Consider the following 72089-nt stretch of genomic DNA (forward strand, 5'->3'; position numbering starts at 1 on the left):
GGCCTCTTTCACACGGGCGTCAGTTTTTTAGCCCGGATAAGAGGCGGCTGCATTGCGGGAAAATGCGTGATTTTTCCGCGCGAGTGCAAAACATTGTCATGCGTTGCACTCGCGTGAGAAAAATCGCGCATGTTTGGTACCCAAACCCGAACTTCTTCACAGAAGTTCGGGCTTGGGATTGATGTTCTGAAGATTGTATTATTTTCCCTTATAACATGGTTATAAGGGAAAATAATAGCATTCTGAATACAGAATGCATAGTAAAACAACGCTGGAGGGGTTAAAAAAAAATTAATTTTTTTTTAACTCACCTTAGTCCACTTGATCGCGAAGCCGGCATCTCCTTGTGTCTCCTCTGCTGAACAGGACCTGGGGTGAGCTGCTGCATTAAATAGAGGTTAAGGACCTTTGATGACGTCACTCCATGGTAAAAGATCATATGACGTACCATGTGATGACCGGAGTGACGTCATCAAAGGTCCTTAACCTCTATTTAATGCAGCAGCTCACCCCAGGTCCTGTTCAGCAGAGGAGACACAAGGAGATGCCGGCTTCGCGATCAAGTGGACTAAGGTGAGTTAAAAAATTTTTTATTTTTTTTTTAAACCCTCCAGCGCTGTTTTACTATGCATTCTGTATTCAGAATGCTATTATTTTCCCTTATAACCATGTTATAAGGGAAAATAATAATTATCGGGTCTCCATCCCGATCGTCTCCTAGCAACCGTGCATGAAAATCGCACCGCATCCGTACTTGCTTGCGGATGCTATGCAATTTTCACGCTTCCCATTCACTTCTATGGGGCCTGCGTCGCGTGAAAATCGGACAATATAGAGCATGCTGCGATTTTCACTCAACGCACAAGTGATGCGGGAAAATCACCGCTCATGTGCACAGCCCCATAGAAATGAATGGGTCAGGATTCATAGGTGCCCATACACATAACAACAAAGTTGGCTGAACCAGTTAATCTCAGCAGGACCGTACAACTACTTTATGGGGGCATACCAGTTCTCCCCTGATATGATGTAGGAGAGCAAGAATGGTCATTAGTGTCTCCATTCTTTGTTCACATGGAAAATAAGCCATTGCCAAAAGTGTCTGGCTGGGGCTTATTCTCCTCTCCCACCTGAGAATATATACTGTACATGCCAGGTGGCTCATTGAAAGTGTATGCCAACCTTAGGCCTTATTCACACAGTCATGCCTCTTTCACACAACCGTTTTTATTTTCCGTTTTGTGGGCCGTTTTTTGCGTTCCATATACGGTCCGTATACGGAACCATTCATTTCAATGGTTCCGCAAAAAAAACGGAATGTACTCCGTATGCATTCCGTTTCCGTATTTCCGTTTTTCCGTTCCGTTAAAAGATAGAACGTGTCCTATTATTGCCCGCAAATCACGTTCCGTGGCTCCATTCAAGTCAATGGGTCCGCAAAAAAAACGGAACACATACGGATGCATTTCCGTATCTTCTGTATCCGTTCTGTTTTTTGCGGAGCCATCTATTGAAAATGTTATGCCCAGCCCAATTTTTTCTATGAAATTACTGTATACTGTATATGCCGTATGGAAAAACGGAACGGAAAAACGGAATGGAAACAGAAATACAATGGAAACAAAAAACGGAACAACGGATCAGTTTAAAACGGACCGCAAAACAATGAAAAAGCCATACGCTCGTGTGAAAGAGGCCTCAGTGTTCGGTCAGTGATTTCCATCCGTGATTGTGAGCCAAAACCCTGGATTGAAGAATACACAAAGGTAAGGTCTAAGGCAGGCATCCTCAAACTGCGGCCCTCCAGCTGTTGTAAAACTACAACTCCCACAATGCCCTGCTGTAGGGGGATACCTGTAGGCTGTTCGGGCATGCTGGGAGTTGTAGTTTTGCAACAGCTGGAGGGCCACAGTTTGAGGATGCCTGGTTTAAGGGAAAGATCCGCACTTGTTCTTTATTTAGAGCCGCAACTGGTTTTGGCTCAAAATCACTGATGAAAATCACTGACCAAATACTGACGTCTGACTCAGGCTACTTTCACACCTGCGTTAGGTGCGGATCCGTCTGGTATCTGCACAGACGGATCTGCACCTATAATGCAAATGCTTGTATTCGTTCAGAACGGATCCGTTTGCATTATTCTTTTAAAAAAAAGTCTAAGTCAAAACGGATCCGTCTTGACTTACATTGAAAGTCAATGGGGGACGGATCCATTTTCAATTGCACCATATTGTGTCAGTAAAAACGGATCTGTCTCCATTGACTTACATTGTAAGTCAGGACGGATCTGTTTGGCTCTGCATCGCCAGGCGGACACCAAAGCGCTGCAAGCAGCCTTTTGGTGTCCGCATCCAGAGCGGAATGGAGGCAGAACGGAGCCAAACCGATGCATTGTGAACGGATCTTTATCCATTCAGAATGCATTGGGGCTGAACTGATCCGTTTTGAACCGTTTGTGAGAGCCCTGAAACAGATTTCATAAACGGAATTCAAAACGCCAGTGTGAAAGTAGCCTAAGGCCTCATGCACACGACCGTTGTTTTGGTCCGCATCCGAGCTGCAGTTTTTGCGGCTCAGATGCGGACCCATTCACTTCAATGGGGCCGCAAAAGATGCGGACAGCACTCCGCGTGCTGTCCGCATCCGTTGCTCCGTTCTGTAGCACCGCAAAAAAAAAAAAATAACATGTCCTATTCTTGTCCGTTTTGCGGACAAGAATAGGCATTTCTACAATGGGACGCCCGTTCTGTTCCGCAAGAAAAGGCACGCGCGCGGCTTCTGTTTTTTTGCGGATCCGCGGTTTTCGGACCGCAAAAAACTGAACAGTCGTGTGCATGAGGCCTCAGGCCTCTTGCCCACGAACGTTGTGTGCCTGTGGCCGTATTGCGGCCTGCATACGGCGGGTCCACAATACACGGGCATCGGCCCGTGTGCACTCCGCATCACGGATGCGGACCCATTCACTTGAATGGGTCCGCAATCACGGAGATGTGGAATGGAAGCACGCATCAGAACCCCACGGAAGCACTACTGGAGTGTTTCCGTGGTGTTTCTGTCTGTGCCTCCGCACCACAAAAAAAATAGAACATGCTCTATTTTTTTACGGTGCAGACGGATCACAGACCATTCAAGTTGAATGGGTCTCGATCCGTCCGGGATGCTGCACGAACGTTGCCCGCGCATTGGGGATTGCAAATTGCGGTCCCCAATGCACGGAACGGCTGCACAACGTTCGTGCGCAAGAGGCCTAAAGTCAACTATACTACCCAACTGTAGTCGACATACTGGAAACTAGTATGAGATATTCCTACAGCATTTGTTGTATATTGACACTCTATCCCATCTCCAAATGCATATTCCATATTATGACTACTTTGCACTTGTTAACTTATATGAACCGCGAGTCAAGTTGTCATTGATCTTTATTATGTATAATTTTTTCACGCTTACATTCATCATTAGCATGTAAAGATAGAATTTGTGTATTCATTTGAATGTGTTTTTAAACAGATTTACCAGGCTTCTTTATGCCCATTGCTGAAATGTGAGTCAAAATGGCACCGAAAGGCTATTTTATATTTGGTAGGCAGAGAGGGCTTTTATGTCGAATAATGACCTGTCAGGAACAACTCATCAACTTTATTTTTGTAATATACCATATTTGTTCATTTCTCTGGTGTATTTTTGGTGAGGCAAAAATAAAAAAGGATGTCATAATCTTAATGTGCACTTCCAAAAATTTTTTTTTTTAAACAATTGCTATAAAGATGTGGAAATTCCAGCCTGATTACTGGGGAAAATCTGCACAACTTCCAAGGAAAGAAGCAACACACCTACATTCTATTTCTTTTCACTTTTACTTCCTAATGACTTTTGCATGTGGGTGTATAAGTAGTCACTTCTATAAGCCAAATCTGCAGTTAGCAAGGAGTATGGTACACCCAATCTGCATTACCACGCGGTGTAAGGCCACTTTCTGACAGTCAGTATTTGGTCAGTATTTTGCAACAGAATTTATAAACCAAAACTGGGAGAAGAGCTTACAGAAAAAAATATAATGTAAAGATTTGTGCATTTTCTATGTTTTGAACGCGATCCTGGTTTTGGCTCACATGGACTGTTGCAAAATACTGACTAAGGCCTCTTTCACACTACAGTATGTTGCATTCAGTGTTTTGCGTTCCGTTTTTCACGGATCTGTTGTTCCGTTTTTTGCTTCCGTTGTGGTTCCGTTTCCGTTCCGTTGTTCCGTTCCGTTTTTCCGTATGGCAAATACAGTATACAGTAATTTCATATTAAAAATTGGGCTGGGCATAACATTTTCAATTGATGGTTCCGCAAAAAACGGAACGGATACGGAAGACATACGGATGCATTTCCGTATGTGTTCCGTTTTTTTTGCGGCCCCATTGACTTGAATGGAGCCACGGACTGTGATTCTCAGCCAAATATAGGACATGTTCTATCTTTTCAACGGAACGGAAAAACGGAAATACGGAAACGGAATGCATACGGAACACATTCCGTTTTTTTGCGGAACCATTGAAATGAATGGTTCCGTATACGGACCGTATACGGAACGCAAAAAACGGACCGTATACGGAAAGCAAAAAACTGTAGTGTGAAAGAGGCCTAAGCAAAAAGAAGAGACTTTTCACAGTTCACATGCTCTGTGGTCCCAGATGCCAAGAAGATGTGGGGAAAACACAGTTGATACATGTGGAAATAGAAAGAATCCAGCATTCGATGAAAGACCATACAGACTTTACTGTGTGTCTTATTCATGGCATAAAATTATTAAAAATAATTGAGACCCAGTTTGAAATTACAAGAAAAAAAATAGCTGTTCATTATTATCAGATGACTCCATAATTGGTTACTAAACAATTGCACTCGTTGCTCAGTCATAGAACCGATTATGTCACTGTTCACACAGCACAGTAATAGATTGCAAAATAATTGCACTTGTTACTCCATTACTGAAATGACCATGTCACTGTTCACTCAGCACAGCAATTAGCTGCTAAGCAATTACACCTATTACTCTACCATTGAACTATCATGTCACCATTCACATGGCGCAGTAACAGTTGAGCTAGTCACTCGCATAGAATGGACTGTATCACCGTTCATATTGTGCAGTAACTGATTGCTGAACAGTTGAACTGGTTTCTCTATCATAAAATGGATAGTATTGAGCACGAATATTCGAATAGCGAATATTTATTGCGAATATCGCAACTTCGCTAATTTGCGAATATTTAGAATGTAGTGCTATATATTCGCTATATCGAATATTTGTCCTTTTTTAACATCTGAAAACATGATTCCTCCCTGCTTCTTTCTTGTGGGTCATTGGCCCACAAGCAACTTAAGCAGGAAGGAATCATGTGTTCATATCGAAAAAAAATGGCGAATATTCTAAAATACGAATATATAGCAATATAGCGAATATATTTGTTATTTTGAATATTCGTTTATTTTTAATGTGTACTGTTATTCCACTTTGGCATACTCCTCCCCGACAAGCATCCCCGTCACAATGGGAACGCCTGTGGGTTAGAAAATACCATCGGATCTTTTCCCTGAGATCGTGAAAACTCAGATCCGAAGGTATATTCTAACCCACAGGCGTTCCCATGGTGACAGGGATGCTAGTCGGGGAGGAGTATGCCAAAGTGGAATAACAGTACACATTGAAAAAAACGAACATATTTGCTATATTGCTATAACTTTGTTTTTTAGAATATTCGTCATATTGTAAAACAAGACTATGTAGCAATATAGCGAATATCCGTAAAATACACATAGGTAATATAGTGCTATAAACGTTTTTTCCTAGACCTAATTTTTTTTCTCTTATGAACTTCAGATTCGAAGAAAAATTACAACTTTGAAAAAAAAAGGTTATAGCACTATATTAGCTAAATTTCAGTCTATATGTGTACGTTACGAATATTCGCTATATTGCTATAACTTGCGTTTTTTAGAATATTCGTCATATTCTAAAACAAAAATATATAGCAATATAGCGAATATTCGCTAAATACAAATATAGAGCAATTTAGCTAATAGTGCTATAATCTTTTTTTTTATAGTCTTAGTATTTTTTTTTCTCTTCTGAACCTCAGATTTGGAAAAATTTACACTATTTAAAAAAATATTACAGAACTATCTTAGCTTAGCTAAATTGCTCTGTTTGTATTTTCTCGAATATTCTCTATATTGCTATATATTCTTATTTTAGAATATGACGAATATTCTTAAACCGAATATATAACAGTATATTTACTGCTATATATTCTTTTTTGATCAACTTCGCATTACGCGATTTTTACAATTTAGATTAATCGCAATCGCGAAAATAATCTTGAATACGAATATTTGCAAATATGAAACAAATATTCTAGCGAATATTCGTGAAATATTGCGAATTCGAATATGGGACCTCCCGCTCATCACTAAAAATGGACTATGTCCCTGTTTACATCTGTAAAGTAACATAGTCTACTCTATGGAAGAGCGACTCGCTCTACTTTTAAGCAATTACTGCGCCATGTGAACAGAGATATGGACAGTAATTAGTGCAGCTGTGCATTAGTCGTTTGCTGTGTCATGTGAACAGTGACTCAGTTGGTCTAGTGTTAGATATATATAGATCATAAGTTCAACTGCCCAGCAACCAATTACTGGGTCATGTGAATAGAATAAGGGCTCATTAACACGACGTGCCGTGTTTTGCAGTCCACAAATTGCGGATCCGCAAAACACAGATGCCGCCCGTGTGCCTTCCAAAATTTGCAGAACGGAACAGATGGCTTATTCTAGAAATGCCTATTCTTGTCCGCAAAACGGACAAGAATAGGACATAATTTATAATTTTGCGGGGCCACAGAACAGAGCAACGGATGCGGACAGCACATTTTTACGGCCCCATTAAAGTGAATGGGTCCGCACCCAAGCCGCAAAGAATGCGGCTCGGATGCGGAACTAAACCAGGGTCGTGTGAATGAGCCCTAAGACTGGAGCTAGTGATTCAAATTATGATACATTCCACCATAGGTTATTTTCTGATGGCAGATTTCCTTTAAAAGTGATGTTTCAGCATGGGGCAGACAAAAGATGGCTTTAGCATGATGTTAAAATAAATATGGATTTTAACCGGGATTAATGGTTGATGCTGGAACCTCCATTATCTCTGCACATCTTTGGATACCTAGGAATCAGCCCAGTGAATTTGTCTGTGCACCATGGAGTTCCTCCTGAGCGATATCCTTGAACTGTATGAAGGTGTCTGATTGTTTTCCTTCTATGGTCTTGTGGTCTGCTGCGGGCATCCTCCATTGTATGCATTTTTTTGTTGGGGGTCACCCTTAGCAACAGACCACAAGCGCAGTATCTGCTCCCCCGAGCATGAATGCAGAACTGCATTTGGGGTTGAACATTTCCTGCCTTTTGAGACCACATATTTTTATCATTTAAATCTTCTATGTCTATGGCAATAAACGGCTGAACAAAATAAAGATATCACTCACATATTGTGCTGTGACAAAGTATGTGTCCCTTCCAAATGTCTCATAGCATTGCGTATTGTCCATACTCAATGACCTGGGTTCAGAAAGGTTAACTGACCATATGTAGAGTAACACAGATTTGAAATGTATGCTGCATTCATTTGAATGGAAGGCATCACTTATATTTGTTACTAATTAAAGGCTTATCCACACGACCATTGCCTGTTTTGCAGTCCGTAAATTGCAGATCTGCAAAACAAAGATATAACGGCCGTGTGAATAGGGCTTGTGTGAAAAACCGAAGGTATCCAGATCCAATCTGGTTGAAATGTGTTTTTCACTGATGGTTGCTAAATGTTGAGTGTTTTTCTTCACACAAGTGAACAACACGTCGAAAACTGATTGCATCTGCACAAAAATAAAAAAATAAATGAAACATTGAACACAATCGCAGACTGATTGAACTTGTGTGCAAAACCATCAGTTTTTTCCTGAACAGACCCTGACTCATTCCATATTACTTGTGTGAAGAAAAACAGGGGTTTTCTGAGATTCTGATGATCTATTCTTAGGATGGATCATCAATATCAGATCAGCTGTGACCAGACCAGCTGTGTTTGGTATGGCAGCTCAGCCCCATTTACTTGAATGTCACTGAGCTGCATGTAGGCCACGTGAATGATGAACGTAATGTTACTGGCCTAGGACAGATAGCTGATCGGCAGGGTATTGGGTGTCAGGCTCCTTCCAATCTGATATTGATGACCTATCCTGAAGAGTAAGTACCTATCCTGAGTGCAGAATGATGTCATCACAGGTCTTTCAGCACTTCTATCCTCAGAAACTGATCTGCAGTGATACGGCAGGACTTGTTCAATCAGTGCAGTTTCGAAATGGACAGTTCCTTTACTCATGGATAGAGTTGAGCGAACACCTGGATGTTCGTCCCGAACCCGAACCCCATTGAAGTCAATGGGGACCCGAACTTTTCGGCACTAAAAAGGCTGTAAAACAGCCCAGGAAAGGGCTAGAGGGCTGCAAAAGGCAGCAACATGTAGGTAAATCCCCTGCAAACAAATGTGGATAGGGAAATGAATTAAAATAAAAATTAAATAAATAAAAATTAACCAAAATCAATTGGAGAGAGGTCCCATAGCAGAGAATCTGGCTTCCCGTCACCCACCACTGGAACAGTCCATTCTCAGATATTTAGGCCCCGGAACCCAGGCAGAGGAGAGAGGTCCCGTAACAGAGAATCTGGCTTCATGTCAGCAGAGAATTAGTCTGCATGTCATAGCAGAGAATGAGGCTTCACGTCAGCCACCACTGCAACAGTCCATTGGCATATATTTAGGCCCAGCACACAGGCAGAGGAGAGAAGTCCCGTAACCGACAATCTGGCTTCATGTCAGCAGAGAATTAGTCTGCATGTCATAGCAGAGAATCAGGCTTCACGTCAGCCACCACTGCAACAGTCCATTGGCATATATTTAGGCCCAGCACACAGGCAGAGGAGAGAGGTCCCGTAACAGACAATCTGGCTTCATGTCAGCAGAGAATTAGTTTGCATGTCATAGCAGAGAATGAGGCTTCACGTCAGCCACCACTGCAACAGTCCATTGGCATATATTTAGGCCCCGGCACCCAGACAGAGGAGAGGTTCATTCAACTTTGGGTAGCCTCGCAATATAATGGTAAAATGAAAATAAAAATAGGATTGAATGAGGAAGTGCCCTGGAGTCCAATAATATATGGTTAAGGGGAGGTAGTTAATGTCTAATCTGGACAAGGGACGGACAGATCCTGTGGGATCCATGCCTGGTTCATTTTTATGAACGTCAGCTTGTCCACATTGGCTGTAGACAGGCGGCTGCGTTTGTCTGTAATGACGCCCCCTGCCGTGCTGAATACACGTTCAGACAAAACGCTGGCCGCCGGGCAGGCCAGCACCTCCAAGGCATAAAAGGCTAGCTCTGGCCACGTGGACAATTTAGAGACCCAGAAGTTGAATGGGGCCGAACCATCAGTCAGTACGTGGAGGGGTGTGCACATGTACTGTTCCACCATGTTAGTGAAATGTTGCCTCCTGCTAACACGTTGCGTATCAGGTGGTGGTGCAGTTAGCTGTGGCGTGTTGACAAAAGTTTTCCACATCTCTGCCATGCTAACCCTGCCCTTAAAGGAGCTGGCATTGACACAGCTGCCTTGGCGACCTCTTGCTCCTCCTCTGCCTTGGCCTTGGGCTTCCACTTGTTCCCCTGTGACATTTGGGAATGCTCTCAGTAGCGCGTCTACCAACGTGCGCTTGTACTCGCGCATCTTCCTATCACGCTCCAGTGCAGGAAGTAAGGTGGGCACATTGTCTTTGTAGCGTGGATCCAGCAGGGTGGCAACCCAGTAGTCCGCACAGGTTAAAATGTGGGCAACTCTGCTGTCGTTGCGCAGGCACTGCAGCATGTAGTCGCTCATGTGTGCCAGGCTGCCCAGGGGTAAGGACAAGCTGTCCTCTGTGGGAGGCGTATCGTCATCGTCCTGCCTTTCCCCCCAGCCACGCACCAGTGATGGACCCGAGCTGCGTTGGGTGCCACCCCGCTGTGACCATGCTTCATCCTCATCCTCCTCCACCTCCTCCTCATCCTCGTCCTCCAGTAGTGGGCCCTGGCTGGCCACATTTGTACCTGGCCTCTGCTGTTGCCAAAAACCTCCCTCTGAGTCACTTCGAAGAGACTGGCCTGAAAGTGCTAAAAATGACCCCTCTTCCTCCTCCTCCTCCTCCTCCTCCTCCTCCTCCTGGGCCACCTCCTCTTGCATCATCGCCCTAAGTGTTTTCTCAAGGAGACATAGAAGTGGTATTGTAACGCTGATAACGGCGTCATCGCCACTGGCCATGTTGGTGGAGTACTCGAAACAGCGCAACAGGGCACACAGGTCTCGCATGGAGGCCCAGTCATTGGTGGTGAAGTGGTGCTGTTCTGTAGTGCGACTGACCCGTGCGTGCTGCAGCTGAAACTCCACTATGGCCTGCTGCTGCTCGCACAGTCTGTCCAGCATGTGCAAGGTGGAGTTCCACCTGGTGGGCACGTCGCATATGAGGCGGTGAGCGGGAGGGCCGAAGTTACGCTGTAGCGCAGACAGGCGAGCAGCAGCAGGATGTGAACGCCGGAAGCACGAACAGACGGCCCACACTTTATGCAGCAGCTCTGACATGTCGGGGTAGTTGTGTATGAACTTCTGCACCACCAAATTCAGCACATGCGCCAAGCAAGGGATGTGCGTCAAATTGGCTAGTCCCAGAGCTGCAACGAGATTTCGCCCATTATCACACACCACCAGGCCGGGCTTGAGGCTCACCGGCAGCAACCACTCGTCGGTCTGTTGTTCTATACCCCGCCACAACTCCTGTGCGGTGTGGGGCCTGTCCCCCAAACATATGAGTTTCAGAATGGCCTGCTGACGTTTACCCCGGGCTGTGCTGAAGTTGGTGGTGAAGGTGTGTGGCTGACTGGATGAGCAGGTGGAAGAAGAGGAGGAGGAAGCCGAGAAGGAGGAGGTGGCAACAGGAGGCAAAGAATGTTGCCCTGCGATCCTTGGCGGCGGAAGGACGTGCGCCAAACAGCTCTCCGCCTGGGGCCCAGCTGCCACTACATTTACCCAGTGTGCAGTTAGGGAGATATAGCGTCCCTGGCCGTGCTTACTGGTCCACGTATCTGTGGTTAGGTGGACCTTGCTACAGATGGCGTTGCGCAGTGCACACTTGATTTTATCGGATACTTGGTTGTGCAGGGAAGGCACGGCTCTCTTGGAGAAGTAGTGGCGGCTGGGAACAACATACTGTGGGACAGCAAGCGACATGAGCTGTTTGAAGCTGTCTGTGTCCACCAGCCTAAATGACAGCATTTCATAGGCCAGTAGTTTAGAAATGCTGGCATTCAGGGCCAGGGATCGAGGGTGGCTAGGTGGGAATTTACGCTTTCTCTCAAATGTTTGTGAGATGGAGAGCTGAACGCTGCCGTGTGACATGGTTGAGACGCTTGGTGACGGAGGTGGTGGTGGTGGTGTTGGTGGTACATCCCCTGTTTGCTGGGCGGCAGGTGCCAACGTTCCTCCAGAGGCGGAGGAAGAGGCCGAGGCGGCAGCAGCAGAAGAGGCCGAGGCGGCAGCAGCAGAAGAGGTAGCAGGGGGAGCCTGAGTGACTTCCTTGGTTTTAAGGTGTTTACTCCACTGCAGTTCATGCTTTGCATGCAGGTGCCTGGTCATGCAGGTTGTGCTCAGGTTCAGAACGTTAATGCCTCGCTTCAGGCTCTGATGGCACAGCGTGCAAACCACTCGGGTCTTGTCGTCAGCACATTGTTTGAAGAAGTGCCATGCCAGGGAACTCCTTGAAGCTGCCTTTGGGGTGCTCGGTCCCAGATGGCGGCGGTCAGTAGCAGGCGGAGTCTCTTGGCGGCGGGTGTTCTGCTTTTGCCCACTGCTCCCTCTTTTGCTACGCTGTTGGCTCGGTCTCACCACTGCCTCTTCCTCCGAACTGTGAAAGTCAGTGGCACGACCTTCATTCCATGTGGGGTCTAGGACCTCATCGTCCCCTGCATCGTCTTCCACCCAGTCTTGATCCCTGACCTCCTGTTCAGTCTGCACACTGCAGAAAGACGTAGCAGTTGGCACCTGTGTTTCGTCATCATCAGAGACATGCTGAGGTGGTATTCCCATGTCCTCATCATCAGGAAACATAAGTGGTTGTGCGTCAGTGCATTCTATGTCTTTCACCGCTGGGGAAGGGCTAGGTGGATGCCCTTGGGAAACCCTGCCAGCGGAGTCTTCAAACAGCATAAGAACATGCTGCATAACTTGAGGCTGAGACAGTTTCCCTGATATGCATGGGGGTGATGTGACAGACTGATGGGGTTGGTTTTCAGGCGCCATCTGTGCGCTTTCTGCAGAAGACTGGGTGGGAGATAATGTGAACGTGCTGGATCCACTGTCGGCCACCCAATTGACTAATGCCTGTACCTGCTCAGGCCTTACCATCCTTAGAACGGCATTGGGCCCCATCATATATCGCTGTAAATTCTGGCGGCTACTGGGACCTGAGGTAGTTGGTACACTAGGACGTGTGGATGTGGCAGAACGGCCACGTCCTCTCTCAGCACCAGAGGGTCCACTAACACCACCACGACCATGTCCACGTCCGCGTCCCTTACTAGATGTTTTCCTCATTGTTATGGTTCACCACAACAACAAAAATATTATTTGGCCCAATGTATTGTATTCAAATTCAGCGGGATATAAATTTGAGGCCTAGTATTTAGGCGCTGGGTGACAGGTATGGTTTTAGTGACAGAATTAGACTTGGAAATGCACAGTAGCGGGTGTGTGAAGTTATTCTGAATGACCCTATGTGCACCTTGAATATTATATACCCTTTTAGGGATAGATTTCAAATAGCTCTGATATAGCAGAAACCACTAAATTATGAAATTGCTAAATTGGGAATTGTATTTCAACCCAGAACAAAAAATGTGCTTTGACAGACACTAAATAACTTTCCCAGCCACAACAGGACAGCGGTAACGAGAGATTTAGCGGGATATAAATTTGAGGCCTAGTATTTAGGCGCTGGGTGACAGGTATGGATTTACTAACAGAATTGGACTTGGAAATGCACAGTAGCGTGTGTGTGAAGTTATTCTGAATGACCCTATGTGCACCTTGAATATTATATACCCTTTTAGGGATAGATTTCAAATAGCTCTGATATAGCAGAAACCACTAAATTATGAAATTGCTAAATTGGGAATTGTATTTCAACCCAGAACAAAAAATGTGCTTTGACGGACACTAAATAACTTTCCCAGCCACAACAGGACAGCGGTAACGAGAGATTTAGCGGGATATAAATTTGAGGCCTAGTATTTAGGCGCTGGGTGACCGGTATGGATTTAGTGACAGAATTAAACTGGGATATGCACAGTAGCGTGTGTGTGTGTGAAGTTATTCTGAATGACCCTATGTGCACCTTGAATATTATATACCCTTTTAGGGATAGATTTCAAATAGCTCTGATATAGCAGAAACCACTAAATCTTTAAAATTGCTAAATTGGGAATTGTATTTCAACCCAGAACAAAAAATGTGCTTTGACGGACACTAAATAACTTTCCCAGCCACAACAGGACAGCGGTAACGAGAGATTTAGCGGGATATAAATTTGAGGCCTAGTATTTAGGCGCTGGGTGACAGGTATGGGTTTAGTGACAGAATTAGACTTGGAAATGCACAGTAGCGGGTGTGTGAAGTTATTCTGAATGACCCTATGTGCACCTTCAATATGATCTGAAACCACCCCAAGTAGTCTTTCTCACAGACAGTTTACGCTTTATTCTAGAGAACAACTTCTTTATTTACAATAGCGTTACATACCATCAATGCAGAGGCACCGCAATGGGGACGAAAGTGGCGCCATCCTTTGCAAATCTGTTTATGGGGGAGTTTGAAAAACTACACATCCAAAATACTACACCCCAGAGCCAACAATTAGTGTACTACAAAAGGTACATTGATGATATCTTTATTATATGGGATGGGGACGAAAACACTGCTCTACAATTTTGTGATAAAATAAACAATACAAGCTGGGGAATAAAATTTACCCCTAAATACAGTAGAAATGAGATTGAATTTCTGGATATTATCATCTCCACCAAAAACAACCAACTGGCTACTCAAACATACTTTAAATCTATTGATACAAATAGCTACATTAATTTCTCAAGTTTCCATAACAAAAAATGGTTAGAAAACATTCCATATAGTCAATATAAACGGATCCGACGAAACTGTACCCTTGATAGTGACTTTAAAAATCAGGCAAAAATCCTCAAAAAACGATTTATTGAGAAAGGCTACCCGAGAGAACTTATAAAAAACGCTTATGGCAGAACCATCACTGATACACAGGAAACTTGCCTACAGCCCAAAAACAGACAGGGGACAAACACAGAAATGAATATGAACTTTGTTACACAGTTCAATACATCCAACAACAGTATACGTACAATTTTTTCAAAATACTGGTATATCCTACTTCAGGATCCATACCTTGCAAAACTCTTACCACCTAAGCCTAGAATGATTTACAGGAGAGCCCCAACATTTAAGAACCTCCTTGCCCCCAGGAAGCCGAAACAACACAATAAAAAAAACAGTTCTGTTGGCCCACCTTTACCATCTAAAAAACTAGGCAGCTACAAATGTGAAAAGAGTCGTTGTCTATGCTGCAAGACTATAACCAACAAATGTACACATTTTTCGTCCAAAAAAAACGGGTCCACTTTCATGATAAAGCATCATCTGACATGCCAATCCAGTTATGTCATCTACCTAATTGAGTGTGGCTGCGGGCTTCAATACGTAGGGCGTACCACCCAGGAGTTACACTGTAGGCTAAACCAACATAGGCACAATATCCAAAAACATTACCAAAAACATAGCCTCTCCAGACATTGTGCCTCCACACCGGAAAAACAAAAACATCCAATCAAAATCACACCAATTGATTTCATACCACAAAACCCATATAACCGGTTCAGTACACTGCAGCGACGAGAAGTTTACTGGATGTACCAATTGGATACCCTTGCGCCCCATGGGTTAAATGAAATTAATGAGACCATCTTTTAATATAAATTAAATATAATTCCGTCTGCAAGGGGCCCGTGTAATTAAACAGGGTGGCCTCATCACTATAATCCTAACACCACCTTTATGTAGCAAATATCTGCAAGTCCGCTCTATTGTTTACAAACATTCTGCTAGCTACATTTGTAAGACTGTGTCTATGATCCACAACCGATACAGCCTCACAAAACAACTAGAACATTGTATCAATAGCCACCAATCTTTAATCTGAATTATGTTAACCTGTTGTGGTTGCCCTTTTTTTTCCCCTATCCTCCCTCACTAGAAATTAGCTATGCATAGAAACTACAATTGCACCCGCATGAGGAGATATATGGGTACACATGTGTTTAGATGTGGGTATGTGTAAGCGCACATACACACATATATATATATATATATATATATATATATATATATATATATATTTTTTATTTTATCATTCTACCTACAGAGGACATATATATATATATATATATATTTGCATTTTATATATTTTTATTACTATTTTAAAAAAAATCTTTTATCCGTTAGCAATATAACTATCAAATATCATATCATTCCACGCACCTTTTATTAGCATTTACATTATCATTTATCATTCACCAATTATTATTATTTTTTCTATTTTTATCATTATCCGACGACAAATAGCCACCATACTCTACACTCCCTTTTCCTTTTTTTTTTTTTTTTTTTTTTTTTTTTTTTATAGTCTTAATACTAGACTAATCCATCCCTCTTTTAAAAAGATGACCAAATTCAACTGCTGTAGCTATACCTATATATAACCATTTTATCTTATTTATTTCCCCTTCTTTAAAATGAATGAGGTCCACACTATATATAATTTTAAAGGGATCAGTAAGGGACTGAACAAGGGACTGAATACCAGATGACAGCTTTCCACGATCTTAAGATGCTTACTTACCCCCGCCCTTTCCCCCTCCCCCTGCTCCACCCCCCTTGGCCGCACGCGCCTTTTTTTAGTTTAAATAACTGCCACATGTGAATGTAGCTTTATGTTGTATATTGTCCTGATGAAGGGGGCCCTCCGCCCCTGAAACGCGTTGACTGAAAATAAAAAAGTATTGTGTTAACAATACCTACCTATTTCTGACTCCTGCTGACAGCGCCATCTAAAAGGTTCATTCTATTTCTTCTCTACAAACGATACCTCTCCCCGACGATTGCTTCCAAGGCACGGGGCTGGAACCTAGGCAGCAGCGCAGGCACCCCGCATGCTGATCGGGCAAATCAGCAGAAGCTTCATATAGGTGTTGTGACTCATCACAACACTATCCGGTAAGAGTTTTAACTTACCTCTTTTATCAATTATCCCACTATACCACACATGAGGCGCTGCCTCCTATTCCTCTTTTATCTTCAATATGATCTACCCTTTTAGAGATAGATTTCAAATAGCTCTGATACAGCAGAAACCACTAAATTTTTAAATTGCTAAATTGGGAATTGTATTTCAACCCAGAACAAAAAATGTGCTTTGACGGACACTAAATAACTTTCCCAGCCACAACAGGACAGCGGTAACGAGAGATTTAGCGGGATATAAATTTGAGGCCTAGTATTTAGGCGCTGGGTGACAGGTATGGGTTTAGTGACAGAATTAGACTTGGAAATGCACAGTAGCGGGTGTGTGAAGTTATTCTGAATGACCCTATGTGCACCTTCAATATGATCTACCCTTTTAGGGATAGATTTCAAATAGCTCTGATACAGCAGAAACCACTAAATTTTTAAATTGCTAAATTGGGAATTGTATTTCAACCCAGAACAAAAAATGTGCTTTGACGGACACTAAATAACTTTCCCAGCCACAACAGGACAGCGGTAACGAGAGATTTAGCGTGATATAAATTTGAGGCCTAGTATTTAGGCGCTGGGTGACAGGTATGGGTTTAGTGACAGAATTAGACTTGGAAATGCACAGTAGCGGGTGTGTGAAGTTATTCTGAATGACCCTATGTGCACCTTCAATATGATCTACCCTTTTAGGGATAGATTTCAAATAGCTCTGATACAGCAGAAACCACTAAATTTTTAAATTGCTAAATTGGGAATTGTATTTCAACCCAGAACAAAAAATGTGCTTTGACGGACACAAAATAACTTTCCCAGCCACAACAGGACAGCGGTAACGAGAGATTTAGCGGGATATAAATTTGAGGCCTAGTATTTAGGCGCTGGGTGACAGGTATGGGTTTAGTGACAGAATTAGACTTGGAAATGCACAGTAGCGGGTGTGTGAAGTTATTCTGAATGACCCTATGTGCACCTTCAATATGATCTACCCTTTTAGGGATAGATTTCAAATAGCTCTGATACAGCAGAAACCACTAAATTTTTAAATTGCTAAATTGGGAATTGTATTTCAACCCAGAACAAAAAATGTGCTTTGACGGACACTAAATAACTTTCCCAGCCACAACAGGACAGCGGTAACGAGAGATTTAGCGGGATATAAATTTGAGGCCTAGTATTTAGGCGCTGGGTGACCGGTATGGATTTAGTGACAGAATTAGACTGGGATATGCACAGTAGCGTGTGTGTGTGTGAAGTTATTCTGAATGACCCTATGTGCACCTTGAATATTATATACCCTTTTAGGGATAGATTTCAAATAGCTCTGATATAGCAGAAACCACTAAATCTTTAAAATTGCTAAATTGGGAATTGTATTTCAACCCAGAACAAAAAATGTGCTTTGACGGACACTAAATAACTTTCCCAGCCACAACAGGACAGCGGTAACGAGAGATTTAGCGGGATATAAATTTGAGGCCTAGTATTTAGGCGCTGGGTGACAGGTATGGGTTTAGTGACAGAATTAGACTTGGAAATGCACAGTAGCGGGTGTGTGAAGTTATTCTGAATGACCCTATGTGCACCTTCAATATGATCTACCCTTTTAGGGATAGATTTCAAATAGCTCTGATACAGCAGAAACCACTAAATTTTTAAATTGCTAAATTGGGAATTGTATTTCAACCCAGAACAAAAAATGTGCTTTGACGAACACTAAATAACTTTCCCAGCCACAACAGGACAGCGGTAACGAGAGATTTAGCGGGATATAAATTTGAGGCCTAGTATTTAGGCGCTGGGTGACCGGTATGGATTTAGTGACAGAATTAGACTGGGATATGGCCAAAAAATAACCACACTATTGCTGGTTAAATGCACTTGGTGACGGGCGCAGCTTGCCCCTGATGTAGTATATGGCCAAAAAATGAACAGACTATTGCTGGTTAAATGCACTTGGTGTCACAGCTTGACCAACCACACTACTGAGGGTTAAATGCACTTGGTGACGGGCGCAGCTTGCCCCTGATGTAGTATATGGCCAAAAAATAAACAGACTATTGCTGGTTAAATGCACTTGGTGTGACAGCTTCACCCTGATGTAGGCTTTAGCCAAAAAACAAACGCACCATTGAGGGTTAAATGCACTTGGTGACAGGCGCAGCTTGCCCCTGATGTAGTATATGGCCAAAAAATAAACAGACTATTGCTGGTTAAATGCACTTGGTGTGACAGCTTCACCCTGATGTAGGCTTTAGCCAAAAAACAAACGCACCATTGAGGGTTAAATGCACTTGGTGACAGGCGCAGCTTGCCCCTGATGTAGTATATGGCCAAAAAATAAACAGACTATTGCTGGTTAAATGCACTTGGTGTGACAGCTTCACCCTGATGTAGGCTTTAGCCAAAAAACAACCACACCATTGAGGGTTAAATGCACTTGGTCGCAGCTTGTGCTGGCGCACCACAAGACACAAAATGGCCGCCGATCACCCCAGAAAAATGTGACTGACAAACGGTCTGGGCAGCCTAAAAACAGTGAGCAATTGAGGATCAGCAGCTCAATGACCCACAGCTGCAGATCGATCAATAATCAAGTCCTTTGGAGGAGTTAATCTGCCTAATCTCGCCCTACTGTCGCAGCCGCAACCTCTCCCTACGCTAATCAGAGCAGAGTGACGGGCGGCGCTATGTGACTCCAGCTTAAATAGAGGCTGGGTCACATGGTGCTCTGGCCAATCACAGCCATGCCAATAGTAGGCATGGCTGTGATGGCCTCTTGGGGCAAGTAGTATGACGCTTGTTGATTGGCTGCTTTGCAGCCTTTCAAAAAGCGCCAAGAAAGCGTCACAAAAGCGCCAAGAAAGCGACGAACACCGAACCCGAACCCGGACTTTTACGAAAATGTCCGGGTTCGGGTCCGTGTCACGGACACCCCAAAATTCGGTACGAACCCGAACTATACAGTTCGAGTTCGCTCATCCCTACTCATGGACCCAGCAGGGCTTTTATCACTCCAGCCCTGATCTTTTGTATTTAGACAATTATCATCAAACACTTTTGAATGTTAAGTGGAACTAAAAACAAGGAAACATATTCCCTATATGTCCACCTATTCTCCAATAAGTAATAAGGCATCTAAGATATTGAGGGAATATTGGTTGATTCCCAGGTGTTGAGGAATTTCATTTCCCTCCTGTCATGCCACACCACCACACTAAAAATCTTCAGGACAGACTGGTTTGTGCTCAGGTAGGCTCCCCTCTGTGTTGACTGTAGTATTATTATATTCCTCAGGCAAATACTGCACTTTTACTTTGGAGTATTTCATCTCTATATTTATCATGTTTTATGTATGTGATCAATAAAAATTGTTGTTACTTTTTGAGCCATTTGAGACTCAGTTGTTTTTTTGCATAGGTCTGCTCATTTAGTATTGAGTTGGCTCCTTTTTTGAGAGGATTAGATGCTGCTCACTATTTTATTTGGGAATTTGTTTATTTTTGTATTATGTAACCTGCATGTATTAACTGATGTAGGCTCCAATAGTAGATTACTTGGTTATGAAAGGTGAAACATATGTACATCCAAGAACAGGCCATAGACATAAAAATGAAGAGTTCCATATTTGTTAGGCTAGTTTCTTAATATGAAAAACAAAAAAGACCCAGGCCGTCCCAATGGAGAGTGAAGGACAGTGCCCACCCATTATAGCCACAAAGGACACCCGTGATTTGTAACTCGGTACAAGCTCCCGAGTATAATAGCAAAAAAACACGAAAATGGAGCTCATAGTACCAGAAAGTAAAAATATGCTTTATTTAAACATGATTAAAAGATATACATAAGTAATGGAGCAAATAAATATAGTGCCATTTAAAAAGTGAAGGGGAGCAGAGAAAAGGCGCCACCCTGGGATAGCACACAGGTCAATAGTAAACATATATGTATGGATCAAGAGAAAATACTAGGTACAATGACCAACCTATGACCCAACAGCGAGGTGAAGACCTAGATATACAGGTGAGTCGATGGTCAACAGGCAGACCCGCACGGCAATAGAACGAGGTTTGCATAAACAGAAATGGAACACAGCGGCACTGCAAGCGACAGGTAAGAGCTCCGGTCCTTGATACTGGCTAAAGTAACAGCAATGCAGCAAATCTTGCTTCATATGTGGTGCTCAGCATGGAGAAGGGAAGCCGTATCAATTGTGACAATGTAGTGAAAGTCAAAGAAATATGCGGCACTCACCGAAGCATACAAATCTGTGTCTTTTTATTCAATCCTTAACATCGGACGAACAGGTGGGGTTCTGAGGCGGACAAGCTCCTGCAGATGAATGGCGGCTACGGCCGTTTCGCGCAATGTGTTGCGCTTCTTCTGGCCGCTCAGATCCCCACGGCCAGAGCGGCCAGATGAAGCGCAACACATTGCGCAAAACGGCCGTAGCCGCCATTTATCTGCAGGAGCTTGTCCGCCTCAGAACCCCACCTGTTCGTCCGATGTTAAGGATTGAATAAAAAGACACAGATTTGTATGCTTCGGTGAGTGCCGCATATTTCTTTGACTTTCGCTACATTGTCACAATAGAACGAGGTTTGTTTGGCAAAATAGTTTCTTAATATACTGCAGGTGTTGCAATGCTTTTGTGGTTATCTTTATGTTGGAGAAGCAACTCAGAAATGCAGGAATCAAATTAACCAACACAAGTGTAACATTAGACAAATATGCAGTGACCCTGTGGATCACTGCAAACAGCCAAGGTTTGCTAAGAATTAAATGTTATGATGGCTGTCTTGATCTACTAGGGTTGGATCCATGATGACTTGCTCTGCTGGCACTGCTGTTTGTGACCACAAAATGGCAGTGGCTGGATTTGGGGAGGACAAAATCCTTTACTGGCTCCTCTGGATACCATTGAGGTTTCAATGCATGTTGCTGCTCTCCAGAAATGGTAAGTAATGGTGCACTCGAATCGAAATAAGTCCACAGAGTAAAGGTTTGCAGTAAACCAGTGAGCTTCTTTACTAGAGGAACTCAAGTGCAAAACAATGCAGGCAAGCCACTGAGCTGGCTCTCCAGTCTCCTCCTTGACAAAAGAACATTTCATGCTGAGGAAAGGCCTGACCTAGCTGTCCCTCTATCTCAGAAGGCTGGCTCCCTGGTCAAAGGCTGGTGGCCCAGTGTCTGTGGTTCAGTCATTCGGCTGGCTCCCTTGCCACAGGACTGGTGACTCAGGATCTGTGGCGGAGTATCCCCGTCTCAGGATCTTCTTCTGGTCACTCACTCAGCCTGGCACAGTCTCTCCTACTAAGCACTGGTCCCTATTTATAGACCAGCAGAGTCTCCTTTACTAAGCATTGGTCCTTATCTGCAGACAACTAAGGGCCCTAACTGCTAACCTTATAAACAGTTTCAAATTGAGCTAGAATCTTCTAGTAGGAGGGGTGGAGTAGAGATGCACAGCCTAAACAGAAATATTGTTGCAATTTCTGTCTCACAGATTTATATAAAGTTTCAATGCCAGTCTATGGGAATGACTAAGCAGTTTTTTTTAGACATACACGAGTCTTCAGACACAAACAACAGACCTAAACCAGACAGTCAGAAGATCAGTGTGTCTGTTTTTTTCCCCTCAAAAAATCATAAAGTCTCTCAGTATTAGCAGTATTAGCTGGCTGTGCATTAACCCGTTCAACAGTGCAGTACAGCTATAGTGTAATAACAGTACAAATGAACAGGATATATTACTAGTGTTGAGCGCAAATATATACGAATCGAGAATATTAATCGCGAATATCGGCACTTTGAGAATTCGCGAATATTTAGAATATAGTGCTGTATATTCATAAATTCGAATATTTTTTTCTTTTCTTCACAGTACACATGATCCCTCAGAAATCAAGGGTTAACAGCCAAACAAAATGCTATATTCATTGCCCCGATTCTGTAGTTTGCAGAAACACCCCATATGTGGCCGTAAACTACTGTACGGGCACACCGTAGGGCGTAGAGGGAAAGGAGCGCCGTATGGTTTTTGGAAGGCAGATTTTGCTGGACTGGTTTATTTACACCATGTCCCCTTTGAAGCCCCCCTGATGCACCCCTAGAGTAGAAACTCCATAAAAGTGACCCCTTTTAAGAAACTACACCGCTCAAGGTATTCAAAACTGATTTTACAAACTTTGTTAACCCTTTAGGTGTAGCACAAGAGTTATTGGCAAATGGAGAGGAAATCTGAGAATTTAAATTTTTTGGCAAATTTTCAATTTTAATCCATTTTTCTGTAAGAAATCAAGGGTTAACAGCCAAACAAAATGCTATATTTATTGCCCCGATTCTGTAGTTTGCAGAAACACCCCAAGTGTGGCCGTAAACTACTTTACGGGCACACAGTAGGTCGTAGAGGGAAAGGTGCGACGTATGGTTTTTGGAAGGCAGATTTTGCTGGACTGGTTTATTTACACCATAGAAACATAGAATGTGTCGGCAGATAAGAACCCTTTGGCCCATCTAGTCTGCCCAATATACTGAATACTATGAATAGCCGCTGGCCCTATTTTGTATGAAGGATGGCCTTATGCCTATCCCATGCATGCTTAAACTCCTTCACTGTATTTGCAGCTACCACTTCTGCAGGAAGGCTATTCCATGCACCCACTACTCTCTCAGTAAAGTAATACTTCCTGATATTACTTTAAACCTTTGCCCCTTTTATTTAAAACAATGTCCTCTTGTAGCAGTTTTTCTTCTTTTAAATATTCTCTCCTCTTTTACCTTGTTGATTCCCTTTATGTATTTAAAAGTTTCTATCATATCCCCTCTGTCTCATCTTTCTTCCAAGCTATACATGTTAAGGTCCTTAAATATTTCCTGGTAAGTTTTATCTTGCAGTCCATGTACTAGTTTAGTATCTCTTCTCTGAACTGTCTCCAAAGAATCAATATCCTTCTGGAGATATGGTCTCCAGTACTGCGCACAATACTCCAAATGAGGTCTCACTAGTGCTCTGTAGAGCGGCATGAGCACCTCCCTCTTTCAACTGGTAATGCCTTTCCCTATACACCCAAGCATTCTGCTAGCATTTCCTGCTGCTCTATGACATTGTCTGCCTACCTTTAAGTCTTCTAAAATAATGACCTCTAAATCCCTTTCCTCAGATACGGAGGTTAGGACTGTATCACTGATTGTATATTCTGCTCTTGGGTTTTTGCGCCCCAGATGCATTATCAACATACAATTTTAGTTGCCAGATTTTTTACCATTCCTCTAGTTTTCCTAAATCCTTTTCCATTTGGTGTATTCGTCCAGGAACATCAACCCTGTTATAAATCTTTGTGTCATCAGCAAAAAGACACACCTTACCATTGAGGCCTTCTGCAATTTCGCTGATAAAGATATTAAACAATATGGGCCCCAGAACAGATCCCTGAGGTACCCCACTGGTAACAAGACCATGGACTGAATATACTCCATTGACTACAACCCTCTGTTGTCTGTCCCTCAGCCACTGCCTAATCCATTCAACAATATAGGAGTCCAAACCCAAAGACTGCAATTTATTGATAAGCCTTCTATGTGGGACAGTATCAAAAGCCTTACTAAAGTCTATATAAGCAATGTCTACTGCACCTCTGCCATCTATTATTTTAGTCACCCAATCAAAAAAATCAATACGATTAGTTTGGCATGATCTCCCTGGAGTAAACCCATGCTGTTTTTCATCTTTCAATCCATGGTATTTTAGATGTTCCGCAATCCTCTCCTTAAGTATGGTTTATATTAATTTCCCCACTATTGATGTCAGGCTTACTGGCCTATAGTTGACCGATTCCTCCCTACTACCTTTCTTGTGAATGGGCACAACATTTGCTAATTTCCAATCTTCTGGGATGACTCCTGTTACCAGTGATTGGTTAAATAAATCTGTTAATGGTTTTGCTAGTTCACCGCTGAGCTCTTTTAATAGCTTTGGGTGTATCCCATCAGGCCCCTGTGACTCATTTGTATTAATTTTAGACAGCTGACTTAGAACCTCTTCTTCTGTAAAGACACATGCATCAAAAGATTCATTAGTCTTCCTTTCTAACTGAGGTCCTTTTCCTTTGTAAAAACTGAACAGAAGTATTCATTGAGGCAGTCAGCTAGTTCATTATCTTCTTCCATATACCTTCCTTCTTTTGTTTTTAATTTTGTAATTCCTTGTTTTAGTTTCCTTTTTTCATTTATGTATCTGAAGAATGCCTTATCGCCATTTTTTCCCTGACTGAGCTAATTTCTCTTCTGCCTGTGCTTCAGAAGCTCTTATAACTTGTTTGGCCTCTCTCTGCCTAATCTTATAAATTTGCCTATCATTCTTGTTTTTTTTTTAATAATTACTAAATGCTATCTTTTTGTTTTTAATGATTTTGGCCACTTCTGCTGAGTACCACAGTGGTCTCTTCCTTTTTTTGCTTTTACTGACAATGTCCCATTTGAAGCCCCCCTGGTTCACCCCTAGAGTATAAATTCCATAAAAATGACCCCATCTAAAAAACTACCGCCCTCAAGGTACTCAAAACTGATTTTACAAACTTTGTTAACCCTTTAGATATTGCACAGGAGTTATTGGCAAATGGAGATGGAAAATTTGCCCAAAAATTGTAATTCTCAAATTACATTTTAATCAATTTTTCCTGTAAGAAATCAAGGGTTAACAGGCTTAACAGCCAAACAAAATGCTATATTTATTGCCCTGATTCTTTCAGTTGCAGAAACACCCCATATGTGACAGTAAACTACTGTACGGGCACACAGTAGGGCGTAGAGGGAAAGGTGCGCCGCATGGTTTTTGGAAGGCAGATTTTGCTGGACTGGTTTATTTACACCATGTCCCCTGATGCACCCCTAGAGTAGAAACTCCATAAAAGTGACCCCATTTTGGAAACTACGGCATAAGGTGGCAGTTTTGTTAGGATTATTTTCTGGGTACATATGATTTTTGGTTTATCTATATTATATTTTTGTGAGGCAAGGTTACCAAAAATAGAAATTCTGAAATTTCATCTCCATTTGCCATAAACTGTTGAGGAACACCTAAAGGGTTAATAAAGTTTGTAAAATCAGTTTTGAATACCTTGAGGGGTGTAGTTTCTTAGATGGGGTCACTTTTATGGAGTTTCTACTCTAGGGGTGCATCAGGGGGGGCTTCAAATAGGACATGGTGCTAAAAAAAAAAAGGCCATCAAAATCTGCCTTCCAGAAACCATATGGTGTTGCTTTCCTTCTGCGTCCTGCCGTTTGGTCATACAGCAGTTTACGCCCACGTGTTTCTGTAAACTGCAGAATCAGGGTAATAAATATAAAGTTTTGTTTGGCTGTTAACCCTTGCTTTGTTACTGGAAAAAAAATTATTAAAATGGAAAATTTGCCCAAAAATTGCTTTTTTGGCACCGTTTTTATTTAATTTTTTGTGTTCTTCTGGGGGGTTGGGGGAGTATTTTTATAGAGCAGATTCTTATGGACGCTGCGATACCTAATATGTCTACTTTTTGTTTTACACTATATTATCTTTTTATAAACAAAAAAAAAAACATTTTAGTATCTCCATAGTATAAGAACCCTTTTTTTTGTTTTCAGCCGATTATCTTAGGTAGGGGCTCATTTTTTGCGGGATGAGAGGCACTATTTTGGGGGGCATATGCCTTTTTGATTGCTTGCTATTACAATTTTTGTGATGTAAGGTGATGTCCGTGTTCATCTGAGGGGTTAGGGGGTTATTTTTATAGAGCAGATTCTTACGGACGCGGCAATACCTTTTTTTTTTTTTTTTAGTTTTACTAAATAATATTTGTGAATTTTTTTTTGTTTTAGTTTTAGTGTCTCAAGACTGAGAACCAGTTTTTTATCCGATTGTCAGTGGCTAAATTGGGATATAAATTTAGTACTCCATGGAAGTGTGGTACTCCCTGAAGCAACCAATAATGCAGAGGCCCGGATGATCGGGGCATGTGTCACACTGAGTAGTGGTGTCCTTCTGTATCCTTTTTTTGGGTCCGTCCCTTTTTTTCAGTATGGGGGACCACACCTGGAAAGTGTTGGCCAGGGACGATCCGGGCGCCTCCAGTTCCCGAGGTACTCCGCCGTGCTCTTTCCCGGTCAGCAAAGATCAGGGCCCTGAGGACTGCCTCATAGAACTGAAGGAATGTCCCTGTGTTGCCAGCGCTCCGGGACAGCACAAAAGAGTTGTACAAGGCAACCTGTACCAAGTAGACTGCAACTTTTTTGTACCATGCCAGGGTTTTGCGCATGGCGTTATATGGCATGAGGACTTGATCAGAGAGATCAACTCCTCCCATATACCGATTGTAGTCGACGATACAATCGGGCTTGAGGATCGCTAGATGATGAGGAGGATGCGGATGACAAAAGGAAAGTGGGGTCATCCTCGTCCTCACTGGGACTCTCGGACTCGGAGGCAAGCTGGGCGTATGCCTCCTCGGCCAAGAATATCCGGCGGGCCATAGGGGAGTGTGTGTCTGCGTGTGTGTGTGTGTGCGTGCGTGTTAAACTTTATTTGGTGTGCGTGTGTGTGGGGTCACGGGTGTTCGCAAACTCACCCTAAACCTAACAGACCCCCCAAAAAAAGACTAAATAAAAAAAGGGCAAAAAATGTGAAAAAAATCTAAATAAAAAATTCTAAATCGCTGATCAATCGTCCGAAGTTGATCAGCGCTGGGGTGTGCGATGCGCTAACAGTGGCCGGACACTAAGAGTGCCGGCCACAGTCAGCGTATGCACAAAAAAAAACACAAAAAAAAAAACGCTTGAGCCCAAAAAAAGTTGTGGGGGGGAGGGGGGTCAAGCTGCAGCACCCCTGGGAGGTTTAGGGTCACACAGCTGTGCTGTGGACCCCAGACACCCGATTTAGGGTGATGCGATCAGTAACAGTTTTTATTTTTTTCTTCCACTAACTTTCCCTGAATATCCCTGCCTAACCTAATGTGACCCTAACCTTTCCCTAAATACCTGGGTGGTGCTGGGGTTGCTGGGGCACAGTTGGGGGTGCTGAGGTGTTGGCTGGAGATCCGTGCAGCTGGCGATCCACGTGGAGCTCTCCTTTCTCCTCGGGCTCCCGGAAACAAAAGGAGGAAGAGAGGAGCGCTGCGGTAATTTGAATGACCCGCCTGCCCAGCCGACCAATGAGAGCGATCCTGAGAGGTGATGTCACCATCACCTCTCAGGATCGCAGGATGGTGATTGGTGGTGTATTATCACACCACCGATCACCATCCTGTTCCGGGTTATCGGGTCCTCAGAGACCTGAATAATCCGGAAACGCAGCAAACCGCAGGTCTGAATTGACCTGCGGTTTGCTGCGATTCCCTACACGGGGGCACCCCCTGGCGCATTGTCCCCAGGTGCCTGCTCAATGATTTAGCACATAGGACGGTATGCCGGTACACCCTGGGTCTTTAAGTACCAGGACATCAGGGCGTACTGATACGCCCTATGTCCGGAACAGGTTAAGTGTTTTAGAGTTTCATGTGGGTAGTGATTAGTGTCATCATCTTTTGTCTGTGAAAAACAAAAAAAAAAGTATTTTTCTGTGTTTTACGGTTAGTGTTTTGGGGTTTCGTGTGGGTAGCGATTAGTGTCAGCGTCTTTTTTCCGTTAAAAACAAAACAAAAAAAAAAGTTTTTTTCTGTGTGGGTTTCGTGTGGTTAGTGATTAATGTCAGCGTCCCCCAAGACTCGTCCCTGATGCTGCTGACAGTGACAGTGAGAGGGACATCTTGGGGGTGGTAATGCAGGAGAGTGAGCTAGAGCTTGGTCCGGATGCTTAGGACCTTTTTGGAAGGGATGGAGGAGGGGGTACCACCCGTCAGTACCCCAGTGACATCCCTTCCATCTGGTGCAGGTGGTTTCAGCCACAGAACCCCCACACCTAGGCGTCAGCAAGGGGACAGCGGAGCCAGGTCAGGGGCTCCGCATCTGCTGTTCCCCTCAGTCAACCACTGGTCAACCTTGGGTCTGACATTACAGGCGTTGAAGAGGAGGGCAACTTAGAATGGGTGCCACCTCCCTTGTCAGGGGACAGCAGCACTGATGAGGAAGGTAGACACCCGAGGCATACAGTGCGCCAGGTCACCAGGGAGCCCAGTGGCAGGAGCTCCACTGGTAATGGCAGCAGGAAGTGGCAGCAGCAGCAGGTGCCGCCTCCACCTGTGCGCACCGAGCTCGAACAGGCGCAAGCCAGCACCACCCCATCTGACAGGAGGTCGGTGCGTAAGTTTCCTGTTTGAGCTCACTTCACCCTGGCAGAAGACAATATGACAATTGCCATCTCTCAGCTGTGCTATGCCAGGGTGAGGAGAGGGAGGTCTGTTGCTTGGCTGGGTACAACTGCCCTTACCCAGCACCTGAGAGTCAACAAATGGCGAGAGTGGGAACAGATGCAGGGTGGTCGCAGCAGCACCAGCAGCAGTGCGCAGGGGACAGCATCTCCTGCCACTGTCCTGCAGCCGCCCCAACCGCTTCCAACAATGCATTCCCACTCCCCCACTCCCTCTCCTAGAGGTACTGGTACCGGCAGCCAGACCTCTGCCTCCTCTGTATCCTCCTCTATCGCCTCCATTGCCGTCCGGCGCCAGCCGTTGGTTGCAGACACATTTGAACGCACCGCGCCCTACGCCCCCGGGGACGGACGCGTGCGTTCACTCAATGGGTTCCTGGCAAGGGTTATCACCCAACATCTGCTGCCCTTCAATATTGTGGACTGCAATCCATTCCAGATATTGGAGCAGGCCCAACCCACATGGCGTGTCCCCAGCCACCATTTCTTTGCCAGGATGGGTGTCCCTGCCCTACACCAGCACATTGTGCAGAATGTATTCATGTCGCTGGATCACGCTGTCAGCGACAAGGTGCATCTGACAATGGATGCCTGGACCAGCAGACATGGGCAGGGATGATTCATCAGTTTTACATCCCATTGGGAGTCCCTGCGAGGTGCCGGGGAGGGATCATCAGATGTGGCGGCATCTCAGTTTGTGGTTCCACACCCGGGGTGTTCGGGGGAGAACTGCTGCTCTCCCTCAAGCCACTGTCTCCACCGATGCTGAGCCCCCCAGCAAGCGTCCCCGTAGCTATGCAAGTGTGGGGCAGATCGGTTGCCAGGCCGTGCTTCAACTTGTCAGCTTAGGGGAAGGGAGACACACTGGACCTGATGTTCTGGCCACCCTCCAGGCTCAGGTCCACAAGTTGCTGACACGCCGAATGGCTCCAAGCAGGTATGATTGTCTGTGACAACAGCAGCAACCTCCTCTCCGCCCTCAATGCTGGCAGTCTAACACACGTGCCCTGCATGGCACATGTCCTCAACCTTGTGGTACAGAAGTTCTTATGCACATACCCAAGGTTGAGTGACATCGTGCAATGTGTAAGTAGAATTGCCAGCCACTTCCGAAGCTCCCCACCAAGACCAAGCCCAGTACGAGGAGGAGGAGGAAGAATTTGTTGAGGAGTTTGCCGACATCCAGGAGTCTGTGCCTGGTCAGGAGGGAGAGCTGGTGCTTTGGGGCACTGTTAGTCTGGGGGTGGGGCGGCTCCCACAGGGAACAGCAGCAGGAGGACCAAGATATCATGGTCCCGGGCAGCCAAGAAGAGTCACAGCAGGCTGTCCTCTTCCCCATGGCTGCCCACATGCTGCGATGCCTCAGGAGGGACCCCCGGATCAAGAAAATTAAAGAGAGGGATGATTTTTGGTTGGCCACCCTTTTAGACCCTCGCTGCAAGGGGAAACTGGAGCAGTTCATCCCAGCCAGCCAGAGGGATGCCCATATGAATAACCTGCGGGCCTGTCTGATCCTCCAGCTGGAGCAGGCAAACCCTCAGCCTCACGCTCCAGTTCTGCCCGCCCATCTCACTCAGCAGGTGGCTGGCCCAAGCAGCTCCAGTTGAGTAGGTTATCTTATGGGTGAGATGAAGTTGTCCTACTAGTGTATGCGATCCAGTAGCAGCAGCAGTCACCACCAGCGGCTGACCCACATGGTGGCATACTACATGGGTTCCGTCGGTGCTTCCCACAGCATGAGCACAGACGACCCCATGGAGTACTGGGTTGCCAGGCTGGACACCTGCCGTGAGCTAGCTTAGTATGCGCTAGAAGTACTGCCTTTCCCCCCCCTCCAGCGTACTGTCTGAGCGGACATTCAGCTCGGCAGGTGGGGTGGTCACCAATAAGCGGACCCATCTGTCCACTGACTCCGTAAACAGACTGACATTTATCCAAATGAACAAGTCCTGGATCGGCAGCAACTTCTTGGCCCCCCGCTGTCGGTTCTGGGTGCTAAAGAGTCCCTTGTCAAATCGTTGTTTTTTTTAACTTCTGTATATATTTATTGATGAATGTATTTATTTATATATTTATTTACTTATGGATTAATTTTTTAATATATTTATTTATTTATAACTTTATTTATATATTTCTGTATTGATGAATTTATTTATGTATTTATTGATGAATTTATTCATGTATTTATTTATGGATGCATTTTTTTTAAATATATTTATTTATTTATAACTTTATTTATATATTTCTGTATTGATGAATTTATTTCTGTATTTATTGATGAATTTATTTATGTATTTATTGATGACTTTATTTATATATTTCTCTATTGCTGAATTTATTTACGTATTTTTTTTTAGCAAACAATTTTTTTATTTATATATTATTTATATATTTTTTTCATTAATTTATTAAACCTCTTATTGATTTATTCATTCATTTAACTAATTGTTGAAATACTGTATATATAAACTACACATTAAGTCCATTAGAATAACGGGCGCTAGAACAGTAGTGCATAAACATTACTAGGAACAGTAGATCTTAAATGTCAAGGGAACTTGACCTCATTGTCGAATACCTCGATCAAATTGATTATCGTTTCAGCCCTAGTATAGTGTAACACTCAGTCCTCTGTGTGGACACTGCCCACCATACATAAACCATACTGGAAAATAGACCTCTCAGATACCAATTGGCGCACAGCGCTCCACACGCTGCACACACCGGTCTTCTCTCAGTTTCCATATTGGGCACATCGAGTCTGGAGAAGAGCACTGGAGGCAGCCGCTGAGGACCCCGCCAGCACCCGGGGACCGTGACTGAGGGGAGGGGAACTGATCCCGCTGACAGAGCCAGGGACACTTCCACAGCCAGGCCTAGGCAAGCTGGTTCCTCACTGGCTTCTGTGCTCTGACGGGCAGAGGACGCCTGGGTGCTGCCGATGGCTGGAGAACGGCGTGTGTGTGGTGCCGATCATGTATGGGTCGTGCGATCTGCGGTAACCATGGCAATTCACAGACAAAAGGAGCATGACAGAGCCGCTGCTAATCCACGCCAGTCCTGCTGCCCTCTGGCTTGAAGAAATCAGCACACGGCGTGGCAGGCTGTGTTACCGCAATGTTTTTCTCTAGACTCAATGTGCCCGATATGGAAACTGAGAGCTGACCGATGCGGGCAGCGTGTGGAGCTAATTTTGTACTAATTTATTGTGGGCTGTACAAACTTAAAATACAATCGATAAACAATTTTGTCATAGGAAAATATTGCTTTTTGTATGCACGGGAGCACATTCCTGCTCTAGACGACGAACCTACTGCTCTAAGAGGTGTCTAAGTTTATTTTTGGTCTTGCCCAGATCTGGTGGGGGCCCATTCCTGGGAACACATTCCTGCTGCAAACAAAGAATCTGCTGTTGTCAGAGGTGTCTAAGTTTATTTTTGTTGCTGCCTAGGTCTGGTGGGGGCCCATTCCTGGGAACACATTCCAGCTGCAAGCAAAGAACCTGCTGCTGTCTGTTCCTGCTGAGTTAGGCCGAGCTATGTGTAGGCCTTAGGGTCCATTCACACGTCAGTTTTTTATTTCCTGATCTGTTCCGTTTTTTGCGGAACAGATCTGGACCCATTCATTTTCAATGGGTCCTGGAAAAAATCGGACAGCACAATGTCTGATTTTTTTTCAGGACCAATTGAAAATGAATGGGTCCAGATCTGGTGCAGATCTGTTCAGCAAAAAACGGAACAGATCAGGAAAGAAACAACGGACGTGTGAATGGACCCTTAGACTCAACCATTGCCATGTATCTGCTGCTGTCTGTCCTGATCATGTAAAGTTATGTGAAGGCTTCACCGTTACCTTTATCTGCTGCTGCTGTCTGTCCTGATCTTGATGAGTTATGTGTCGGCCTTGTCCTACAGCGTTACCATTTCCCTGCTGCTGTCTGTTCTGTTTCTGCTGAGTTTGGGCCAGCTATCTGTATGCCTTATACTGCAGCGTTACAATTTCCCTGTTGCTGTCTGTTACTGTTGATTTACGCTCAAATATGTGTATGCCTGACACTACAGCATTACCATTTTCCAGCTGCTGCTGTCTGTCCTGATATTACTGAGTTAGGCCCAGCTATGTGTAGGACATATACTACAGCGTTACCATTTACCAGCTGCTGCTGTCTGTCCTAATATTGCTGAGTTAGGCCCAGCTATGTGTATGCCCTATAATACAGCGTTACAATTTCCCTGCTGCTGTCTGTTCTGTTCCTGCTGAGTTAGGCCCAGCTATGTGTATGCTTTACACTACAGCGTTACCATTTACCTGCTGCAGTCTGACCTGCTCCTGCTGAGTTTGGTCTAGCTAGGTGTAGGCCTTATACTATACCCTTAACAATTACCTGCTGCTGCTGTCTGTCCTGATCCTGCTGAGGACTACCAGCATGGACCACTTATTCGCCCTTGAACTTTATCAACTATCGAGTATTAGAATTCTCTTAAACTGGTTTGCATGCTATATATATACAAACCAGATTCCAAAAAAGTTGGGACACTATACAAATCGCGAATAAATACTGAATGCAATGATGTGGAGGTGCCACATAAATCACGGAACAAAAGTTTAAACTGAGAAAATGTACCATTTTAAGGGAAAAATATGTTGAATCAGAATTTCATGGTGTCAACAAATCCCCCAAAAGTTGGGACAAGGCCATTTTCACCACTGTGTGGCATCTCCCCTTCTTCTTACAACACTCAACAGACGTCTGGGGACCGAGGAGACCAGTTTCTCAAGTTTAGAAATAGGAATGCTCTCCCATTCTTGTCTAATACAGGCCTCTAACTGTTCAATCGTCTTGGGTCTTCTTTGTTGCACCTTCCTCTTTATGATGCGCCAAATGTTCTCTATAGGTGAAAGATCTGGACTGCAGACTGGCCATTTCAGTACCCGGATCCTTCTACTACGCAGCCATGATGTTGTGATTGATGCAGAATGTGGTCTGGCATTATCTTGTTGAAAAATGCAGGGTCTTCCCTGAAAGAGCTGACGTCTGGATGGGAGCATATGTTGTTCTAGAACCTGAATATATTTTCCTGCATTGATGGTGCCTTTCCAGACATGCAAGCTGCCCATGCCACACGCACTCATGCAACCCCATACCATCAGAGATGCAGGCTTCTGAACTGAGCGTTGATAACAACTTGGGTTGTCCTTGTCCTCTTTGGTCCGGATGACATGGCGTCCCAGATTTCCAAAAAGAACTTTGAATCGTGACTCGTCTGACCACAGAACAGTCTTCCATTTTGCCACACTCCATTTTAAATGATCCCTGGCCCAGTGAAAACGCCTGAGCTTGTGGATCTTGCTTAGAAATGGCTTCTTCTTTGCACTGTAGAGTTTCAGCTGGCAACGGTGGATGGCACGTTGGATTGTGTTCACTGACAATGGTTTCTGTAAAGTATTCCTGAGCCCATTCTGTAATTTCCTTTACAGTAGCATTCCTGTTTGTGGTGCAGTGTCGTTTAAGGGCCCAGAGATCACGGGCATCCAGTATGGTTTTACGGCCTTGACCCTAACGCACAGAGATTGTTCCAGATTCTCTGAATCTTCGGATGATGTTATGCACAGTTGATGATGATAGATGCAAAGTCTTTGCAATTTTTCGCTGGGTAACACCTTTCTGATATTGCACTATCTTTCTGCGCAACATTGTGGGAATTGGTGATCCTCTACCCATCTTGGCTTCTGAGAGACACTGCCACTCTGAGAAGCTCTTTTTATACCCAATCATGTTGCCAATTGACCTAATTAGTGTTAATTGGTCTTCCAGCTCTTCGTTATGCTCAAATTTACTTTTTCCAGTCTCTTATTGCTACTTGTCACAACTTTTTGGGGATTTGTTGACACCGTGAAATTTTGAATCAACGTATTTTTCCTTTAAAATGATACATTTACTCGGGTTAAACATTTGATCTGTCATCTACGTTCTATTACAAATAAAATATTGACATTTGCCATCTCCACATCATTGCATTCAGTTTTTATTCACGATTTGTATAGTGTCCCAACTTTTTGGGAATCTGGTTTGTGTATATAAAAAGATGGACAGCACTCCAAGATAATAAAATATAAAAAAATGTATTCACCCATGTGGAACAAAATTGCAGCAGCGACGTTTTGGCTCATCCATAGAGCCTTCCTCAAGCCTTAAGGAAGGCTCTATGGATCAGCCGAAACGTCGCTGCTGCTATTTTGTTCCACATGGGTGAATACATTTGTTGATATTTTATTATCTTGGAGTGCTGTCCATATTTCCATATATATTGGGCTATCAGCTTATGCCCCAGGACATAGCACCCGTCCAGTTTTCATATTCTATTTCTCAGTGCTGCCAAGTTTTTCCTTTTTCTATATATACATATATATATATATATATATATATATATATAAAATGGAAAATGAAAACGCAGCACACTGTCAGTCGGATGCAAAATCAGGCCAATACGAACCGGCACCAAGGTCCCATTGAATGGAGAGAATACAAAAAAGCCAGCAGCACTCCAGTAAGATCAAGGAACAAGTGTGGTTTATTCACCCAGTGTCAAGTAGCAATGTTTCAACTGCTTGTTGTGGTCTTTCTCGAGCTATGTGCACATGTGTTACAACAGCAGTATATAAAGGTGTGTAAATTCATGGTATAAAATATCCAATTAACTTAAAAACAATCACAATTCATGAAAACTACGTTTAAATAGATACAAACTCATCGACATCAATGTGAAATTACTTGTGATTCAAATAAAGTGACAGTGCCTCGTCAACAATACATGATACATGATAACAATACATGATCAAATATAATTGATGATTAAAAATTACAGGTGTACCCAATACATGGTGTAGATTAAAAACTTACAAAACCAGCTGGTAAACTGCGCACGCCGAGCATAGCGGTCTCAGAAGCGTCCACATTCAGTTACTGCGCACGCGCAAGATCAATAGATCTTGCGATAGCTCCGGTGCAAAGGAGCTCAATGGAAACCTCCTCAAAGATGGCCAAATCCGAGAATGTCCACATGTGCGCATGCCCGAGCAATAGTGGCCACCCAACACAAAGTAATGTGATCATTGTCACATGATCCGGATCAAAGCAGGTAAACAAAACCATAAGGATATATAGGATCACAGCGATTGGCAGCGAATCAGGACCGTGTTGACAGTCAATGATTCCCTAGTAGGTGGTGGAGACGCCGCCATGGGTTCCCACAGCCAAGTGTCCCACCAACCCACTTAACGCTGTACAGACCCATCATAAGACTGATATTGAACGCAGTAAAAATGTCTCACAGTCAAGACCGACTGGATCAACAGTCAAGTCATCACTGTTATAGGGAAGCAATGGCGTTGGCAAGGGTCACCGTGTCAAACCGTCACTGCACCCAAAGAGACACTAAACAAATCCAAACGTGTACCCTAAATAAATTAAGACCAGAGATGGTGTGACCCCTGATGAGGGGGAAAGAAACATCTCAATATTTCCAAACAATGTAAATAATTAAGTGTATAGGTGGACCAGAAATTGCAATATGTAACACATCACATGTATGGCATTATACAGACACGGCCATCCCACAAGTTGTCAATAAAATATCAACAAAACAGAATGTGGATAGCTGATAGAGGCCAAGATGCTGGAGTCTTCACACAGGATGCCAACTGGAGTTGCAATTCGTAGCTGAATGTAAAAATAACATGAAGAAAAGAGAGTGTTACTCATTATACAAACTACTTATATTTAAGCTTAGTTGTATTACACATGTCCAAAAAGACTACACCAGGGGACAAGAACAACACTTGACCCTAAAGTTAACATTTAGACCATTTGGTTTAAGGGTCTTCAAAGTAAATATCCAAAATAGCTCTCGCTTTTTAAGGAGAGCTTTTCTGTTACCACCGCGTTCGCCCATCTGTACCTGCTTCAATACACGAAACCTCAAATCTTTTTCAGAGTGACCTGCCTCCTTAAAATGCTTGGAGACTGGCAAATCCATTTTTTCTTTCCTAATAGAGTATCTATGCTGGTTTAAGCGTGTTTTAACGTCCTACGTGGTCTCCCCAACATACCACGCCTCACATGGGCATGACAGTAGGTAGACCACGTGGGACGAATCACAGGTCAAATATTGAGCAATCTTGATCATTTTACTTGTCACAGGGTTGCGAAAAAAGTCCCCCTTGAGCATGAGGCAGCAGTTCACACAGTGAGAGCATGGATAACAACTAGTCCGTGTGGAGCCACATAGTGACCTCACAGTGGTCCTGTTGCTGCCCACATCGGACTTGACTAACCTATCACCCAAGTTTCGCCCCCTTTAGTAAGAAAAAAGTGGGGGTGTCCGAAACTCTTCAATCTGAGGAAAACTGTTACCAATGATCTTCCAATGTTTTCTGATGACAGACGAAATTTGCGGACTGTCAGCAGACTACTGTGAAATGAAAGGAATACGTGGGGCTATTGTAGTATCATTGCATGGAGTTTGCGCCGGGTTAGTGTTGACACGCAACATGCTCCCTGAAATGAGTTTCTTGGGGTAACCTCGAGCAGCAAATTTCTTAATCATTTCCATAAACCGTACATCCCTAGTGGGTTTATCCCTCACAATCCTCTTAACATGGAGAAATTGACTATAAGGTAACGACTGAATCATGGAACGTGGGTGATGACTGTTAAAGCGTAACAAAGTGTTCTTATCAGTATTTTTCACATATAAATCAGTTGTTAGGCCCTTACCATTGACCTGAACTTCTGTATCCAGGAATTGTAATTTCTGAGTCGAGTGAACAACAGTGAACTTCACAGTGGGATAGATTTAGTTGAGATATGCGTGGAACGCGAGGAGGTCCGACGTGTCGCCCGTCCACACCAAGAAGATGTCGTTGATATAGCGCCACCACCCCAGAACATGTCTGAAGTGGTGGCTGCCATAGACGAACGACTCCTCAAGGTGGGACATGTAGATGTTGGCATAGGTGGGCGCCATGTTGGACTCCATTGCGGTCCCACAGTACAAAGAAATCGTCTTGAAATAAAAAATAATTCTTGGTCAACACAAACCTCAAAATAAAAGATTGATAAGTCACAGTGTAATCAGATTGCATCAGACAACTTTGTACGGCCTGAAGGCCCAACTTATGGTCAATCGATGTGTACAAGCTGCACACATCGAATGATACCAGGGTGGCCCCCACAGACACACGAAGGTCGTCAATTTTCGACAAAAAATCACCTGTATCCCTGATGTAAGATTTAGAGGAGATAGCATACTTACGTAAAAGTTTATCTAAAAAAATAGCCACATTGCAAAATAAGGAGCCCCTCCCCGACACAATGGGTCGCCTGGGAGGGGACTCCAACCTCTTATGAATCTTAGGTAAGGTGTACAGGATAGGCGTACAAGGTTTGTCACAACATAGATATGTAAAAAGCTTAGCATCAATGGTACCAGCCCCCAAGGCCTGGTTCAAAATATCACGTAATTCCCGTAAAAGACCAAATTTAGGATCTTGTGTGACTCGCCTGTACACCTGTGTGTCATTCAATTGACTATGGATCTCCTGTATGTAGTCCCTGGTGTCCATGACCACAACCCCACCATTCTTGTCAGCAGACTTGATGGTGAGGCTGTGGTCGGAGGTCAGGGAATCCAAAGCAGTGATCTCATTGGATGTAATATTGCCATGTCTCAAACAATTAGTATCAGAATCCTGCTTCAATGTATCAATATCTCTCCTCACAGCCAAAAAGAAAGCATCAACTGCTGGGTGATCTATAATGGGATTAAAATTGCTTTTCAAATACAACCCCGTATTACATAGAGATAATTCAGATTGTCTTTCATCATTCAATCTTCCCACCTGATGTTGTGTGGAAAACCAAATCTTTAATTTGATAGTCCGCAAAAATCTGTGCAGATCTAATTCCGTGTTGAACCAGTCTGTTTTGGAGACCGGGCAAAAAGAGAGCCCCTTATCCAGAACAGACCGTTGTGCATCATTCAATGTAATGGAAGAAATATTTACCACTGTGTCCTCTTTTTTTTTTTTACTACTTTCTGGCGCTGAGGTCTCGGGATTTTGGTCTTGTCGTCTCCACTTATGATGGCGTTTGCCTCCCCTCCCCCCGCCTGGTTCTAATTGATCGGGACTGAGTCCTAAAAAAGGCACAGTCGGTGTATTTTGTGAGGCATCATCCCATCCATGGATCATATTCTCATAAGGCCTCATGCACACGACAGTTTTTTTTCACGGTCCGCAAAAACGGGGCCCGTAGGTCCGTGATCCGTGACCGTTTTTTCGTCCGTGGGTCTTCCTTGATTTTTGGAGGATCCACGGACATGAAAAAAAAGTCATTTTGGTGTCCGCCTGGCCGTGCGGAGCCAAACGGATCCGTCCTGAATTACAATGTAAGTCAATGGGGACGGATCCGTTTGATGTTGACACAATATGGTGCCATTTAAAACGGATCCGTCCCCATTGACTTTCAATGTAAAGTCTGGAGTCCCTTTTATACCATCGGATCGGAGTTTTCTCCAATCCGATGGTATATTTTAACTTGAAGCGTCCCCATCACCATGGGAACGCCTCTATGTTACAATATACTGTCGGATATGAGTTACATCGTGAAAACTCATTTCCGACAGTATATTCTAACACAGAGGCGTTCCCATGGTGATGGGGACGCTTCTAGTTAGAATATACTTCAAACTGTGTACATGACTGCCCCCTGCTGCCTGGCAGCACCCGATCTCTTACAGGGGGCCGTGATCAGCACGATTAACTCCTCAGGTGCCGCACCTGAAGGGGTTAATTGTACTATCATATCCCCCTGTAAGAGATCAGGGCTGCCAGGCAGCAGGGGGCAGACCCCCCCCTCCCCAGTTTGAATATCATTGGTGGCCAGTGCGGCCCCCCCCTCCCTCCCTCTCTTGTAATAAATCGTTGGTGGCACAGTGTGCGCCCCCCATCGGCCCCCCCTCCCTATATAGCAGTAACAACATTGGTGGCCAGTGTGCGACCTCCCATCTCCCCCCCCCATCATTGGTGGCAGCGTAGTTCCGATTGGAGTCCCAGTTTAATCGCTGGGGCTCCGATCGGTAACCATGGCAACTAGGAAGCTACTGCAGCCCTGGTTGCCATGGTTACTTTTAATAGTTCAATAGTAGAAGATTCATACTTACCTGCTGGCTGCTGCGATGTCTGTGACCGTCCGGGAGCTCCTCCTACTGGTAAGTGACAGTTCATTTAGCAATGCGCCACACAGACCTGTCACTTACCAGTAGGTGGAGCTCCCGGCCGGACACGAACATCGCAGCAGCCAGCAGGTAACTATGAATCTTCTACTATTGTACTATTGCTAAGTAACCATGGCAACCAGGACTGCAGTAGCGTCCTGGTTGCCATGGTTACCGATCGGAGCCCCAGCGATTAAACTGGGACTCCGATCGGAACTACGCTGCCACCAATGATCGGGGGGGGGGGGGGAGATGGGAGGCCGCACACTGGCCACCAATGTTGTTACTGCTATATAGGGAGGGGGGCCGATGGGGGGCGCACACTGTGCCACCAACGATTTATTACCATAGAGGGAGGAAGGGGGGGCCCGATGGGGGCCGCACACTGTGCCACCAACGAATAATTATTACAATACAGGGAGGAAGGGGGTCGATGGGGGGCGCACACTGGCCACCAAGCTTTTATTACAATAGAGGGAGGGAGGGGGGGGCCGCACTGGCCACCAATGATATTCAAACTGGGGAGGGGGGGTATGCCCCCTGCTGCCTGGCAGCCCTGATCTCTTACAGGGGGATATGATAGTACAATTAACCCCTTCAGGTGCCGCACCTGAAGGGGTTAATTGTGCTGATCACGGCCCCCTGTAAGAGATCGGGTGCTGCCAGGCAGCAGGGGGCAGTCTTGTACACAGTTTTTCAGTATATTCTAACTAGAAGCGTCCCCATCACCATGGGAACGCCTCTGTGTTAGAATATACTGTCGGATATGAGTTTTCACGAAGTGAAAACTTAGATCTGAAAAAGCTTTTATACAGACGGATCTTCGGATCCGTCTGTATGAAAGCAACCTATGGCCACGGATCACGGACATGGATGCCAATCTTGTGTGCATCCGTGTTCTTTCACGAACCCATTGACTTGAATGGGTCCGTGAACCGTTGTCCGTCAAAAAAATAGGACAGGTCATATTTTTTTGACGGACAGGATACACGGATCACTGCCTTGGCTGCAAAATGGTGCATTTTCCGATTTTTCCACGGACCCATTGAAAGTCAATGGGTCCGCGAAAAAAAACAGAAAACGGCACAACGGCCACGGATGCACACAACGGTCGTGTGCATGAGGCCTAAGTCTGATTCCGTGGTCCCTTTTTATCGGGTGGGTTCATGTATCTCTTCTCACCCCCTCTGGGGTTCTTTTTGGGATCCCGTTGCCACATATAGATGTATCCCCGTGTATAATCCTCCATGTCACAAATCCACTTATGTCTTTTCTTGTCTTGTAATTTGGATTTTAGTTTCTCAAAATGTGGGGTGCATGAGGTTAAATACTCAGCACAATCATCAGCAGACAACAATTCTTGTAATAAATCAGTATTTTTACGGATATTTTCCTGCACCACAATCATTTCTTTTTGTAAGAACTCCACGTTAAGAAGTAACATATCAAAAGCAAATTTGTTGCATATTTGAGTAAACCTAGTGAAGAATTCAACATTATTAGGGAATAAGTCCGGTCTGAGTGAGTTGTGACCTCATGCCACGTGGTATCCTGTCTGTTTGATGATATTTGCAGAGAGTGGACATATGCAGCTCCAAATTAATCAGTCGTTTGGACTCATATTCATATTGCTTTTTAATCTCCAAAAGTGACGGGGCAAACAAAAAAGTGGTGTCTCTCACCGTGTCCCGCATTATCCTCTGCTCATCCTCCTTGGTATAGGTAAAGACATCTGGGTGTCAATTTTCAGAAGGTGAATCCATCATCAGATGCACATAGGTTGAGAAAGACCGCAACAAGCGGTTAAAACGTCGCTACTTGACACTGGGTGAACAAACCACACTTGTTCCTTGATCTTACTGGAGTGCTGCTGGCTTTTTTGTATTCTCTCTCTCTCTCTCTCTCTCTATATTCTTTTGAATTAAATACAATCATGCGGTGTTACGTTTCATTCACCCCAAAAAGTTTTTTTAATTTATTTTATCATTTCTGTTATAATTTTGCTTTACTTGGGTTTTGGGCGGCCCTTGGTGTGGTTCTTACTAAAACTAGGTGGAGACCGCATGTGGGCTTCCCTTGTCAAAAGGTTTTGTGCAGTTAACATTGTACAGGACTAGAGTTGAGCGAACACCTGGATGTTCGGGTTCGAGAAGTTCGGCCGAACATCCCGGAAATGTTCGGGTTCGGGATCCGAACCCGATCCGAACTTCGTCCCGAACCCGAACCCCATTGAAGTCAATGGGGACCCGAACTTTTCGGCACTAAAACGGCTGTAAAACAGCCCAGGAAAGGGCTAGAGGGCTGCAAAAGGCAGCAACATGTAGGTAAATCCCCTGCAAACAAATGTGGATAGGGAAATTAATTAAAATAAAAATTAAATAAATAAAAATTAACCAAAATCAATTGGAGAGAGGTTCCATAGCAGAGAATCTGGCTTCCCGTCACCCACCACTGGAACAGTCCATTCTCAGATATTTAGGCCCCGGCACCCAGGCAGAGGAGAGAGGTCCCGTAACAGACAATCTGGCTTCATGTCAGCAGAGAATCAGTCTTCATGTCATAGCAGAGAATCAGGCTTCACGTCACCCACCACTGTAAGAGTCCATTTTCATAAATTTAGGCCCAGCACCCAGGCAGAGGAGAGAGGTCCCGTAACAGACAATCTGGCTTCATGTCAGCAGAGAATCAGTCTTCATATCATAGCAGAGAATCTGGCTTCCCGTTACCCACCACTGGAACAGTCCATTCTCAGATATTTAGGCCCCGGCACCCAGGCAGAGGAGAGAGGTCCCGTAACAGACAATCTGGCTTCATGTCAGCAGAGAATCAGTCTTCATATCATAGCAGAGAATCAGGCTTCACGTCAGCCACCACTGCAACAGTCCATTGTCATAAATTCAGGCCCAGCACCCAGGCAGAGGAGAGAGGTCCCGTAACAGACAATCTGGCTTCATGTCAGCAGAGAATCAGTCTGCATGTCATAGCAGAGAATGAGGCTTCACGTCACCCACCACTGCAACAGTCCATTTTCATAAATTTAGGCCCAGCACCCAGGCAGAGGAGAGAGGTCCCGTAACAGAGGATCTGGCTTCATGTCACCAGAGAATCAGTCTGCATGTCATAGCAGAGAATCAGGCTTCACGTCACCCACCACTGCAACAGTCCATTTTCATAAATTTAGGCCCAGCACCCAGGCAGAGGAGAGAGGTCCCGTAACAGAGGATCTGGCTTCATGTCACCAGAGAATCAGTCTGCATGTCATAGCAGAGAATCAGGCTTCACGTCAGCCACCACTGCAACAATCCATTGGCATATATTTAGGCCTAGCACACAGGCAGAGGAGAGAGGTCCCGTAACAGACAATCTGGCTTCATGTCAGCAGAGAATCAGTCTTCATATCATAGCAGAGAATCAGGCTTCACGTCAGCCACCAATGCAACAGTCCATTGTCAGATATTTAGGCCCAGCACCCAGGCAGAGGAGAGAGGTCCCGTAACAGAGGATCTGGCTTCATGTCAGCAGAGAATCAGTCTTCATGTCATAGCAGAGAATCAGGCTTCACGTCACCCACCACTGTAAGAGTCCATTTTCATAAATTTAGGCCCAGCACCCAGGCAGAGGAGAGAGGTCCCGTAACAGACGATCTGGCTTCATGTCAGCAGAGAATCAGTCTGCATGTCATAGCAGAGAATGAGGCTTCACGTCACCCACCACTGCAACAGTCCATTTTCATAAATTTAGGCCCAGCACCCAGGCAGAGGAGAGAGGTCCCGCAACAGAGGATCTGGCTTCATGTCAGCAGAGAATCAGTCTGCATGTCATAGCAGAGAATCAGGCTTCACGTCAGCCACCACTGCAACAGTCCATTGTCATAAATTCAGGCCCAGCACCCAGGCAGAGGAGAGAGGTCCCGTAACAGACAATCTGGCTTCATGTCACCAGAGAATCAGTCTGCATGTCATAGCAGAGAATGAGGCTTCACGTCAGCCACCACTGCAACAATCCATTGGCATATATTTAGGCCTAGCACACAGGCAGAGGAGAGGTTCATTCAACTTTGGGTAGCCTTGCAATATAATGGTAAAATGAAAATAAAAATAGGATTGAATGAGGAAGTGCCCTGGAGTCCAATAATATATGGTTATGGGGAGGTAGTTAATGTCTAATCTGGACAAGGGACGGACAGGTCCTGTGGGATCCATGCCTGGTTCATTTTTATGAACGTCAGCTTGTCCACATTGGCTGTAGACAGGCGGCTGCGTTTGTCTGTAATGACGCCCCCTGCCGTGCTGAATACACGTTCAGACAAAACGCTGGCTGCCGGGCAGGCCAGCACCTCCAAGGCATAAAAGGCTAGCTCTGGCCACGTGGACAATTTAGAGACCCAGAAGTTGAATGGGGCCGAACCATCAGTCAGTACGTGGAGGGGTGTGCACACGTACTGTTCCACCATGTTAGTGAAATGTTGCCTCCTGCTAACACGTTGCGTATCAGGTGGTGGTGCAGTTAGCTGTGGCGTGTTGACAAAAGTTTTCCACATCTCTGCCATGCTAACCCTGCCCTCAGAGGAGCTGGCCGTGACACAGCTGCCTTGGCGACCTCTTGCTCCTCCTCTGCCTTGGCCTTGGGCTTCCACTTGTTCCCCTGTGACATTTGGGAATGCTCTCAGTAGCGCGTCTACCAACGTGCGCTTGTACTCGCGCATCTTCCTATCACGCTCCAGTGCAGGAAGTAAGGTGGGCACATTGTCTTTGTAGCGTGGATCCAGCAGGGTGGCAACCCAGTAGTCCGCACAGGTTAAAATGTGGGCAACTCTGCTGTCGTTGCGCAGGCACTGCAGCATGTAGTCGCTCATGTGTGCCAGGCTGCCCAGGGGTAAGGACAAGCTGTCCTCTGTGGGAGGCGTATCGTCATCGTCCTGCCTTTCCCCCCAGCCACGCACCAGTGATGGACCCGAGCTGCGTTGGGTGCCACCCCGCTGTGACCATGCTTCATCCTCATCCTCCTCCACCTCCTCCTCATCCTCGTCCTCCTCGTCCTCCAGTAGTGGGCCCTGGCTGGCCACATTTGTACCTGGCCTCTGCTGTTGCCAAAAACCTCCCTCTGAGTCACTTCGAAGAGACTGGCCTGAAAGTGCTAAAAATGACCCCTCTTCCTCCTCCTCCTCCTCCTGGGCCACCTCCTCTTCCATCATCGCCCTAAGTGTTTTCTCAAGGAGACATAGAAGTGGTATTGTAACGCTGATAACGGTGTCATCGCCACTGGCCATGTTGGTGGAGTACTCGAAACAGCGCAACAGGGCACACAGGTCTCGCATGGAGGCCCAGTCATTGGTGGTGAAGTGGTGCTGTTCTGTAGTGCGACTGACCCGTGCGTGCTGCAGCTGAAACTCCACTATGGCCTGCTGCTGCTCGCACAGTCTGTCCAGCATGTGCAAGGTGGAGTTCCACCTGGTGGGCACGTCGCATATGAGGCGGTGAGCGGGAAGGCCGAAGTTACGCTGTAGCGCAGACAGGCGAGCAGCGGCAGGATGTGAACGCCGGAAGCGCGAACAGACGGCCCGCACTTTATGCAGCAGCTCTGACATGTCGGGGTAGTTGTGAATGAACTTCTGCACCACCAAATTCAGCACATGCGCCAAGCAAGGGATGTGCGTCAAATTGGCTAGTCCCAGAGCTGCAACGAGATTTCGCCCATTATCACACACCACCAGGCCGGGCTTGAGGCTCACCGGCAGCAACCACTCGTCGGTCTGTTGTTCAATACCCCGCCACAACTCCTGTGCGGTGTGGGGCCTGTCCCCCAAACATATGAGTTTCAGAATGGCCTGCTGACGTTTACCCCGGGCTGTGCTGAAGTTGGTGGTGAAGGTGTGTGGCTGACTGGATGAGCAGGTGGAAGAAGAGGAGGAGGAAGCCGAGAAGGAGGAGGTGGCAACAGGAGGCAAAGAATGTTGCCCTGCGATCCTTGGCGGCGGAAGGACGTGCGCCAAACAGCTCTCCGCCTGGGGCCCAGCTGCCACTACATTTACCCAGTGTGCAGTTAGGGAGATATAGCGTCCCTGGCCGTGCTTACTGGTCCACGTATCTGTGGTTAGGTGGACCTTGCTACAGATGGCGTTGCGCAGTGCACACTTGATTTTATCGGATACTTGGTTGTGCAGGGAAGGCACGGCTCTCTTGGAGAAGTAGTGCCGGCTGGGAACAACATACTGTGGGACAGCAAGCGACATGAGCTGTTTGAAGCTGTCTGTGTCCACCAGCCTAAATGACAGCATTTCATAGGCCAGTAGTTTAGAAATGCTGGCATTCAGGGCCAGGGATCGAGGGTGGCTAGGTGGGAATTTACGCTTTCTATCAAATGTTTGTGAGATGGAGAGCTGAACGCTGGCGTGTGACATGGTTGAGACGCTTGGTGACGGAGGTGGTGGTGGTGGTGTTGGTGGTACATCCCCTGTTTGCTGGGCGGCAGGTGCCAACGTTCCTCCAGAGGCGGAGGAAGAGGCCGAGGCGGCAGCAGCAGAATAGGCCGAGGCGGCAGCAGCAGAAGAGGTAGCAGGGGGAGCCTGAGTGACTTCCTTGGTTTTAAGGTGTTTACTCCACTGCAGTTCATGCTTTGCATGCAGGTGCCTGGTCATGCAGGTTGTGCTCAGGTTCAGAACGTTAATGCCTCGCTTCAGGCTCTGATGGCACAGCGTGCAAACCACTCGGGTCTTGTCGTCAGCACATTGTTTGAAGAAGTGCCATGCCAGGGAACTCCTTGAAGCTGCCTTTGGGGTGCTCGGTCCCAGATGGCGGCGGTCAGTAGCAGGCGGAGTCTCTTGGCGGCGGGTGTTCTGCTTTTGCCCACTGCTCCCTCTTTTGCTACGCTGTTGGCTCGGTCTCACCACTGCCTCTTCCTCCGAACTGTGAAAGTCAGTGGCACGACCTTCATTCCATGTGGGGTCTAGGACCTCATCGTCCCCTGCATCGTCTTCCACCCAGTCTTGATCCCTGACCTCCTGTTCAGTCTGCACACTGCAGAAAGACGCAGCAGTTGGCACCTGTGTTTCGTCATCATCAGAGACATGCTGAGGTGGTATTCCCATGTCCTCATCATCAGGAAACATAAGTGGTTGTGCGTCAGTGCATTCTATGTCTTTCACCGCTGGGGAAGGGCTAGGTGGATGCCCTTGGGAAACCCTGCCAGCGGAGTCTTCAAACAGCATAAGAGACTGCTGCATAACTTGAGGCTGAGACAGTTTCCCTGGTATGCATGGGGGTGATGTGACAGACTGATGGGGTTGGTTTTCAGGCGCCATCTGTGCGCTTTCTGCAGAAGACTGGGTGGGAGATAATGTGAACGTGCTGGATCCACTGTCGGCCACCCAATTGACTAATGCCTGTACCTGCTCAGGCCTTACCATCCTTAGAACGGCATTGGGCCCCACCATATATCGCTGTAAATTCTGGCGGCTACTGGGACCTGAGGTAGTTGGTACACTAGGACGTGTGGATGTGGCAGAACGGCCACGTCCTCTCCCAGCACCAGAGGGTCCACTAACACCACCACGACCATGTCCACGTCCGCGTCCCTTACTAGATGTTTTTCTCATTGTTATGGTTCACCACAACAACAAATATATTATTTGGCCCAATGTATTGTATTCAAATTCAGCGGGATATAAATTTGAGGCCTAGTATTTAGGCGCTGGGTGACCGGTATGGATTTAGTGACAGAATTAGACTTGGAAATGCACAGAAGCGTGTGTGTGAAGTTATTCTGAATGACCCTATGTGCACCTTGAATATTATATACCCTTTTTGGGATAGATTTCAAATAGCTCTGATATAGCAGGAACCACTAAATTATGAAATTGCTAAATTGGGAATTGTATTTCAACCCAGAACAAAAAATGTGCTTTGACGGACACTAAATATCTTGCCCAGCAACAACAGTACAGCGGTAACGAGAGATTTAGCAGGATATAAATTTGAGGCCTAGTATTTAGGCGCTGGGTGACAGGTATGGGTTTAGTGACAGAATTAGACTTGGAAATACACAGTAGCGGGTGTGTGTGAAGTTATTCTGAATGACCCAATGTGCACCTTGAATATTATATACCCTTTTAGGGATAGATTTCAAATAGCTCTGATATAGCAGAAACCACTAAATTATGAAATTGCTAAATTGGGAATTGTATTTCAACCCAGAACAAAAAATGTGCTTTGACGGACACTAAATATCTTGCCCAGCAACAACAGTACAGCGGTAACGAGAGATTTAGCAGGATATAAATTTGAGGCCTAGTATTTAGGCGCTGGGTGACAGGTATGGGTTTAGTGACAGAATTAGACTTGGAAATACACAGTAGCGGGTGTGTGTGAAGTTATTCTGAATGACCCAATGTGCACCTTGAATATTATATACCCTTTTAGGGATAGATTTCAAATAGCTCTGATATAGCAGAAACCACTAAATTATGAAATTGCTAAATTGGGAATTGTATTTCAACCCAGAACAAAAAATGTGCTTTGACGGACACTAAATATCTTGCCCAGCAACAACAGTACAGCGGTAACGAGAGATTTAGCAGGATATAAATTTGAGGCCTAGTATTTAGGCGCTGGGTGACAGGTATGGGTTTAGTGACAGAATTAGACTTGAAAATACACAGTAGCGGGTGTGTGTGAAGTTATTCTGAATGACCCAATGTGCACCTTGAATATTATATACCCTTTTAGGGATAGATTTCAAATAGCTCTGATATAGCAGAAACCACTAAATTATGAAATTGCTAAATTGGGAATTGTACTTCAACCCAGAACAAAAAATGTGCTTTGACGGACACTAAATAACTTTCCCAGCTACAACAGGACAGCGGTAACGAGAGATTTAGCAGGATATAAATTTGAGGCCTAGTATTTAGGCGCTGGGTGACAGGTATGGGTTTAGTGACAGAATTAGACTTGAAAATACACAGTAGCGGGTGTGTGTGAAGTTATTCTGAATGACCCAATGTGCACCTTGAATATTATATACCCTTTTAGGGATAGATTTCAAATAGCTCTGATATAGCAGAAACCACTAAATTATGAAATTGCTAAATTGGGAATTGTACTTCAACCCAGAACAAAAAATGTGCTTTGACGGACACTAAATAACTTTCCCAGCTACAACAGGACAGCGGTAACGAGAGATTTAGCGGGATATAAATTTGAGGCCTAGTATTTAGGCGCTGGGTGACAGGTATGGGTTTAGTGACAGAATTAGACTTGGAAATACACAGTAGCGGGTGTGTGTGAAGTTATTCTGAATGACCCTATGTGCACCTTCAATATGATCTACCCTTTTAGGGATAGATTTCAAATAGCTCTGATATAGCAGAAACCACTAAATTATGAAATTGCTAAATTGGGAATTGTACTTCAACCCAGAACAAAAAATGTGCTTTGACGGACACTAAATAACTTTCCCAGCTACAACAGGACAGCGGTAACGAGAGATTTAGCGGGATATAAATTTGAGGCCTAGTATTTAGGCGCTGGGTGACAGGTATGGGTTTAGTGACAGAATTAGACTTGGAAATACACAGTAGCGGGTGTGTGTGAAGTTATTCTGAATGACCCTATGTGCACCTTCAATATGATCTACCCTTTTAGGGATAGATTTCAAATAGCTCTGATATAGCAGAAACCACTAAATTATGAAATTGCTAAATTGGGAATTGTATTTCAACCCAGAAGAAAAAATGTGCTTTGACGGACACTAAATAACTTTCCCAGCTACAACAGGACAGCGGTAACGAGAGATTTAGCAGGATATAAATTTGAGGCCTAGTATTTAGGCGCTGGGTGACAGGTATGGGTTTAGTGACAGAATTAGACTTGAAAATACACAGTAGCGGGTGTGTGTGAAGTTATTCTGAATGACCCAATGTGCACCTTGAATATTATATACCCTTTTAGGGATAGATTTCAAATAGCTCTGATATAGCAGAAACCACTAAATTATGAAATTGCTAAATTGGGAATTGTATTTCAACCCAGAAGAAAAAATGTGCTTTGACGGACACTAAATAACTTTCCCAGCTACAACAGGACAGCGGTAACGAGAGATTTAGCAGGATATAAATTTGAGGCCTAGTATTTAGGCGCTGGGTGACAGGTATGGGTTTAGTGACAGAATTAGACTTGAAATACACAGTAGCGGGTGTGTGTGAAGTTATTCTGAATGACCCTATGTGCACCTTCAATATGATCTACCCTTTTAGGGATAGATTTCAAATAGCTCTGATATAGCAGAAACCACTAAATTATGAAATTGCTAAATTGGGAATTGTATTTCAACCCAGAAGAAAAAATGTGCTTTGACGGACACTAAATAACTTTCCCAGCTACAACAGGACAGCGGTAACGAGAGATTTAGCAGGATATAAATTTGAGGCCTAGTATTTAGGCGCTGGGTGACAGGTATGGGTTTAGTGACAGAATTAGACTTGGAAATACACAGTAGCGGGTGTGTGTGAAGTTATTCTGAATGACCCAATGTGCACCTTGAATATTATATACCCTTTTAGGGATAGATTTCAAATAGCTCTGATATAGCAGAAACCACTAAATTATGAAATTGCTAAATTGGGAATTGTATTTCAACCCAGAAGAAAAAATGTGCTTTGACGGACACTAAATAACTTTCCCAGCTACAACAGGACAGCGGTAACGAGAGATTTAGCAGGATATAAATTTGAGGCCTAGTATTTAGGCGCTGGGTGACAGGTATGGGTTTAGTGACAGAATTAGACTTGAAAATACACAGTAGCGGGTGTGTGTGAAGTTATTCTGAATGACCCAATGTGCACCTTGAATATTATATACCCTTTTAGGGATAGATTTCAAATAGCTCTGATATAGCAGAAACCACTAAATTATGAAATTGCTAAATTGGGAATTGTACTTCAACCCAGAACAAAAAATGTGCTTTGACGGACACTAAATAACTTTCCCAGCTACAACAGGACAGCGGTAACGAGAGATTTAGCAGGATATAAATTTGAGGCCTAGTATTTAGGCGCTGGGTGACAGGTATGGGTTTAGTGACAGAATTAGACTTGAAAATACACAGTAGCGGGTGTGTGTGAAGTTATTCTGAATGACCCAATGTGCACCTTGAATATTATATACCCTTTTAGGGATAGATTTCAAATAGCTCTGATATAGCAGAAACCACTAAATTATGAAATTGCTAAATTGGGAATTGTACTTCAACCCAGAACAAAAAATGTGCTTTGACGGACACTAAATAACTTTCCCAGCTACAACAGGACAGCGGTAACGAGAGATTTAGCGGGATATAAATTTGAGGCCTAGTATTTAGGCGCTGGGTGACCGGTATGGATTTAGTGACAGAATTAGACTGGGATATGGCCAAAAAATAACCACACTATTGCTGGTTAAATGCACTTGGTGACGGGCGCAGCTTGCCCCTGATGTAGTATATGGCCAAAAAATGAACAGACTATTGCTGGTTAAATGCACTTGGTGTCACAGCTTGACCAACCACACTACTGAGGGTTAAATGCACTTGGTGACGGGCGCAGCTTGCCCCTGATGTAGTATATGGCCAAAAAATAAACAGACTATTGCTGGTTAAATGCACTTGGTGTGACAGCTTCACCCTGATGTAGGCTTTAGCCAGAAAACAACCACACCATTGAGGGTTAAATGCACTTGGTGACAGGCGCAGCTTGCCCCTGATTTTGTATATGGCCAAAAAATGAACAGACTATTGCTGGTTAAATGCACTTGGTGTGACAGCTTCACCCTGATGTAGGCTTTAGCCAAAAAACAACCACACCATTGAGGGTTAAATGCACTTGGTGACAGGCGCAGCTTGCCCCTGATTTTGTATATGGCCAAAAAATGAACAGACTATTGCTGGTTAAATGCACTTGGTGTGACAGCTTCACCCTGATGTAGGCTTTAGCCAAAAAACAACCACACCATTGAGGGTTAAATGCACTTGGTGACAGGCGCAGCTTGCCCCTGATTTTGTATATGGCCAAAAAATGAACAGACTATTGCTGGTTAAATGCACTTGGTGTGACAGCTTCACCCTGATGTAGGCTTTAGCCAAAAAACAACCACACCATTGAGGGTTAAATGCACTTGGTGACAGGCGCAGCTTGCCCCTGATTTTGTATATGGCCAAAAAATGAACAGACTATTGCTGGTTAAATGCACTTGGTGTGACAGCTTCACCCTGATGTAGGCTTTAGCCAAAAAACAACCACACCATTGAGGGTTAAATGCACTTGGTCGCAGCTTGTGCTGGCGCACCACAAGACACAAAATGGCCGCCGATCACCCCAGAAAAATGTGACTGACAAACGGTCTGGGCAGCCTAAAAACAGTGAGCAATTGAGGATCAGCAGCTCAATGATCCACAGCTGCAGATCGATCAGTTAATCAAGTCCTTTGGAGGAGTTAATCTGCCTAATCTCGCCCTACTGTCGCAGCCGCAACCTCTCCCTACGCTAATCAGAGCAGAGTGACGGGCGGCGCTATGTGACTCCAGCTTAAATAGAGGCTGGGTCACATGGTGCTCTGGCCAATCACAGCCATGCCAATAGTAGGCATGGCTGTGATGGCCTCTTGGGGCAAGTAGTATGACGCTTGTTGATTGGCTGCTTTGCAGCCTTTCAAAAAGCGCCAAGAAAGCGTCACAAAAGCGCCAAGAAAGCGACGAACACCGAACCCGAACCCGGACTTTTACGAAAATGTCCGGGTTCGGGTCCGTGTCACGGACACCCCAAAATTCGGTACGAACCCGAACTATACAGTTCGAGTTCGCTCATCCCTATACAGGACTGATTGAGGACCCTAATTAAATTTTATAATTTTATTATGTTCTTGTTTGTTTTAATCAGGATTTAGGTTCGAACATAGTGTTGTCTGTCGTCCTGAACAGGATGCCTGACTTCCATGTTGACCTCTATGAAATGATAATGTGCACATGAGATTTTTATAGAATCAAAGCTTTTCACTTTACAATATAAACTGTAGTATATATAATATTCATGAAGCCATGTCACCATTTTGGTAGTTATTTTTATAATTTCCAAGGTTTGCTATCATGTGGACGCATAGACAGGATGCATTTGTGGCTCAGCTTGCGTTCAGTTTCTGGTGCCAACAAGTGATCTATTTTCATGTGAACTCCCTGTCTATGGACTTACTGTGTGCTGTATACCTCCTACATGAATGAATGCACCTCTGTACACAAAGTTGCACATAGAGCAGTGTCCAAATCTAAAGTTTCCCCTTGGCCCCCATTTTTCCAGCCAATATGTTCGTTTTCAGGAAAGACCAACTAGAGCAGCCAAACTTTATTTGGGGTTAATCAGAGGCACTTTAAATGATGGCAGGTGTATGCTGACTCCTATTTAACATGACTTTGAATGTGATTGCTTAATTCTGTACACAGATACATCCCCAGTTATAAGTGCACACTTATGCAACCACATTATTTTTTATTTATTTTTCTTCCCTCCACCTAAAAGTTTGTTTTTCAATTGAGTGGTACAGTTTATAGTTCACATTAAAGGTGGAAAAATTTCTGAAATTATTTATCTTCGTCTCATTTTTTTACAGCACAAAAACCTGACATTTTAACAGGGGTGTGTAGACTTTTATATCCACTGTATATATTTAATTTTTTTTTTCATTTATCACGGGCTTTACAATCTTAAATATCCTTTGAAATAAAAATTGGCAAAAGAATATATTGCAATTTGTATGCATGGGAACACATTCCTGCTGCCAACAAAGAACATGCTGTTGTCAGAGGTATATACACTTTTTTTTTGTGGTTGCCCCAGTCATTACCATTTACATGCTGCTGTCTGTCCTGATGAGTTTTGTCGAGCTATGTGTAGGCCTTATACTAAGACGTTACCATGTACCTGCTGCTGTTACCGTCTGTCCTGATCCTGCTGAGTTTTGTGTAGGCCGTTTACTCCACCATTCACTTTACCTGCTGCGACTGTCTGTCCTGATCCAGATGAGTTTGCCCCAGGACTAAAGGGGCCTTCCTGCAACCTTATAGGTTAAAATTTATGAAAAACATAACAATATCTAAAAACGAACGCACACGTTAGAACGTAAATAAATATTTATTAACAATGTTAAGGTTTTATGGAGGATTATGGAGGTCCAGAAACTCCAGGATCCTCTCACGGTGCAGCTCCTCCAGCTGATGCACCTTCTTATCCAGTTGCCGCTGCTGCTGATTTAACCTCCTTTGCTGCTCCCGTATTATCTTTTGCTGGGCTCTGATCTCCAGAATTGCCCTTTGGTCGTCCTGCTGCAGCTGCATAATTTTATTTATTTATTTACCGAGTACTGTTAGGATTAAAGAAAATATTAAAATTACTTTCAATTAAGATTAAGAGGCAATTAGTGCATTGTGTGTATTTGTTAAAGCACTGATGATTTACATTACAATTCATTAGTTAATTATATTTATGATGATTATATAGTTGGTTAGTTAGTGATAGGTCAGTATAGTATAATGTTAGTTAATTGGTTAGTTAGTGCTAGTTTAGTGTAATTGTATTTAGTTGGTTAGTTTGTGATAGTTATGTAGAGTATAATGCTATTTAGTTGGTTAATGGTTTTTATGTAGATTATAGAGTTAGTGTCCAGTGTTGTTGTTTTCTATTTCTGTAGTGTGTGTTGTCCCCTCATTTTTGGCCCTTTGTTTCTTTACATGTTCTGGATACAGAATTATATTGCTGTGTGCACATATTTAGCCTCCTGGCTGGTGACTAACTCATCCTTATCCTCTTCTTCCTCATTAGAACCTGGGGGGAAGGGGGGGGGGGAGGGGGCTGCTGAGAGGAACCAGCCTCTTTAGCCTCTACCTCCACCATTTTGCTCACATCAGGTGGTGGTGGAGCAGCTGCATGCTGGGAGGGTCCAGCATGCTCTCCCTCCTCCAATGTTGAGACAACGACCACTATATCCTCTTTAGAAGGCCTGTGACGTACAGAGGGAACTGGAACCCCTGTAATCACACAATGTTTAGAATTTAGACAAACAACTCAGAACTCATAACAAATGAAAATTCACCCCTTAATGACCGGGCCATTTTTCACCATTCTGCCCAGGACATTTCTAGCAAATCTGACATGTGTGACTTTATGTGGTAGTAACTCTAAAACGCTTTTACTTATCCAGGCCATTATGAGATTGTTTTCTCGTCACATATTGTATTTCATGACAGTGGAAAAATTCTGTCACAAAATTTCATTTTTATTTTTGAAAAAAATACAAAATTTGCCAAGAATTTGATCACTTGGTATTACGCTTTTTGTGATGTAAGGTGACAAAAAATGGCTGCTTTCCTGCCTTGCATCCATCTACCTAACATCAAGGACACCACATCTAACACTAGGCAGGAGCCCCCTGAGGGAATAAAGGTGCAACGTCCACCCACTACATGACTACATTGCCACTGTGAAGCACTAACACTCCTATCAGTGCCACAAGTACCAATCCCCTCCTCCTATCTCTCCTGCTGTGAGCTTGCTGCACACAGGTACAATGTGGCCCAAGATAATAGATAAGTTATTCCCTTTTAGATGTGTGAGTGAAGGTGAGAAGGTTGTTTGAGAAATTCAAAAGTATATGAGTTACATACACTGTACAAGTTTAAAGTGACATTACGATCAAAATATATTTCCTCAGACATTAACTTCCTATATGTTCTGAACTGATTTTTTGTTTTACAAAAATCAGGTAGATCGTTTTCTGGATATCATTTGTTGAAGTCAATACATATATCCTACTTCCTGTCCCGTTCTTTAACTTCCTCAGCTGTGTGGACTTTTAGTGCAGCAAACAGCTTTGCTTGACTTTCTCAGTCCGAACATTCACTGCGACCAGATAGGAAAGGAGATGTGAGACTCAATTAGAGTGCAGTGCTCTTCTGTGGACATCTTTATCTAGGCCTATAAAGAGAACAAGAGAGATGTCATGCTGTTATCCTAATTCTAGGAATCTACTACATACACACTATATTATGATAGATATGACATATCTATCTCTGATAATGTCAACATGAGAATGGGTTACGTTAGACTCTATAATTATGTGCACATTGCGCGTTCATTATTGTTCAATGATGACTCAAAGGGGTTGAAACATTGCTAATCTTCATGTCTGTTGAATGAGATTTGAATATGTTTTTCTAGAGCTGCATGTAGACTTTTTCTAGAGCTGTAAGTGTGGAGCTGCGACTTCTTTCTAATCACTGCTCTAGGCATCAGGCTTGGACTCGCCCACAGGGGCACAGGTGAATCTCTTAGTGGGCCCCCAAGCAAGGTGGGCCCCAAGTTCCCCCCTCTCTGCACAAGTGGCACATGGTATAGTACACTGAATGCACTACATTTAGACAGCATAAAAACTATGTAGATTATTTAATAATCTACCTAATTTATTATTATAAATGCATGAAGGCTGAATGCATTTACCTTCAAGTCTGACTTGAAGGGTTAGACCATCCCTGATGAAGGAACCCGACGGCTCAGAAACGCGTCAGATGAACTTTGATCTCTGGGAGCACACCGGTGACGTCACACGCACAGAAGATCTAAAGAAAAGGTAACTACCACCACAGTGATTATTTCATCGCATCGTCAATTGATACTTATTCTCTATTATAGCGGAACATTTATCTAGCCACTGTACTCAATCTGTTATATTTCTACCTACCAGCGCCAGTGTAAGTTTATACCGTAAGGTAACTACATTCTATCAGTTTATTTTCTTACAGATTCAATATAAAACCATGAAGAAAACACATTGAGACAGACTTACTATAGCAAATGTACCAGAATTCTCGCTCAAACCAGAATTCTGGTGCACATGTCTTACACTGTTTTGGTTCAGCAGCACAAGTGGTGTGAGCATGGCTTTGCAGGAAAGGGCTATAACTTATAAATTATCACTAACTTTTCAAACAACTTTGCATAAATTAACAGTACAAGCGACCACAAGAAACTTTGTAATTTATCTTATCAGAAATGTCTAGTTCTCCTGTTATCAGCTGTTTACCCCCTCCCCCTTGCTAAATGCTTTTATGTCTGCTCACTGAAGGATCAGATTGCATATGTCAATACAAGTCTATGGAGAGATTAGGGGGAAGTTTATATCTCAGCACAAGTGTTTTATTTACATCCTTATGGGTTTATGTGTTTCTCTGTAATTTTCTCTCTGATCCTGGGGCTGCTTCTAAGTGAGTAGGAGAAAGTTAGGAAGCAGGTTTGCAGTGAGCCCCTGAGAAGCCAGTGCAGAGGATGGGAGTGGTAGCGGCCCTGATGAGATGTTGTATCACAGTGTACTTTCTCAGGTCATTGCTCCCTGAGGACAGATAGAAAAGGTGGTTTGAAGAATCAGGCTGGAAGAAAATGTATAAAAAGTCTCTCTTTATGTAGTGCAAAATATAACTTGTGGCACATTCAACAGTATAAAGTACAAAGTGCAGATTATAGCACTAGATGAGGACATATGGTGACAGGTTAGATTGCAATTGATGGGCACTTGTGAATATTGATGTCCAGTGTAATACAGGCTTAATGCTATTCTCGCCTAGTAGTGGTTTAGGTGATTGCTGTCTGTGCCGTAGTCCCTCACCTTGCAGCATTGTCTGCAAAGCTGTAATTTTGCTGATCACACTGCTGTCTTGTCACGCTGATGCTTTTTGGAAGCTGTGTGCTGAATTTTGAAGGTCTCTCTGGAGTGTTGGTCTCACAGGAGAACTAAATCTGTTTCCCATAAGTAGGAGATCTGAAATGTGCTTCCTCTCCCTTCTCTCTCTGGACTGGAACTCCCACTCCTTGCAGTCACTGCCAACCATACCTCTCCTAGCTTGAACATACAGCCAAAACATTAAAGTACATAAAAAGAGCAAGGATTTAAGCAAGATAAAGAAATCTCATTTTATTCAATATAAATCACATGATCATTACAGGTAATGCTCAAAAGGGACAGGACATGGAGACTGGGCCACAAGGGGCTTTACAATGTGGAGAATCACAATGGGGGATGATGTGACCATAAATTGCATGACGTGATTTGAGAGGGAGATATCGGGTATTCTCATATTGGACCCCTTTTGAACACTCTTCATGGGACACTCATCATCAGAGAAGAAGCAACCTGTACAATTTTTTATTTTTTTTTGGCACTATCATGTTCATATTTTATATTTTTGTCACGTTTAAATTAATGATTAACATAGATTATGTATTGTATACACTTTTGTTTTTTTCATAGGATGTATGTCCCATAACTATGGGTGGTTTAGTCCGCCCTTAGGTGGACAGCTGACCCATACATTTGTTATTTTTTATGAGGCTGTGGTGTAACCCACCCCCCACTGCGCACGGCGGACGGGTCAATTCCGGTTGGTGGATTGGCTTCTCTGCTGTAGCCCACTGGGATGTGGGTGCACCAGCAGCATTGTACTCAGCACCAGTTTGGGAAATCACAAGGCATACTGTCCATCTGATGGGGGACTGGGCCACCTAATGTGTGGGTCTGTTCCATCCTCATTTGGACATGAGCCTCACTCACTTGTAGTTGGGACGGATCTGACCCACCACTGGCAGTTGCGGCGCGGCTGATTCCCAATTTTCCCTGGGATCAGTCGCCCTGCAGCCAGCTATTGGGGGTTGGATCCGATCACTATGTCATACATTTTTTCATATTTTGGTAATAATTATTGACATTAAATGTCACTGTGATCATATAAGTTATTTGAGCACACATGCACTTTATTCTTCTGCACGGAGGTTTTGGCTAAATGTAAAGATCATGTATCCATTTACTGATTTAGATTTTTGCCTTCCCTGTATGAATGGATGAGAGGATGGTTTCCCCCCCTCCCCTTTCTTTCTCCCTACAACTTAATCATGGTAATTTAAATATATATTCTACTATAAAATGATCTTGAGATTGTATTTGTATTTCATTAATTTACCTATGAGCTGAAATGAAGATAATTGAGAGGTATTCTGAGTTATGGATAGCTAGCTTTAGCTCAATGATTGGTAGTTGTTTATAATAGTTGTATTCAGGACCTGGGAGTACTTTTAGCTATGGTTGAAGGACCTGAGAGATGGTCACATGTCCATGATGTCAGGACCATGTGACCAGTTAGCGATCATGTGATTGGGGGATGACGCGGCTGGAGCATGCTCTGTATGACTGCCACCCGGAAGTCCTGGAATCAGGTCGCAATTTGATCACCCGGGAGCGCTGAAGGAGGCAGTCTTGCAACATGAGCGGTTCGCGCCGGAACACACCCCCAGTACAGATGATCATGGTGAGTGATAATTAATCCCTCTTCTTTAGCCTTTATATGCCCAAGTTTGTCTGAGTGTGTTTATACCTTCTGACGAAGCCTACGTGGCGAAACACATGTCGAGGTTGAAGCAGTGGGGGAATCGTGTCACCATTCCACAGCAGCAACATGGGTAGGTAACTTGGTAGCTGGATCAGGGTGGGACGAGAGGCTTGCAGTTCATTGTTATATGCCATCTTTATTAGTAGTACTGCACCGTCCATTGACACCTTACAGCATCCTATGCTGTGAACATGAATCAGGTAGTTGTTTAATACTAGGGATCAGCACTTGCACCCGCAACCACACCTTTGTTCACGGCCTCTGTTTAATTGTTGTTCTCTGCTGTTTATGGTCACCTCATCCCCCATTGTGATTCTCCACATTGTTAGAGCCCTTTTGTGGCCCAGTCTCCATGTCCTGTCCCTTTTGAGCATTACCTGTAATGATCATGTGATTTATATTGAATAAAATGAATTTTTTTTATCTTGCATAAATCCTTGCTCTTTTTTTATATAAGTTGCAGTAGGTTGGGAGTGAGGTTCTGTTTTTGGGTTATTGTAGGCTTTAATTAAAGTACATAATACATAACTGTGTACACTGAGGACTAAACAGAATTTTTTTTTTTTTCCGGTATTGAGATCTTCTGCTGGATCTCAATACCAGAAAACAACAATGCAAATGTGAAACAGGTCTTAGTCTAGTCTAAGTTTGCGCTTTCTAAATGTAAATAGACAGGATTAGTAAATCTGCACCTCTGCTCTTTTTATGAACTTGGACCTTTCATTCTGCAAGTTCACTTAAGGGAAACTGCAGGTTAGTGCATGACTGGATGGTCATGCCTCATCTATTGCCTTCATCATACATTGGTCATGCTTCACCCTGTGCTGTGAGAATTTAGGTGCCAAAGTGTCATTGTGCAGGTGATGTTCCATAACCTCTAGAGTTTTGTACTCATATACAAATGTTAGCATTGCGACACTAATCTTGCTAATCAACATTATTACATGTGATGTGTTTTGTCTTGTGTTGTTGCTGGCAGTTTTAAAAGGCACCTTGTAACATAACAAGAAGTAAAATGAAGTTTATGTTTCCTATCTCCGATTCTTCAAACGGCATTGTAGCTGTGTGTATGACCTCAGTCTGCACTACCAGCTGTGTACAGCGCAGCAAGGAGTGCTCTATATTCAGCTACAGCACATAGAGGAGTTTGAAATCCCTTCCAAACAGCAGGCTGCCCAAGAAATTAACTTCTCTCTTCAAACAGATTTATTTTACATCACTGGTGTGTGAGATGATTTTGTGTGTTTTTTTTCTAACTGACTGGTGTGTAGTACTGGATTATATTTGAAAAAGTATAAATGTCTCGTGAAAAACTGAGTTACAGGGGCATTCCACTCTTTAGCTAACGTATACTGTATATAAAAGAAATGTCTTAAGACACTTTGGACATTCTGTGTAACTTCTTCCTTCCTCTAGCCATCCTTTTCTCGTTCCCTTCTTCCTCCTCTCTATCTCTCCCTTCCTCCTGCTGTCCTTCCTTCCTTCCTTGAGGATAATAAACACATCATACCCCCCTTCATGTATATCAGAATAAAATAGGATCAGATTGTCAGATTTTTTTTGTCCCACAGCCATGAAAGGGATTTACAGGATTATAAGCACATGGCTGCTTCCTTCCAGAAACATCATCCCACCTCTGCATGGGTTTTGTACTTTATTGCAGCTCAGCTCCATCAAAGTGAATACGTTTGTGCTGCAATGACACGTACAACCTGTGGACAGCTGTGATTCTGTTTTGGTGGATGCAGTTATGCTTTTCTTGTAGTGTACAATCCTTTTAAAGTGCCACAGCATCTCCTTGAAATTAGCGCCTTTCCTTCTTCGTCCCTTCCACATCTCCTTCCTGCCTTAATCCCTCCTTTGGTCTCTATTCTTCTTCCTTCCTATCTCACTGCCTTTGTTCCTCTGTCCGTTACTTTCTTCTTTCTTGATGATAATATGCAGCTTTCATGCACTTTTGGCTCTCTTACAAAAGCTTCAGAATCAGACTGAAATCCAACTTTATTATCTTATTTTAACCCACAAACAATGGGGCTCATATACTAAAGAATGGTCAGAAAACTTTTTAGGTCCAGCTCCAATGTTCAAGTTATAAATCTTTATTCAAGCGGTTTAAAAATATTCCAATACACAGGTACAATTGTGTTACACGTTTCAAACCATTATCAATATAGGTCCTTCTTCGTGACACAACATTACTCAAAAGAGTGCACTTTATATGCAGCACCCACACCTGACCATGAAATCAGGAAATTGCGTGGCTCTGACATACTCAGTGCAATCAAGTTCACATGCAGTAATTTACTAGAAAAGCACATATCAAACATGCATTATATAATAGAATAAAACTATGTGCACGTCATTACTATTAATAAAAACTATTTTTCACTGCAAGCTGGGTTATGAGAATTCTCTCAAGAAAAAAAAACATCCATCCTAATACTGCAGTATGAGATCATGACTTTTATTTAACCCCTGCGGGTGACGTGTAGCCAACTGGAACATCCAGTATGCTTCTCTATTGAGTAGCTTCCTTCTCAAATCCCCTCCTCTGATCGGAACTGCTATTCTCTTAATGCCCTGTGCTTTCAATTAGGAAGTATCCCCACCATGACAAACCGCAAAGTGTAAACTTACCGCAGACACATTGCGGTTTTCGTGGTGGGGCACATCATATATATGTTTGCGTATTCTCCTCTTTATCTGGTGTGGGGGTTTAGCTCTTCTCCGGGGGTCATTCTCACAGATACGCCTTTAGGACACCAGGTTTCAGGTCCAAACAGTGTATTTATTGTTCAACACCCGCAACAATAAAATGACAAAATAATAAACACTCGCCCGTCCAGGCTCTAACTAAACATAAAGTTTCCTGACTCACCTAGGTCCCAGTTCACACCCTATGAACTCGTGCGGCTTTGTCAGCCAATGTCCCACAGCCTCCTGGCTGTACAGAGCACAGTACGCCCACTGTCTCCAGTTCAATATTTCTTGTGGGGGATTGGGGCTCAGTAGTCTGCCTGACTATGGCCCTGCGACCCTCCCAGGCGTCGCTGCGTCCCCCAACTCCAGGCTATCGCCCAGCTTTGTGGTCCCTCAGCCTTGCCCTTGCCTCCAGGCCTCTGTCTACAGATAACACACTTCCCCCTTTCTGACATTCTGGGAGGTGCTTTGTGCCAGGCTGATTACCTCCAGCTTCTCTCACCTGTGGACCGAACTATCCACCCCTTCCTTGCCTCTAACCCGAGTGAGTCCTGTCACGGTCTCACATATCCCCCCCCTTTGTTCAAGCCCGTGAGGGTGAACACCTGCATAACCACGGGAGGCTGGTGAGAGGGTATCGACCTGGCCTGGACGTGGGGAACAGCCACCCACCCTGCTCTTTGTCTGCTCCCAATAAGAACCGGCCCAGATTGGCTTTACAGCCACACTAAGTAACACAGTGTCAGCGAGCACTAGCTGCCGCTGACACAGAAAATTACCGGTTCTTATTTCACCGAGGCCAGGAACCTCGGTGACACGTACCTTCCCTTTGTTCTGCCAGACCCACGCCATCAGAGCTTGGTTTATCACCAAAACCAACATCTTGCCTAACCGAAACTGCCTAAAGGCCTCATGTGCCCATCTCATGGCCAGATACTCTTTTCTTACTCTTTCCCGAGTGATGATGCGCCGTTGTATATTTTGATCTCTCTCTCTTTTTTGATCCTCTGGCTCCCGCACATGCGCCTCATGTCTTTTCTTGGACTGCTGCACCTCTTGACTGAACTGTTCCCAGTCATGGTCATGTCCTGACACTTTCTCCTTTGCTTTGCAGGGCTCCTTCAGCAGAGCATGCTTGCACCTACTCGCTTCTTTTAAGTGCATCTGGGTCACTTCTTCCTTCTTTCCAGCAGTAGTTACCCCAGCTACGATGGCAGTTTCAGAGACCTCTGCTCCTTTAGTGGCTTTTTCCACTTTGGCAGCGGCTCCCTTTGGTTTAACTTTGGTCTCTGCAGCACCTGGGGACTTCATGTCAACCAACCCATCGGCCTTAACTTTTTCAGCCTTTGTCTTCTCAAAGTCTCCAGTCTCTTTGACCACCTTCTCACCCTTCTCGGACATGGCACCATACACTTGCTCTGTTAATTCCTCCCCCTCTTTCTCACCAAGGCAGGAGGCACCAGGGTCTTCAGCAGACTCCTCGTCTTCTGTTATATTCTCCAGAGGCTCACCCAGGACACTGTTCTCCTTTTGGGGAGGAGTCAGGAGATACAGCCCATCGTAATAGCCCGGATCCAAAAACTGATCGTTCACCTCCTCGTACTTCTTCCCCAGCAGCCTGCTGGCTATTTGGAAGGCCTTGTAGGCAGAGGGGACGTCTTCTAGGCCTGGGCTACACGCTACCACGGGTCTGTGGTCTTCGGCATCCACATCAGCCCCATCAACTGGTTCAGCAGAAGCATCTTCCATCTTCTCTGCCACAGCCAGCACCACAGTGCCATCATCTCCAGTCCCATTTTTAACAGGATCTGGCTTCATGACGTCTTGCAGAGAACTCTCCTCTTCAGGTTTCTCACCTTCCACCTGCTGCTCGAGAGCACCCTTCGATTTCTCCAACTCATCTTTTAAGCTCATGAGATTTTCCGTCTCTGCTCTGAGTTGCTTGTTCAGCCTCTCCAATTCAGCACGCTCATCAAGCGCTTCTTCCAGGGCTCTAGCCAAGGAGAGGGCCTTGGTCTCCTTTTCCCAAGTATCAGTCTCTGTTTGGTCACATTTTTCACCATATCGAGCCGAGATGTATTTCCCTTCAGCTAGGAGCCAGTCAAACTTCTCCTGTTTGCAGCTGTACTGTCGTGTCAGGTCATCTATAACTGCCTGGACATGGGCCTCAGACACTAGGCTGACGTCACCCGACTTAATTCCCATCTCGTCGGATATAACTGTCTGGTTGCTATCGGTCACAGCACATACGTCACCTATACCGCTCGTGTCATTATTAATTCTGACCTCTAGGGGCACTGCTGAGCCATTCCCCACCTGGGACACTTCCTTAGTAACCAACCAACATTGTGGAGACTGCATTTCCACCTCTGGTACATGCGGTACACCCTCTAACCCCATCATATTTTCCTGTACTTTCAAACACTGAGCTGGAGCTGGGCTTTGCTCCACACTACTTATAGGCATGTCTTCAAACCTTTTGATTAAGTCATATAGCGCTTCATGAAACATAGCAGATGCAGAAAATAAAGTTTCATCATCATTTACATTTTTACCACCAGGGGGCGCTTCTCCCCTGACCACAACCTGCAACGGAAAAGGTATATCACTGTCACCACATATTTCATATGACATATTTTCCTTATGCATTTCCGCACTTTTGTCACCATCACTTTCCACTTGACCAGCACCATTGTTTCCAATGGTCAATATTCTTTCCCCATGCAGGTCAAAGTGCAGCTCTCTTAGATCCTCACTTAAAGGGACAGGTACAGGTTCTGCAGGAGTTTCCTCACTATCTGCAGAAGTGTCTACCTTACCCCATAACAACGACACAATGTCCCAGCCCAACATCGCATCATATATGAACATATTTGTAACATCTGGTCCACAAAACCTAGTTCTTACTGGAGACTCCCGCTCAGTGAGAACCACCTGCACTTGCTCAGGCTCACTAACCATAGAACACTGTGGAGTCGGCTTATCTGCACCTAGTACATGTGGAACACCTTCTAGCATTGCCTCACTTTCAATCAACATCCCTGCCACATATACAATTAAGCCAGCAGGGTTACCTCTTTTCCTGATCACAGCCTGCAAGGGAAAAAGGGTGTTATCATTATCACTTAATTTGCATAACTTCAAATTTTCATTAGGCAATGCAGATAACTTGGCACCATTGGTTCTAGGTGTCACTTTAGTCCCTTCTGTCACCATAGTCTCACACTCAGGGAGAACCACCAGACAGTTCATGCTAACTCCATGAAAGTCCCGCACATAGTTCTCAGCCACCTGGCTCTCTGCATCCAACAACGCCTGGACTGGACTGCCCTTCTCCACAAGGTCACACATTTGTGTAGCAGTCTCTAGTCCTGGTGTTTTTACACCCACTGGCTCGGCAGATAGCAACTGCTGCCAGCTCATACCACAGCACAGGGCTTCTGAGGTGTTAGGGCACTGGTCAGCAACATGCCCAACCTCCAGATCCCTGCTGCCTGTCACTTTAATTGCTGCATAAGAAACAACTGGAACGCTCTTACCCACAGCAGTCACGGGTTTGGCGCTCCCAACTGCAGTACGCACGTCTCCACAGCAGTCATCTTCCTTATCCAGGATGGTGGGAACCTCCAACCCTTGGTTCCTGGTCACCTGAACACACACAGGCTCCTCAGTGCAGTCGTTGCCATCGGAAACACCTTGACTCCAGTCTCCTTCCGGACGGTCACTCCAGCCACACACTTTAGGACTCTGTACCCACTGCCAGTGAATACCGGAACGCCTGAGAGTCGCACCGCTCTCCATCTCACTTTCTTCTCGTCGGTTGCCCTTGGCAACGGCATACTTATTTTTTTCCCGCACTCCATTCTCCAGCAAGTTCAGAGCAGCCTCTCCAAGTGCAGCACTTGGCTTCCTCAACAAGGCATTTGTTTCCTGCACCAGCTGCTGTATTTTTTCCGTGGCCTCGGTTTTCCGCCAAACCGGTCCACTTCCCCCAGAGGACATCACCTCCGTTATGCGAACTTTCCACCACACCGGACCATCTTTCACCCAGGTCGCCATCTTGACCAAAAAAAACTTCCACAGGTCAGTCTCTCTCACTGGCTTCTGGCCCTTTAAATCCTGCAAACTTTGCACCACAGAAAAAAAAAAATGTCCAGATTAACACCAGCAGTTTTCCAGCAGCCGCTGCTCCTGCAAACTAGCAGGCTTCCAGCACTTTTACTTATCAGCAGGGACACCTGCCCGCATCCGACACCAATTGTGGGGGTTTAGCTCTTCTCCGGGGGTCATTCTCACAGATACGCCTTTAGGACACCAGGTTTCAGGTCCAAACAGTGTATTTATTGTTCAACACCCGCAACAATAAAATGACAAAATAATAAACACTCGCCCGTCCAGGCTCTAACTAAACATAAAGTTTCCTGACTCACCTAGGTCCCAGTTCACACCCTGTGAACTCGTGCGGCTTTGTCAGCCAATGTCCCACAGCCTCCTGGCTGTACAGAGCACAGTACGCCCACTGTCTCCAGTTCAGTATTTCTTGTGGGGGATTGGGGCTCAGTAGTCTGCCTGACTATGGCCCTGCGACCCTCCCAGGCGTCGCTGCGTCCCCCAACTCCAGGCTATCGCCCAGCTTTGTGGTCCCTCAGCCTTGCCCTTGCCTCCAGGCCTCTGTCTACAGATAACACACTTCCCCCTTTCTGACATTCTGGGAGGTGCTTTGTGCCAGGCTGATTACCTCCAGCTTCTCTCACCTGTGGACCGAACTATCCACCCCTTCCTTGCCTCTAACCCGAGTGAGTCCTGTCACGGTCTCACACTGGTTAGAGGTGCATCCCACATATTGCAGCTGACACTTAATACTCGTCACCAAATAGATTGCATTCTTCGTGTTACAATTAAGGTAAGATTTGATGGCAAATTCCTTATCATTTGCAGTAGATTTGAATTGATTCGTGACCTGCATGTGGCCACAGCAGAGGCATCTGCCATGACCACATTTATAACTACCTTTACTGCTAATCCATGTAGCCTTCACAGCTCCAGGCTCCTTGAATAGAGTAGGACTGAGTGTTTGGCCAAGGGTCGAGGATTTACGTGTTGATCACCTAATGCCCTCCTCCACTATGCCTGACCATTGATTATCATATCTCAGGAGAGGTAGATGTTTCTTTATTATTTTACATTTTGCATCATATTGTTCACTATATTGAGTCAGGAAACAACATTTTATTCCCCCGAAGATTAACATTATCTTATGCAAACTCCAATACATCCTGTGTCATAGGCTGATTCAACTCCATATCAACAATACCTTTATCTACATCCTCAAAATGCTTCTTCAAAGTAAGACTACGGGCAAAACTATTTATATCTATAATGGTCTTATATAAATCAAACTGGTAGGTGGGGGGAAAATGACAAACCCCTCTTTAACACATCAATCTGCTCCGTCGATAGAATGGTAGCCTACATATTCACTACCTGCAAGTCCGCTACTCTTTTCTGTGCCGGTAGGGATATCGGCGCGATTTTTCTGTGCCGCCTCCCCGCCCTTCATTTTTTGCAGCTGGTGGTGCGGAATGTTTGCAGAAGGAAAAAATTCACCTGTTGTCTCAGTTAACCCTGGATTGTCCGTGGTTGCTGAATCTGAAGAATCCATGTCGGTTGAGGTGAATTACACTTTAGAAGAAGGTCTTCTTTTTGAACGTGATTTCCTCATAATGGATCGAGGTAGGTTAGTTTTGGATTCTGTCCAATTGTAAACTGTATTGTTGTTATAGTCCAACAGGTCCCTGTTATATTTTGTTTGTTTCGATTGGATAATGATGTCTTACAATTTCGTGAGATTTTCTATTAGCTTATTATCCAGATCTTTGAACAACAAATTATCCACAAATGGTAGCAGTGTGCCCTGTGTTTTTCTTATTTCATCTCTTAACTCTGTAAGTGTTTGTTGTTCCTGTTGCACAATTAATTGCATGAGTTTGATCGAACAGTCCGAGAGGATTGTCTGCCACTGCAGTGTACAATTTTCAGAATACACTGTGGTGGGCTTCTTTTTCCACCTCAAACCCTGTGGAATCATCATTTTGTCCATATACTTTTGGAGTGTGGTAGAGTCCCACCAGGTGCATAACTCCTTCACTAATAGTTTCTCCAGTGAAGACATAAGTCCATTAACTTAGAGCTTGTCCTGTGTGGGTTGATCTGAGATATCGAAGATGGCATTCATCCTTGACATACGATCGCCATCCTCCTCCACTGGGTGAAATGTGCGCCATATCTCTCTAGATCAACCTCCCGGAACAATGAAGAGAAACCGCACTGTGTGTACTAACACAACACACAGGGAGTGCACGCTGACCAGATAATTTAGAACAGAAACAAAAAAAGGCAGCTCTCACCTGTGTGTCCTTGTCTTGAGCCCGGACATAGCATCTGGATGCAGTTAAACCTCAGAAAAAACTTTTTAGGTCCAGCTCCAATGTTCAAGGTATAAATCTTTATTCAAGCGGTTAAAAAATATTCCAATACACAGGTACAATTGTGTTACGTGTTTCAGACCATGATCAATATAGGTCCTTCTTCATGACACAACATTACTCAAAAGAGTGCACTTTATATGCCGCACCCACACCTGACCATGATTTTTTTTGTAAATTACTGAATATGTCAGAGACACGCAATTTCCAGATTTTTTTGGTCAGGTGTGGGTGTGGCATATAAAGTGCACTCTTTTGAGTAATATTGTGTCATGAAGAAGGAACTATATTGATCATGGTCTGAAAAGCGTAACACAATTGTACCTGTGTATTGGAATATTTTGAAAATGCTTGAATAAAGATTTATACCTTGAACATTGGAGCTCGACCTAAAAACTTTTTTCTGAGGTTTAACTGATAGCGCATCCAGACGCTATGTCCGGGCTCAAGACAAGGACACATAGGTGAGAGCTGCCTTAGGCTGCTTTCACACTAGCGTTCGCTGGTCCGCTCGTGAGCTCCGTTTGAAGGAGCTCACGAGCGGACCCGAACGCAGCCGTCCAGCCCTGATGCAGTCTGAATGGAGGCGGATCCGCTCAGACTGCATCAGTCTGGCGGCGTTCAGCCTCCGCTCCGCTCGCCTCCGCACGGACAGGCGGACAGCTGAACGCTGCTTGCAGCGTTCGGGTGTCCGCCTGGCCGTGCGGAGGCGTGCGGATCCGTGCGGATCCGTCCAGACTTTCAATGTAAGTCAATGGGGACGGATCCGTTTGAAGATGCCACAATGTGGCTCAATCTTCAAGCGGATCCGTCCCCCATTGACTTTACATTGAAAGTCTGGACGGATCCGTACTAGGCTATTTTCACACTGCTGTTCTATGCTAAAAATAATGCAGACGGATCCGTTCTGAACGGAGCCTCCGTCTGCATTATTATGAGCGGATCCGTTCAGAACGGATCCGCCCGAACGCTAGTGTGAAAGTAGCCTTAGTTTGTTTCTGTTCTAAATTATCTGGTCAGCGTGCACTCCCTGTGTGTAGTGTTAATACACACCGAACGTTTTTTCTTCATTGTTCCAGGTGGTTGATCTAGAGAGATATGGTGCACATTTCAATGCGCCCAGTGGAGGAGGATGGCGATCGTATATCAAGGACGAATGCCATCTTCGATATCTCAGATCAACCCACACAGGACAAGCTCTAAGTTAATGGACTTATGTCTTCACTGGAGAAACTATTAGTGAAGGAGTTACGCGCCTGGTGGGACTCAACCACACTCCAAAAGTATATGGACAAAATGATGATTCCACGGGATTTAAAGTTGAATAAGAAGCCCACCACAGTGTATTCTGACAATTTCACACTGCAGGGGCAGGCAATCCTCTCGGATTATTCGATCAAACTCATGCAATTAATTGTGCAACAGGAACAACAAACTCTTACAGAGTTAAGAGATGAAATAAGAAAAACACAGGGCACACTGCTACCATTTGTAGATAATTTGTTGTTCAAAGATCTGGATAATAAGCTAATAGAAAATCTCACGAAATTGTAAGACATCATTATCCAATCGAAACAAACAAAATATAACAGGGACCTGTTGGACTATAACAACAATACGGTCTACAATTGGACTGAATCCAAAACTACCCTACCTCGATCCATTCTGAGGAGGTCACATTCAAAAAGAAGACCTTCTTCTACAGTGTCATTCAGCTCAACTGACATGGATTCTTCAGACTCGGCAACCACGGACAATCCAGGGTTAACTGAGACAACAGGTGCATGTTTTCCTTCTGCAAACATTCCGCACCACAAAAGAGCTGCAAAAAACAAAGGGCGGGGAGGCGGCACAGAAAAAACACGCCGATGTCCCTCGCGGCACAGGAAAGAGTAGCGGACTTGCAGGTAGTTAATATATCCGCTACCATTCTATCGATGGAGCAGATTGATGTGTTAAAGAGGGGTTTGTTATATTCCCCCACCTACCAGTTTACTTTATATAAGACCATTATAGATGTAAATCGTTTTGCCCGTAGTCTTACTTTGAAGAAGCATTTTGAGGATGTAGATAAAGGTATTGTTGACATGGAGTCAACCTATGACACAGGATGTATTGGAGTTTGCACAAGATAATGTTAATCTTTGGGGGAATACAATGTTGTTTCCTGAATCAATATAGTGAACAATATGACACAATATGTAAAATAATAATGTATGATAATCAATGGTCAGGCATAGTGGAGGACGGCATTAGGTGCTCAGCATGTAAAGCCCTGATCCGTGGCCAAACACTCAGTCCAAGTCTATTCAAGGAGCCTGGAGCTGTGAAGGTTACATGGATTAGCAGTAAAGGTAGTTATAAATGTGGTCATGGAAGATGCATCTGCTGTGGCCACATGCAGGTCACGAATCAAGTAAAATCTACTGCAAATGATAAGGAATTTGCCATCAAGTCTTACCTTAATTGCAACACGAAGAATGCAATCTATTTGGTGACGTGTATGAAGTGTCAGCTGCTATATGTGGGATGCACCTCTAACCAGATAAAGGGGAGAATACGTAAACATATTTCTGATGCGCCCCACCACGAAAACCGCAATGTGTCTGCGGTAAGTTTACAATTTGTGGTTTGTCATGGTGGGGATACTTCCAAATTGAAAGCACAGGGCATTGAGAGAATAGCAGTTCCGATCAGAGGAGGGGATTTGCGAAGAAAGCTACTCAATAGAGAAGCATACTGGATGTTCCAGTTGGCTACACGTCACCTGCAGGGGTTAAATAAAAGTCATGATCTCATACTGCAGTATTAGGATGGATGTTTTTTTTTTCTTGAGAGAATTCTCATAACCCAGCTGGCAGTGAAAAATAGTTTTTATTAATAGTAATGATGTGCACATAGTTTTATTCTATTATATAATGCATGTTTGATATGTGCTTTTTTAGTAAATTACTGCATGTGAACTTGATTGCACTGAGTATGTCAGAGCCACGCAATTTCCTGATTTCATGGTCAGGTGTGGGTGCGGTATAAAAAGTGCACTCTTTTGAGTAATGTTGAGTCATGAACAAGGACCTATAGTGATCATAGTCTGAAACGCGTAACACCTGTGTATTGGAATATTTTTAAACCGCTTGAATAAAGATTTATATCTTGAACATTGGAGCTGGACCTAAAGTTTTTTCTGAAGTTTAACTGATAGTGCATCCAGACGCTATGTCCGGGATCAAGACAAGGACACACAGGTGAGAGCTGCCTTCATTTGTTTCTGTACTAAAGAATGGTGTTTCACATGCCAGTATTAGTAAAAACCCCAACTGAATAAGTTGTGG

The sequence above is a fragment of the Bufo gargarizans genome, chromosome 1 (genome assembly GCF_014858855.1).
Source record: "Bufo gargarizans isolate SCDJY-AF-19 chromosome 1, ASM1485885v1, whole genome shotgun sequence".
In the NCBI taxonomy this organism is placed as follows: domain Eukaryota; kingdom Metazoa; phylum Chordata; class Amphibia; order Anura; family Bufonidae; genus Bufo; species Bufo gargarizans.